Consider the following 72,089-nt stretch of genomic DNA (forward strand, 5'->3'; position numbering starts at 1 on the left):
AAATACTTAAACAGTATCACGCTATGAACCCTTTCTCTTGCTCCATATGACACACCTGCCCCTATTACCTGTCCCATTTGGATTGGCTGATACATCCCTTTGAGGATCACCGGAGTATATACCCCGTCCATAGAAGGACCCCGGGACCCTGGATATCCTGTAAAGACCCCTTTAGTCTTCTGGATCCCAAGGAGGACCCTTGGTACACCTATACCACCAGAGGGAACCAGGACCTGTTAGAGTGACCGCCACCTTCATCTATATACCCACTTTATACCCCCTTGCGGGGTGGGTATTTCTGGTGAGTGTGCTACTTACTATAGAGGTCACCGAGCACCTCACCCGGCTACCCACTTGCAGGGTAACCTCCGGTAGTGGTATACATCACCTTTATCCATATATGGACTTCTATTTAGCACTCAGTCACTTTCATTCTGATTTTGGACACTGATATATGGACTTTTATATTAGATGACTTTTACGTTGTTTTAAATATATTGTTTATGTGCACTAACCACCTTAGAATATACAGCTTCTGCTGATATATTCATTCATATCCACTTGATTATATATCGCACTAGCCACTTCAAATTATTTATTCAGGTATACATTTTTAGATATACCTTTTCCGTTGATATTCTTGCACTCAGTCACTGGAGTGCTTTACTTCACAGACCACTTTATCAAAACGTATTATTTACATTCCTTGTATTTATTGCCACTTCATTTATTGTCACTGTTCACCTTTTGCCATTCTTGGCTATTAGTTTTTTATATATGCACTGTGTCACCTCACTGGCACCCTTTTAATATATTTATATATTATTCTGCACCTTACCACTTTGTGCACATATTTTTATGTATTACATTGACCACATATTTATACTATTTATTTATTATTTTTTATATCCTTTATCAGTTGATTTATTGTTATACATTTCCTCTTCATACTTTACATATTTTTCAATTCCATTCACCTACTCATAGTTGGCAGCGACTTACCCTTTTCAACCCCTTTACATTTGATATAGTCTTTGACTATAATATAGGGAGGCTGCAGCCTATACATATTCCAAATTATTCCTAAGCGCGGAGTCTACCACCTTCTGAATATGTCCCCTGTGGGTAGCCATATTTCTGTGCCTTTTAGAGATGCTCCCTCTGGGTAGATGCTTTTCTGCTTCTACAGGACAGCGTGTACATGGACCTTGGACCCTTGGATCTTGGTACATGCCTCCAACTGGGGAAAGGGTGAAAAAAGGCCTTCTCAGTGTTACATATTTGCCAAAACAAAGTCCAGAAGTTTGCTCTAAGTATTTATCCTCTTCCCTCAGCTCATGTCATGTGTATAGAGATCTTTAAGCAAGGATGTAGAGTTTCTGAAGTTTAATTTGGTTAACTTTGGAAACATTTGAGACAGAAAAATGGTTGGATGGTATGGTCAACCTTCCACAACCTTCCTTTGTTTAAGATCTTATAATTCAGCCCTAGTCACCTTTCATTTTTCTTTATTAACAAGTCTTGTCAATCATCTCCAACCTGTAAGAATATATTGTGCCTAGAATCTGAATTCATAAACGCAATTAATGATTAAGCCATGGGTTAGACAATTACTACAAACTCCTTAGACCTTGTGTTTTTAAATTAGTTAACCTTTATTAATTCAACTGACAATTCTTAAGAATAAATTGAATTTATATTTAAAGCTGAGGCACCAAGGCTTTAGACAGCAAGATTAAATTAATGTTTTAATGAGATTGCCCTGGTGATTACGAGCTATTAGTTATAATCACTGGTAGAGATTTACATGGCAGTACCACATTGCGTTTCTATAGAAATAAATGCATCACACTAAAATGAGCATTATAGAAAATAAGATGTGGCTCTGGTACAGGTTTAACCTTTCATTTATGAGCTGCCCAAGGTCTGTATCACAGAGCGCCAGGCTTGCCTGTAGTCAGCCATCAGCACAGAATAACATTGTTTACTGACTTCAAAGATCATTAGCATAAGTTATAATTGGATTTCGTGTTACATTTATTCAACATTGAAATGATCATTATATCTTGAACTGTTATGATAAGTTAAAATAGTAACATTGTTTCCATATAATAATACACTTTTGTATTTATAACATTTTTTTTTTTTTTTTTTTACGAAATATAACATTTTATTAAGTACTGTATAAAGGTAGACTATGCAAGAAGTTTCAGTTAGCCAAACATGATTTTATAATGAAAATTCACTCTATGGATACAGCTTCAAAACATTCAGCCACAGTGTAGTATGTGTTGCTGTTTTTTAGATTATAAAAGTAATAAAGTGTACCTAAACCCAAGAACAAAAATTTTATATTTTGCAATTTTCAGTCCTTAGATATGTTGGCTGTATTCTCTAATATTTATGCAAAGGTCAAGTTATCTTGATGGGTGGATGTCAGTCAGAAGGACTTGGTGTTCCTAGGCAGAATACATTTAATACATGCAAACTGCCCTAAGTATTGGAACACGTGATGCTAAACCTCCATTATTGAGAGAACCATAAATCCAATGAATGAAAAGGGTGGGCCTGGAATTGTACGACTGGGGAAGAAAAGGCTAGATGATGCCACATGTCCATCAGCCAGGAAGAGAGACAAGCTCTATCTGAATTGCTGTACCTTCTTAATGCACACTGTGAGAAGCTCACAGTCTGCAGTGAAGTCAGAGTAAGCAAATTCAATACACGAGAGGAGCCTGTACAACTATTCAAGACTGAAGGTAGTGGGGGAGTTCATATTTCTATAGGGGAGGGCTAGAACAGTTGCCTACATAAACACAAAACTATTTGTGTGTCTATAACTAGTGTAGTACCCTCCTAGTCAGGTTGCTAGCAGTTTGAGTCAAATTTCATTTTTGGCACCTCTGTAGCCAGTGGAGTGAAGTTTGATTGCTTTTGGATGTTCTGGGTTCTGCTAGTTGCAGGCTCGACTGCTTCCCCCTGATTTCTGGTAAGTTTTAGAACTTAGTGGGCTTGAAGAGGCAGACCCTCACTTGCATATTCATACAGCCTCAGACAATTCCTGGTAGGAAGATTTACCAATAGGGGGCTGAGGGGTGTATGAATAAGCTGGGGCCTAGAAAATCGAGGTCCTTGTCCTGTGGGAGAAGACCTAGCCTAATGGCTGTGGCCTTTTGGGTTACTTAGCTGAAGTTTAGAGGAGGCCATGTGGGTTCCAGCTCAGGGAGAGCTGGGGGACGTGCATTCAAAGTTCCTGGGAGCAATGCCTGTCTGACAGAAGACTCGCCTGCTTTGTTTACATAAGCAGACAGGTCTTCTGTCAGTTTATCTGATGATCGCGGGAGGCATTTGCCGCCGCTCCTCCCACACACAGCGGGAGCACGGCTCCGGTGGCGTGCCCACACCTCTGAGACCTTGTGCACAAAATCACATGGTACTATGTGATTTTGCGCAGCCGAGCCGCCCTGCCGCAGTAATACTACGGTGGGCGGTCGGCAAGAGGTTAACATCATGATTTGGCCAGGATTTTACCTTATTCCTCCCCCTTTTTAGAACTGTGAGGACCTGTTGATATGGTAATAGTTCATGCTCGACATTCAGGAATACAACACACTCTTTTAGACTTACTCCTCACTTCTCATATTTTCCCCCCTTCCAGTTCTCATTAAATCCGAGGTAATATTTTGATATCACAACTAATTTGGCTCATGTCGTTTGGCAAGAGTACAAGGGCCTCTTCATACAACATTAGCCACTTCTTCACCCTCAGTATTACCCCCCATTTTGTTTTTTATTATTGGGTTTTGTCTCTCTCTCTCTCTACTCTTTCTTTCTTCTCTTTCATTCCCACAATGTTCTTCCTCCTTCATAGGCCTCTACTTGTCTGGTACAAGTAGCCGATACCTACAGAAGGAGCTACAAAATATGCACTATACTAATCAGAGAACTCGATATACAGTTGACACCCCCCCCCCCCCATTTTGGGAAGTGATACTCTGGTAACGGGCTCACTCCAGACCTCACACATATTAGTTTACAGTTACAATCGCACCCTTTGGACTGTCTACAAACCCATGCCAACCTCCCTCCAGGGGCCAGGTGGAGCACGGTGCCTGCCTGTTTCCCAAATCCCTTCTCCAGTAGGGTGAACTGGAACAGGGATGTAATAAAGTTATGTTATGTAGTATGGCTTCTTAAGTATTGAATGACATTTACTAATTGTATGTAACAAATTCACTTACTTGTTTGTTTTGGTGTGGCGTGTCGCCACATTAAGACATGCATACATTTTCTATTGTAATGCATTTCTGTATTGCAAACTTCTTTTCAATAATAAAAAAAAAAAAATCTTTGATATAAAAAAAAAAAAAAATAGTTCATGCTTCCCAGAACCAAGCTAATATCCTATCCTACCTGTTAACAACCTTCCACAACTCGCGCAACAATTTATTTGTTTAAGACAATAAAATACTATAATCCCCGCACGTTAGTTGTATCTGTAAAACTCTCCATAAATATTCTTTACTGTAGATCATCCCAGCCTTTTCTGTGATGGTAAATAAATGTTACCTTAGTAAATAATTAACCGAGCCATCTATTTCACAGGCTTATCACTTCTATTAAAAGCATAAATTAGTAATCTGCCAACCGCTGTAGTTAAAACAACTCTTGTGCCTAATTGCTGGCTCTTCGTATGCAGAGTCATGAGCCGCTTGTACTGTTTGCTGCAGGCTTCTCTTTATACTGGGGGAAAAAAATCTCATAAATAACCATAGTCTTAAACATCAGAGAGGTGCTGAAAATTTTAACATCAATTATTGCCACTTCAGGACCCTTTGATAAATCCCTCCCAATAATAATGATAAATCTGTAGTGTCTCATGGAACTAACTATATGAAAAAGGCCTTGTTTGTCTAAGGGTTCTATTTGCATGAATAATCTAGGAGAGTAATACAGTTTACGTGATGGAAGTGGGATTTGATTGGCTGCTCGTAGAATAAAGGACTTGGTTTAGATTTGAGTAATTAAAGCACCAATAACCCTAACATAAAAAGACATAAAAGGCAAGTTGTAATACTGGCAAATACATATGTAAATTCATTCCTATGACAGAACAATGTTGAAATTATTCATTGTTGTGTAAATGAATGTAGGTGTAAGTTGTCTTAAAGTGGTTGTAAAGGCTGAAGGTTTTTTTACCTTCATGCATTCTATGCATAAAAGTAAAAAACCTGTGTGCAGCTCCCCCCACAGTCCCTTTAATACCCACCTGAGCCCCCTCTCGATCCAGCACTGTGTACGGGAGCCAAGGCTGTCCCAGGTCTCTCTCTCTCCACATTGGCAGAGACACAGCAGCAGGAGCCAATGGCAGCCAGTAAGCTAATGAGGAGAGAAGAGAAGGTAAGTATGATATGTTTGTCATAAAAAAAAAACACAAAACAACCTAAGATTTAATATCACTTTAAGTTGTAAGCTTAACCATAATATTGCAGTAGCACATTATAACAACCAACATTAACCAATTAAGCCCCAGAGGATTTGGCTGCTCAAAGACCAGGCCCTATTTTGCGATTCGGCACTGCGTGATTTTAACGGACAATTGCACGGTCGTGCAACGCTGTACCCAAATGAAACTGACGTCCTTTTTTTCTCCTACAAACAGAGCTTTCTTTTGGTGGTATTTGATCACCTGTGCGATTTTTACTTTTTGCGCTATAAACAAAGAAAGAGCGAAAAATTTTTAAAAATAACAATATTTTTCACATTTTTTTTATACAAATGATCCAAAAAAACTGTAAAATTTTTTTAACATTTTAGGCCAATTTGTTTTCCGCTACATGGTGAAAAAAATCGCAATAAGCATATTTTGATTGGTTTGCGCAAAAGTTATTGCGTTTACTAACTACAGGAAAGATTTTTGTCATTTTTATTGTTTTTTGTAACTAGTAATGGCGGCGATCTGCGTTTTTTTTTTGCGGGACTGCGACATTGCGGCGGATAGATTGGACCCTTGACTGACATTTTTGACACTTTTGGGGGGACCAGTGACATTACTACAGTAATCAGTGCTATACATATGCACTGTTACTGTAAAAATTATACTGGCAGGGAAGGGGTTAACTTTATTAGAGCGCAAGGGGTTAAGTGTGTCTCTAGGGGCGTGCTTCTAACTGTAAAGGGGTGTGGCTTTTAATGTAACCACAGAGACATACGATCCTACATAGCAGGATCGTATGATCTCTGCAGTTACACCAGGGAGAATGACAGGCGGCTTTGTTTACATCAGCCGCCTGCATTTCTCCCTCTCCAACGGGAGATCGCGAGTGACCGACGGACATCGGGAGCATGCCTCCGGCGGCACACGCTCGCCCCCTATTGGCTCGCGGGCGAGTGACGTACCCATACTTCACTTTGCCTGCACGGGGCTGACCGTCACAGTGTATGTACTTGCGGCGGTCGGCAAGTGGTTAATTGTAGGGTTCATATACTTTAAAGATTTTAATTTTAGTTGTTTGTGTTTATATCCCGTAGACTGAGGAAAACAATAAGTAAAGAACAAGAGTAAGTAAAGAGCATCAGCATACTGATGTGTCCAAAATAATTGAATTGTTTTTTTTTTTTTTTGCATTATTACAATTATTACCTATTAGATAAATAAAGTCAATATCTTACTCTGAGTCATTGAGGGTTAAGGGAATTTTTTTTTTTCTCTTAGGCCCCTTTCACACAGGCGGACCGTTCAGATCCCCCTGTCAGTTTTTTTGGCGGATCTGAACGGTCCCCCCATGCATCTCTATGGGTCATCGGATGTCAGTGGAGACATGTCTGCTGACATCCGATCCGATCCATCAAATCTGGGCGGATGGAAACCCTATTTTCCATCCGTCCAGTGGATCAGATTGGATGGGATCGGATGAGAACGGACCGACGGTCCGTTCCCATCCGATTCCCCCATAGAGATGGATGGAGACCTGACAGCTGTGTCTCCGCACACAGCACGGAGAACAGCTTTCATCCTCCTGCTCAGCGGGGGATTGGCAAATCGATCCCCTGCTGAGAAAAACCGAGTCTGTCTGACGGACTCCATGTGTGAAAGAGACCTTAGGCTCCATCCACACTCAAGCATATTGTTTTCAGGCGTTTTTTGGGCTTTTTTTCCAGACATTTTTCAGGCATTTTTGTGGGCTTTTTTCAGGTGTTTTTCAGGCATTTTTTTTGCAGGTGTTTGGGAGCATGCATTGACATCTAACAAAAAAAAAAGAAGCTCGTGTACTTTTTTGAGCTTCAGACGACATGATGAAATGAATGGGATTTTGCTTGCTGGGTGTTTTAAAACTTTAGAGATGGGGTGTGAAAAGGGCATTAGAGTAAATTGGACCCCACTTTATAAGGGTTTGTTTTTATTATTTTTACCTTCCTGTTGTTTAATTGTTTGTTTAGGGTTTTGAGGATGAAAGGTGTTTTTAGTTGATTACATTATTTTTGGATTTTGGTTGAACTTGATAGACGTGTCCTTTTCCATCCTTATAAATTGTGTAGCTATGCAGCTAAATTGCATCTTTGGGAAGACTGACTGTAGAAAACAAATTTGACACATAAGTTGGAGGAACCTGCAATATTTCTAAAAGATTCTCACTGCACAGCCATTGAAGACATTGAATAGCCCTAGGATTGTAAAAGGCTGTGCATCTTTGCCCAAAGCAGAGCTTCCAAAAGATAAACCCTAGTTTAAACCCAAGTCAGGGTTGCAGTGATCCAACTATGCTAAGGCCTGGTACACATGGGCTGAATATCGGTCAGTATCGGCTGGTTCAAAAGAAACTGGCCGACATTCGGCCTGTGTGTACAGCAGGCTGTCTGGCAGATGCCAGCCAAATGTCCATCTTCTGTAGAACGGGAATGTCAGAAAAACATCTGCCAATCAACATCTGATCACCGCAAATTCTGCTTATCATCTAAGGAAGAAATTCAAATGCTACAGCATGAGCTAAACTACCCTTTGTGTTTCAATAATTTTTATTGATATGAACATAGAAACAGAACATAGAGATGCATTGCATAGTAAATAAACATTACATAAAAATACCATCCAGCTATACAGGCTATTAGCTTTCCCTTATTGGGAAATATTTCTACCTTGTGATCTCATTTACATGTCTTTGGTTTTATACTCTTTTCTTAGTGTTTTTTGTTCAACATGTGCTTTTTTTGCCCATGTGTTTTAACCACTTAAGCCCCGGAGGATTTGGCTGCTAAAGGACCAGGGGTTTTTTTGCGATTTTTTACTGCGTGACTTTAACGGACAATTGCGCGGTCGTGCGACGCTGTACCTAAACGAATTTGACGTCCTTTTTTTCCCACAAACAGAGCTTTCTTTTGGTGGTATTTGATCACCTGTGCGATTTTTTGATCACGCGCTATAAACAAAAAAAGAGCGTAAATTTTGCAAAAATAACAATATTTTTCACATTTTTTTATATGAAATTCCCCAAAAAAAAAAGTAAAAATCAAAATTTTTTAACATTTTTCGGCCAATTTGTTTTATGCTACCTATGTTTGGTAAAAAAAAATCGCAAAAAGCGTATTTCGATTGGTTTGCGCAAAAGTTATCGCGTTTACTAACAAAGGGAAAGATTTTTGTCATTTTTGGTGTTTTTTTTTTTAACGCGTAATGGCGGCGATCTGCGATTTTTTTTTTTGGTACTGCGACATTGCGGCGGACAGATCGGACCCTTGACTGACATTTTTGACACTTTTGGGGTTACCAGTGACATTACTGCAGTAATCAGTGCTATACATATGCACTGTTACTGCAAAAATGACACTGGCAGGGAAGGGGTTAACTTTATTGGACAGGGAGGGGTTAAGTGTGTCCTAGGGGCGTGATTCTAACTGTGTAGGGACATTCCTATTGGTGTAAAAGCAAAGATCCACCGTTCTACATAGTAGAACGGACAGATCTTCACTTTTACACAGGGAGAACTGACAGGCAGCTTGTTTACACAAGCTGCTCTGTCTTTCTCCCTTCACAGGAGCGATCGCAGTGTGACTGGCGGACATCGAGTCCGCCGGTCACACGCACTGACTTGCCTGTGAACGAGCCGCGGCGGGCGCGCGCCTCGGCGGGCGCGCGCCCGCCCGCAATAGGCTCGCAAGTCAGTGACAGGCGAGTGACGTACCGATACGTCACTCTGCCTGGCCGGGGCTGACCGCCGCAGTATATAGTCGTGCGGCGGTCGGCAACCGGTTAAAGTTGTAAAATAAAATGTATTTTTTTATACATCTTGGTTTTGTCGTGATCCTTCTCCTCCCATCGGCTTGCAAAGCCCAACTTTTTTCTTTCCTCAATCATTTTGTATTACATAAAAAAGTGTAGAGATACAGTTGACCACACAAAGAGGCATCAGCCCACAACCGCACCCCTTACCTCAGCTAGGGGCTACTTGCACCTGCAATAGCAGATGACAGCAACTATGAGAAATTGTCATAGTTGCAATGCACAAAGGAAGGGGTATATAAACGCGAAACAAAACATAAAAGTAACCAAACAACCGAGTCCATGAATTCCACCTGTGCTGGAAGAGAGTTAGAACATTTCAGAAGCATCATACATTAATACACCATCACTTATGTGCGGTTTGTGTACCATTCTGCCCATATGACCCATCTATTCCTACAAGCATCAAGATTATTGGATGCTAGAGCATACATCCTTTTATATGTGAAGTATTGATGTGTCAGATCCACCACCTCGCCTATGGCCGGGATTCGGGAGGACCTCCAGTCAGTGCTGTATTTTGGCCTTGGCCAACAAGGCCCAGGCCTAGGGCGGCACTTTGCAGGGGGGCAGCAAAAAAGCCACCACCCCCACCTGAGACTCTATTGGCCACTGGTTGCTAGAGCAACCTTTCTCACCCCCCACTCTCTCACCCCCTCTCTCTCTCCCCCCTCTCTCTCTCCCCCCTCTCTTTCTCTCTCTCTCTCGCTCATCCCTCCTCTCTCCCTCACTCTCACCTCTCTCTTTCTCTCTCACCCCCCCTTCTCTCTCTGTCATTCCTCTCTCTCTCTCATCCCCCTCTTCTGTCCCCCCTCTCTCTCGCTCTCTCATCCCCCCACTCTCTCCCCCCACTCTCTCCCCCCTCTCTCTCATCCCCCACTCTCTCTCACATCCCCCTCACTCTCTCTCACACCTCCCCCACTCTCTCTCTCTCACCCCCCCTCTTTTTCTCCTTGATCCCCCCTCTCTCTCACCCCCCACTCTCTCACTCCTCTCTCTTTCACCCCCCCTCCCTCACCCCCTCTCTTACTCTCCCTCACCTACCCCCCTCTCTCTCTCACCCACCCCCTCTCACCCCCCCCCCTCTCGTGAGATCTCAGGGGTTAATGCTGGGACTTGTAGTCTTTCAAATTTGGAGGGAGTCACATTTGTTAAAAAAGGAGTGGAACAAATATTCATAGGAGGGACACGCAATTTTAGTCTTGCCTAGGGCAGCACAAAACCAAAATACACCACTGCCTCCAGTTCTTCTTTAGAGTTAGCCTAGCTGCCAATAGGATATTTACTACCACATTTCATAGAGGGAACGGGATGTTGTCCAGATCTAAGTTTAAAAGGGCTAGTCCTGGGAAAGGATGTATCGGGATGGAGGTAACTTTGGATAACAGCTGGAAGACACGGGGCAAAAATTGTGCGAGGGGCCTACAGGACCACAGAACGTGGAAGAGAGTGCCTATCTGCCCACATTCCCTCCAGCATAAGTTGGATGAATGGGGGTAGAACTTTGAGATCTTAAAATGGGTCAAGTCTAAATTACCCTTTGGTGCAACACTCTAGAAAGTTGGACCACATATCACATACACAAAGCAGTGGCCTGGCTCTCCTGTGGTCTGACATGCCTCCTCCTGAACTGTGCACCAATAATCAGCACTCTAACCACACCACCCAAATAGTGAACTATTCGATATCAGCATGGAGCGGTATCAGACCACAAAATAGCTCAGTGTGCTGCTTTGTGAAAGTGAACTGCTGTCCAATGTTCCATATTTCCGCTGCACAGAGTATTTAAACCTTTGCTGCAGCACTTGCCAGTTAAATAAAGAATAAAAGAAGGTTTATTTTGTGCAGCTTGGATGCATTACAATAATAAATCAGGAGGGTTCAACTGGGCTTTAAATAATCTTAAATACTGTATATTAGAGCTTGGCACACTATTTATTGTAAGTTGTATCGGATACTTTACTGCCTTAAGATGCAAAGAAGTAATCTGTAGGCTTTTTTGCACAAAGGAAGAAAAAGAAGGGAGAGAGGGAGCAAGGAAGGAAAGAAGGAAGGGAGGGAGATAAGAAGGAAAGAAAAAAGGGAGGAAGAAAAGACACCAGTAAATAAAAGATAAGTTCACCTTTTCAAAATAAATAAATGAATAAATGCACATTTTTTTGCAGATAAAAAAATGTGCTTTAATATTTTTATTTTTTAATCTAAGGAGCCTTCAATCAGCAAATAGGAGGTGCAATGTCTGGCTCCCGCAGACTTTCAGCATAGCTTTCTGATCATAATTTGTATGGGCAGGCAGTTACCTGAGAGCAGGAAGATCAATGGACTACATCCTCGCAGCTCATTGAGAAATACAAGCTGTCAGCCTCAATGACTGATGGTACTTGTAGTCATTTATTTACAGGAAACTGTGAATGAATGATGTGGCCACGTGGCCAGAGACCCACAGGGCTGTGTTATTTTCAACAGTGGGTGTGGGGAGAGGATACCCCACTCACTGTCACAGTGAGGAGGTTCGGGGGGGAGGGTGGGAGAGGCTGCAGATGCTGGAACATGTTACATGGTCCTCCCTAAAAACAAGTGGGACATGTAACATGTTCCAAAGCTGAACCTATCCTTTAAGGCCAGCGTTACAGATAATATTATAACTTTTAGGCTGGGTTCATACTTGTGCGATGACAGACATCGCATGTGATTCATACCGCATTGCTGTGCAGATCACATCCAATGTCTGTGCAATGCAAATTCAGCCATACAAACTGTATGACTAAAATCGCAAAATGGTGCAGGACCCTTTTTTTGGTCCACACTGGAATTGGATTGCATGGGTGTTCACACCTATGCGATCTGATTTCTGCACCATTTCACAGTTCGCACTGCGATCTGCGAACTAATCTGGGGTGTCATTACCTTAACATTAACACCACAATCGGTTCGCAGATCTCAGTGTGAACCAGTGTGTGATTCAGGTGCGATGCGGGAACTGCCACTGAATCGCAGGGTTTCCCCGCATCATACTAGTGTGAACCGTGACTTTATGTCAGTTAACGTAGAAAGAGAAGAGGTTGGGACTTTAAATGAGGTTACAAATAATATTGTACCTCCATCCCTAAATTGAGGTGAAACAAAAGGGGGGAGGGGGGATTGGGACTTTGTGTGAGGCGTGTGACCAAAGAAGAATGCATAGCGTATCAGTATGAAGCATATTTACAAAAAAGGGGATATAAAATAAAATCTAAATATATATTTTATTTTGTATGTAGCAATTAGTAGCAATGATGTAACATGATAAAATCAATTCATGGAATGATGACATACAAGGATAGTACAATAAATTCAGAACATGCTGAAGGTAAGAAATACATTCAAAATGGTACTGGTATAAATTCATAACGGAAAAATATTTGTGAAGACAGATATGGAGGTGATGGTAGAAAAATCATGGAAATCGCATCCTAATATGCTCTATGCGTTTAGTGAGAACCACTTCTTCAGGAGAAGGTACAATCCATTATCTACAAAGAAGTATATATAAATAACAATGTGTCTAAAAATTCAATGTCCATTTGGAGCAATGCCTATCACAATTGATTCCTTACTTACGAATAAGTTAAAACTGTTGTCACATAGAGCCTGTGATGGAGGGTCACCTGGGATCATCTAACCTGGGAACTGAGGGAGCAAAGCCAGGTGCACGTGAAGCTGGAAAAATGGAATATGAGATGCGTGTCAATAACCATAAAGGGATCACAATGGCCTTTATTGGCCTAACCATCCAATAATGTGTCAGTTAACAAACTACAACACACATACCACCATGCATTTTGAATGGAACCCCAGTACACTAAATGAAGGCACCTTCAACATAAATGTTTTGCAGCACACTACAATGGCAAATATTGCAATATCATATGTTGTGGTGTGCTGTGTCACCCCTTAAAAGTATAGATGGGTTTTTAGGTCTGGTGTGATGCATTGGCAGCCTATTCAAATTAGTGGGCTGCCCTAATGCATTGCATGAAATAATGCATGAAATTATGCACTTCCTTGGACCACATGTGCAAATGAAAAAGAAAAATGAAACAATTTCACTGCTATCTTGGCATTCTTTATTTACTATATGTATGCAAAATTAACCTTAGGCAGAGTGTATACCTCAAGAATTGGGGATTTATGGCTCTAAAGATATCTGTTATCATTTTTTGTGTAGTGCTATCTCTTTAAAATACATGACAATTTAATCTTTTCATAGTGATAGTCCCACTCCAGTTACAAGCAAAGATCTGTCTGTTTTACTGTCCAGTCAGGGGCGTAACTACAGGGGTTGCAGGGGTTGCGATTGCTACCGGGCCCCATGCTCCAGGGGGCCCAGTAGCAAACCAGTGGGTGAACTTCCAGGATTGCAAAAGTCACACTTGCGACCGGGCCCTGGCATTGCACCACTGTGGGGAGGCCCAAAGATTGCAGGAAGGGAGCCCACTGCAGAACTTGTGAAAGGATCCTGCTGCGGGACCGTAATAAAAGGCCATGCAACGAGAGTAAAGAGCCCCAGGATTAGTGGGAAGAGCCCTGGGCTTGAAGGGAAGGGCCCCGGCCAGGGATCTGGGGGGGCCCTTCATGGTTTCTTGCATCGGGGCCCTGAAGGCTCTAGTTACGCCTCTGTGTCCAGTACAAACATAATATTACTCAGCGTTATCCTTTTATTTTTTTATTTTTTTATGAAATGAGATGGATTAGTCAAGTCATCCATCTTCCGTCTTGTTCCTATAAATCAATTGCATTTCCTGAAAACGTGCTCTATTGTAATAAATGCCCTTCAAAACAGCAGAATGTCAGCAGCTGCCAGGCAGATAAAGATTGTCCTCTGCCAAATCCATGCAGTGACAAAAAACCTTTATGGCTGGGTGTAAACATGCTATAATTTAATATGTAATGTTTTATTTGATCAGTAGCTTTTCTATTGAAGCTGGGAGTCAGTGATAGGGAGCTATGAAACAATGGCAAGCATCAGTTTCAGCAGGCATAGTAAAGCATTGTTTTGTACTCTATCTATCTATCTATCTATCTATCTATCTATCTATCTATCTATCTATCTATCTATCTATCTATCTATCTATCTATCTATCTATCTATCTATCTATCTATCTATCTATCTATCTATCTATCTATCTATCTATCTATCTATCTATCTATCTATCTATCTATCTATCTACAGTGCCTTGCGAAAGTATTCGGCCTCCTTGAACTTTGCAACCTTTTGCCACATTTCAGGCTTCAAACATAAAGATATAAAACTGTAATTTTTTGTGAAGAATCAACAACAAGTGGGACACAATCATGAAGTGGAACGAAATTGATTGGATATTTCAAACTTTGTTAACAAATAAAAAACTGAAAAATTGGGAGTGCAAAATTATTCAGCCCCTTTACTTTCAGTGCAGCAAACTCACTCCAGAAGTTCAGTGAGGATCTCTGAATGATCCAATGTTGACCTAAATGGCTAATGATGACAAATAGAATCCACCTGTGTGTAATCAAGTCTCCGTATAAATGCACCTGCACTGTGATAGTCTCAGATGTCCATTTAAAGCACAGAGAGCATCACGAAGAACAAGGAACACACCAGGCAGGTCCGAGATACTGTTGCCGGATTTCCCAAGCTTTAAACATCCCAAGGAGCACTGTGCAAGCGATAATATTGAAATGGAAGGAGTATCAGACCACTGAAAATCTACGAAGACCTGGCCGTCCCTCTAAACTTTCAGCTCATACAAGGAGAAGACTGATCAGAGATGCAGCCAAGAGGCCCATGATCACTCTGGATGAACTGCAGAGATCTACAGCTGAGGTGGGAGACTCTGTCCATAGGACAACAATCAGTCGTATACTACACAAATCTGGCCTTTATGGAAGAGTGGCAAGAAGAAAGCCATTTCTTAAAGATATCCATAAAAAGTGTTGTTTAAAGTTTGCCACAAGCCACCTGGGAGACACACCAAACATGTGGAAGAAGGTGCTCTGGTCAGATGAAACCAAAATCAAACTTTTTGGCAACAATGCAAAACGTTATGTTTGGCGTAAAAGCAACACAGCTCATCACCCTGAACACACCATCCCCACTGTCAAACATGGTGGTGGCAGCATCATGGTTTGGGCCTGCTTTTATTCAGCAGGGACAGGGAAAATTGTTAAAATTGATGGGAAGATGGATGGAGCCAAATACGGGACCATTCTGGAAGAAAACCTGATGGAGTCTGCAAAAGACCTGAGACTGGGACGGAGATTTGTCTTCCAACAAGACAATGATCCAAAACATAAAGCAAAATCTACAATGGAATGGTTCACAAATAAACATATTCAGGTGTTAGAATGGCCAAGTCAAAGTCCAGACCTGAATCCAATCGAGAATCTGTGGAAAGAACTGAAAACTGCTGTTCACAAACGCTCTCCATCCAACCTCACTGAGCTTGAGCTGTTTTGCAAGGAGGAATGGGCAGAAATGTCAGTCTCTCGATGTGCAAAACTGATAGAGACATACCCCAATCGACTTACAGCCGTAATCGCAGCAAAAGGTGGCACTCCAAAGTATTAACTTAAGGGGGCTAAATAATTTTGCACGCCCAATTTTTCAGTTTTTTATTTGTTAAAAAAGTTTAAAATATCCAATAAATTTCGTTCCACTTCATGATTGTGTCCCACTTGTTGTTGATTCTTCACAAAAAATTACAGTGTTATATCTTTATGTTTGAAGCCTGAAATGTGGCAAAAGTCGAAAAGTTCAAGGAGGCCGAATACTTTAGAAAAGCACTGTATCTATCTATCTATCTATCTATCTATCTATCTATCTATCTATCTATCTATCTATCTATCTATCTATCTATCTATCTATCTATCTATCTATCTATCTATCTATCTATCTATCTATCTATCTATCTATCTATCTATCTATCTATCTATCTATCTATCTATCTATCTATCTATCTATCTATCTATCTATCTATCCATCTCAAGGGCTGCTTTGGATGTTATATTATGTTGCAAAATCATGGGATTTCCCTCTATACCTGTCAAATGTCTGCTCGTTCATAGTTACATAGACACAAGTCCATCTGGCTCAACCAATAAAAAACAAAAAACAGTGAAGAAAACCCAACCATACAATCCCATATACACAAACCTAAACCCAGAGTTGATCCAGAGGAAGGCGAAAAACCCCTGCAAAGCATGATCAAATTTGCTACAGCAGGGGAAAAATTATTTCCTGATCCCCTCCTGATCTGATCAGATATTACCTGGATTAACTATACCTATAAATATTAGTACCCAGGTATAATATGTACACCTAGGAAAGAATCCAGGCCTTTTTTAAAGCAATCTAGTAAGCTGGACAGAACCACCTCTGTAGGGAGTCTATTCCACGTTTTCACAGCTCTTACGGTGAAGAAACCTTTCCGCATTTGGAGACGAAATCTCTTTTCCTCTAGACGTAAAGAGTGCCCCCTTGTCCTCTGTGTTGGCCTTAAAGTGAATAAGAGAAAACACAACTACGTCCAACAACTCCAGTCCTGCACCATCACCCCAATAAAATTGTATATACAGGTGGGATTACCCTGACCTCCTGTATATACTTGGGTATACAAGTACTGTGCGTCTAAGTATGAGGCTGGGTTTGGGGTTGTTTTGAGGAAGAGGTAATTTGTCATTTATGTATTCTTCACTGTACTGCTATTATATGCGGTGTTTTATCTTTTGGTACTAATAAAACAAATGTTTTTACATAAATTGTGTTGATGGTGTCACTGTTAGTGGGATTGTCCAGCATCGCTATAGCCCCCTTTCTCCACCAATTTTTGATGCAACTTAAACTGAATAACTCAACGCCAAGTTCACTATATGGACCCCTTATGTATTTATACATGTTGATCATATCCCCTATCAATCTCCTCTTCTCAAGAGAGAATAAATTCAGTTCCTCTAATCTTTCCTCATGGCTGGTTTGGTTTCCTTTCTTTGCACTTTCTCCAGTTCCCCGATATCCTTTTTGAGAACTGGTGCCCAAAACTGAACTGCATATTCCAGATGAGGTCTTACTAATGATTTGTACATCGGCAAAATGATCTCTCTCTCTCTCTGGAGTCCATGCCTCTGTTAATACAAGAAAGGACTATGCGTGCTTTGGAAACCGCAGCTTGGCATTGCATGCTATTATTAAGCTTTTGATCTACTAGAACACACAGATTCTTCTCCGCTATGGATTCCCCCAGTTGTACTCCCCCTAATATGTATGATGCATGCATATTCTTAGCCCCCGAATGCATAACTTTACATTTATCAACATTAAACCTAATTTTCCACATGGTTGCCCAATGATGAAACAGTGCATGGAGGTTGGCTTGTAACTTGGAGACATCCTGTAAAGAAGCTATTTCACTGTAAAGCTTGGTGTCATCTGCAAAGACTGAAATGGTACTTTTAATCCCAAGTCCCATTCATAACAAGGAAACACCTGCACTGATGTAGATGCAAAATCTTATCTCTACATGGGGATGTCTCGTGGAAACAAAACTTGCGCCCAATGGGCAGCATGGGGTCTATTGATGTAAGACCTGAAGCACATGTGCAGAGGACTGTCAAAGTTACCAGTTTAGCCAACATGGGTCACCCCGCTGGAGTCCCCACATGCAATGGGGAGTAAGATAGTTCCCCTGAAGAGCCCCATGTCTGTATACTATTAGAACAAGATTAATATTCCTGGGTCTGGGTGGTAATGGATTAAAGAGTGTGCATGCTCCTCTGTTACAAAACATTAAAGTAGTTGTAAAGTCTCAAGGTTTTACACCTTAATGCATTCTATGCATTAGGGTGAAAAACCTTCTATGCTGCAGCTCCCCCCCAGACTCCCCCACCCCCTTTTTTTCTTAGCTGACCCTGATCTGATCCAACGATGTGCACGAGCACAGCAGCTCTAGCCATTAGTTCCCGCTGCTGTCAATCAAAAGCTGTGACACGGGAGCAGGGGGAAGGGCTGAGTCCCACTGTCTGTGTCAATGGACGCAGCAGCGGGATTCTGAAGTGAGCCTGCACAGGTGCCCCTATGGAAAGTGGCTTGCTGTGAGGGCACCAGGTGAAGAGGAGGAGCTTAGAGCGCCGGCCAGGACCCCAGAAGAAGAGGATCGGGGCCGCTCTGTGCAAAACCATTGCACAGAGCAGGTAAGGCTAACATATTTGTTATTTTTATTTAACAATAATGGAAGGTTTACAATCACTTTAATTTAATGAAAGTCTCAAATGTAAAAATTCTAAATCTCTTTTGTAGGTTTCCCCCTTTGGAGACAAAGAAAGATTTCCTCTGGTTTTGAACGACAATATGTTCTCCTTAATGACAGCCCCACCAGCGGCCCACACTATCTTTCCCTTCATCCCTTTACTGCTCTGTTTGGCTGCAAAGCAGCATCGCAATTTAGGAGCAAAACAGGACTTTGTGATGCAGTTTATTCCATTACCACAATGCATGTTAACACATGCTACATGCAGTGTAATATTTTTAACGGCACACAGAATTATCACCCGGTCAGTCAATCCCTGTGCATCGACAGCCTATTTAAAATGTGTGATCTGCTCATCACAATATGTATTAACATGTGTGAGTTAATGCAATGCACAGGATCAGAGAAGTGTAAAGCTCAGTACACACTATCAGTTTTTTTCTTCGTTCAATCAGGCGGGCTGAACAAAAAAAAGCTGAAGTGCTCAGGAGGAGATCCTGTACTAACAATCCAATATTAGTACAGCAATCTCCCCCACTGAGCTATTGTGTTCTGACAGGGGGACTCCCTCCCTGCCAGAACACACCGATGCCGATCAGCAGACCTTTTTTCGGTCATGCCCCTTTGACAGAAGTCAGATGTTCAGCCAGCTTCTGCCATTCACACAGGCTGAATGCCTGATATTCGGTCCGTGTGTCTGACCCTTTAATGTGCCCCCTAAGAGTTTTCATTGGAGTGAGGACTGCCACGTTTCCTGAGCGACAGTTTCAAAGCACCAGCATCATCACATAGCAAAATAACGAGTGAGTCCTGTTCTCCTCCATACCCACTAGTACCAGATACTTCTGTTTGGATGAACAGTGCAACATGAAAGGGGGGTGTGTGCTACTGGTAGGACTGTCATTAAATGATTCTAAACCTTCCTTTTTTTTTAAATAATAAACATGTCATACTTACCTGCTCTTTGAAATGGTTTTGCACACATCCCCCGCTGGTGCTCCTGGCTCCTCCTCTTCGGTGAATACCCTCTCCCTTTGGAGGCACTCATGTGGGCTCAATCCTCAGCCATGCGGCCTGAATCTATTGACAAACAAACTGTGGCTCAGCCCCGCCCCTTGCTTCCTTATCACAGGATTTGATTGATAGCAGCAGGAGCCAACGGATCCCACTGCTGCTTCTCTCTTCTGTGAGAGTGGGGAGAGAGGAGAGAGATGCTGCTCTCAGGCACAGTGCTGAATTGAGATTGGGCTCAGGTTAGTATTTAGGAGGGCTGGGGGGATCCTGAATGCAGTAAGTTTTTTAACCATAATGCAATAAATGCATTAAGGTAAAAAACCTTAAAAGAGCTATGGGAAAAAACAAAAAACAAAAAAAAAAACATTATACTCATCTAGGTGGATGCAGCATCGATCCAATGCTGCATTTGTCCCCAGTAGGCTCTGCACAGAGAACTGAATGATCAAAAACCGTGATCACTAATTTCTCCTCCTCTCCAGTGATGCCTACCACCCGTTAATTTATGGGCAGCCCATAAATGCCCGTTACGGGCAGCGGTGCTCTTAAAAAAACATGGTTGCGGTCCGACATTGTAACTTCGCACTTACGTAATTGCACCATTTAAAATGAAAGGCACTCATTCTTGGTGGTGCCTCACTGCCACAGCAAAGGAGAAGTTGAGGAGGACTAAGAGTGAGGACAGACACTCATGTGAGTGAGGGGACAATACTGCAGGGTGAAGCCGTTAAGGGGGCAGAGGAGGACACACTGATGTGCCTATGGAGGGGTGAAAGGGGAACAGGAGAACAGTACACTGATGTGGAGAGGTAACATGAAGAGGGGCAGAGGAGGAAACTACCATGTCTGCGCAGCCTCTGACCACCTACTGTACCGTGTCAGCAGTCTCTGACCATCTCCTGTACCATGTCCACAGTCTCTAAGCACCTCCTATACCATGACAGCAGTCTCTAACCATCACTTGTATCATGTCCGCAGTCTCTGACCACCTCCTCTACCATAACCGCAGTCTCTAACCATCTTCTGTACCATGTCTGCAGTCTCTAACCATCTCTTGTATCATGTCCGCAGTCTCTGACCACCTCCTGTACCATGCCCGCAGTCTCTGACCACCTCCTGTACCATGACCGCAGTCTCTAACCATCTCTTGTGGCGTGTCCGCAGTCTCTAACCATCTCCTGTACCATGTCTGCAGTCTCTGACCACCTCCTGTACAATGTCCTCAGTCTCTGACCACCTCCTGTACCATGTCTGCAGTCTTTTACCACCTCCTGTACCATGTCCGCAGTCTCTAAACCACCTCATGTATCATGTCCGCAGTCTCTGATCATCTCCTGTACCATGTTTGCAATCTCTGACCACCTCCTGTACCATGTCCGCAGTCTCTGACCATCTCTTGTATAATAACTGTTGGCGCTATATAAATCCTGTATAATAATAATAATAATAATAATAATGTCTGCATTCTCTGACCCTCTCCTGTACCATGTCCACAGTCACTGACCATCTCCTGTGCCATGGAGTCAAGAGTGAGAGAGCGCTGCCAGGATTGGGATCACAGAAGAAATCAGACATGTGTGAACTGTGGAGAGGAGACTACAGGATAAAGCCAGAGCCACTAGCCTGGAGGCATCTAAATGAGCCATGCACGGTGCACCTGAGAGGAGGTCAGTGACAGCACCACCAGGCCAGTCTGATGGGGGGGGGTCACTGATGTAAGGGGGCAGTGAAAAAAATTATATAAGGGGGCACTGATATAAAGGCCCTCCTACATTAGTAATCCCCCCCCCTTACCTTAGTGCATTCATTCTGCGAAAGTTGGTCTCTGGTCACCAGAGTGCCCTCCACATCAGAGTTCCTGGCATTCACTTTTACATCAAAGTCTTCAGGATTCCCCCTTACAGTGCAAAGGGTAACTCTGCAGGCCCTGATGTAAGTGGGAACTCTGATGTAAAAGTTAACATTGTGGACTCTGATTTAAGGTGGTCTCTGGTCACTAGAGCCTCCCCTTACATCAGAGTTTCCCCCTTAGATCATGATCTGCAGTGTTCCCATTTACATAAGTGTTCCCTTCCACTGTAAGGGGGATTCCTGCAGACTCAGATATAAGGGGGAACTCTGTGCTGACTGAGTTATAGTAACCTGACCTTCATGTAAATGGAGAAATATGCTTTTTGACTTTTGTTTAACGTAAATACATTGCTTATAGCACTAGCTATATTTTTAAAATTAAAATATTTATATTTGCACTGTTTAGCACTGAAAATGGTCAGTTTAGGTACTTGTTCGCAGTGTCAGTAAAAAATGTAGCTCTGTCAGTAAATTTCACGATTTTTGCCAGTAAAATACTGGTATACCGTTTGTAAATGTTGGTGTCCTGCCAGTAAATTTTACTTCAGGGGGGTCGGCAGCACTGCTTCACTCTGAGCAGAGAGGTGTAACTGTCAGTCACCAGCTCTCTGGTCTGCCCCTCCAGCACTCACTGGGCTGTGGAGGGGATGGAGCAGGTCAAGGCTTCAAGCTCTGTGACATCAGCTGACAGCGGATAATTATTCAAAGAAACATAAGTCAGCTTATTTTTTTCTTTCACTTTTGCTTTCTCTCTCTTTCTTTCTTTCACTTTTTCTTTCTTTCTTTCTTTCTTTCTTTCTTTCTTTCTTTCTTTCTTTCTTTCTTTCTTTCTTTCTTTCTTTCTTTCTTTCTTTCTTTCTTTCTTTCTTTCTTTCTTTCTTTCTTTCTTTCTTTCTTTCTTTCTTTCTTTCTCTTTTGCATTCTCTCTCTATTTCTTTCTTTCTTTCTTTCTTTCTTTCTTTCTTTCTTTCTTTCTTTCTTTCTTTCTTTCTTTCTTTCTTTCTTTCTTTCTTTCTTTCTTTCTTTCTTTCTTTCTTTCCTGAAAAATTACACCCCTTAATACTTTAATACTTTCAATACAAAAGACAAAAGCCTTAGATATTGCACTCAACATGATGATCCAGGTTATGAAACATGCCAACGTTTTATTTTAGAAGTGTTATTTCGTTTTTACCTTATAGGCTTCTAACTCGAATAACTCTGTCAGCCAACAGTGAAATACATGAGTAATACGTTTGCAGTATCTAGCTATTAAACGTGTTATATTGTGGCTTAGTAGGAGGCAATGGCCACTGTGATCAGCTCATGGGTTCTAAACCTTGGATAGGATCATTAGAGAAAATTGATGAAAACATTAGATTCATAGTGACTTTGGATAGAAAAGATTTCTATGCAGGCTCTACATCTTTTAACATTATATTTCTTTACAACGGAATCAGCCATGCTGGGACCTTTTTCTCTTTGTCTCTCTTTCTCTGTTTTATATTGATTCCAAAACAATTCAGTAGTTGTAGTAATAATTTATACAGACATGGAATTAAAAAAAAAAAAGGAATGAAAATACAAAGCCTTTTGAGATGATCCTAAGCTATTCCGGAAGGTGCCCCAACAGGTGTCACCAGAGTAAAAGTTGTTATCTTCAGGGGCACCCTCTAAGGATGACATGGCCAAAAAAATCTTACCTCTGTTTTTATCCCCTCAGCTACTATAGCTGATGTGTTCAGGACCTGTGCATCTATGATTGAAAGGCATGGGCTAATATATGGTAGGCACGGATTGTCACCTTGAGTGGAAAGTGATGTATTGTTGCAAGTGGGAGTAAGCTTTTGACTGCTTCTAATTTACGTAGCTGATAAGTATTGGGCCCTATTGGTTCAACATATAACTAATGTATGCCAAAATACATATGGTACAGTTTTATCTAGATTATGGGTGTTCAAGTAGAATTTTGACATTGGTCAGCCCACCCAATGTCATGAAATGAGAAATTATCCTCTAATTTTTGAGATATGTAATGGAATGAGACATGTAGATGTTTTCTGTTTTAAAGCCTAAGTTTACCTAAAACAAAATATAAAATAGCAGCACAAGGGATGTTATGTACCTTTAAGGAGATGTATCCTTTGTACTGCTGTGTCCTCTCCATGCGCTGCCCTTTGTGCTGTCCTTCCTCCTCCGATACTTCCCCTGCCCGCCCACCACAATCTACAAGTGCTGCAGGGCAGGGGTTAAAAGAACTAAGGGGCTGTGACAGGCACCCAACTATACCCACCCTTTCTGCCCAGCTGCTCCATTCATAGAAGCCATTACTACAGCCTCTATGAATTAAACACAATCTATGAATGAAGGGTGGGCAGATGATCAATAAGTTTGCCCCTCCATTCACAGACCATGCTTCATACATAGAAGCTGTAGGGCTGGATTCTATGAATTGAGAAGGATGGCTGAAAGGGCAGACATAGTTGAGATCTGTTGAAGGGTTCCCTCAGCTCTATTAACCCCACAACATCGGATCATATTAGTGGCTGGGGGGCATCGGAGGAAGAAGAGTTCAGCTAAAGTAGGACACAGCAGGACAAAGCAAGCACAACCCATTTCACTAAAGGTAAGTTATTTCCTTTGTGCTGATTTTTTGTTTTAGGTAAATGTAGGCTTTAAGAAAGCTTTATTGTGCTCCATAGTGTTTCATTTGGAAGGCTTTTTGATTGCTGTAGTCCCTTTCCACTGCAACCTGTATGGTTATACTGCTTCATTAGCTCCCAATTCCTTCTTCATAGATGATATGGCTTCCATATACTGCCCTGATGATGGCCAAAAAAAAACTAAAACAGCTGTATGCAGGTTAGAATAAATTACTCTGTAATATTATTCTATATTTGCACCAAACACCAAGGGCACTGGAAATTCCCGTAGCTGATTGGATGTAAAGCAGTGATATACAGTACACAACTCCCACCACTCATGAGACAGACATAAATGTATATAGCACTGACAATTTACACAACGTTTTACATATACACTCACTTTATTAGGTACACCGCGCTAGTACCGGGTTGGACTTCCTTTTGCCTTCAAAACTGCTTAATTCTTTGTGGCATTGATTCAACAAGGTGTTAGAAAACATTGGATTGAGATGTGGTGAGTGTGGAGGCCATTGGAATACAGTGAACTCATTGTGATGTTCAAGAAACCAGTGGTGAGATGATTGGAGCTTTGTGACATGGCGCATTATCCTGGTGGAAGGAGCCATCAGAAGATGGGGACACTGTAGTCATAAAGGGATGGACATGGTCAGCAACAATACTCAGGTAGGCCGTGGTGTTTAAATGATGCTCAGTTGGTACTAAGGGGCCCAATGTGTGTTAAAAAAATATCCCCCACACCATTACACCACCAGCCTAAGCCGTTGAAACAAGGTGTGAATGTTGTAGCTGAAATTGAGACTCATCAGACAAGGCAACGTTTTTCCAATCTTCTATTGTGCAATTTTGGTGAGCCTGAGGCAAATTGTATCCTCAGTTTCGTGTTCTTAGCTGACAGGAGTGGCACCCGGTGTGGTCTTCTGCTGCTGTAGCTCATCTGTTTTAAGGTTCGATGTGCGGTGTGTTCAGAGATAGTATTCCCCATATCTTGGTTGTAACGAGTGGTTATTTGAGTTACTGTTGTTTTTCTATTATCTTGAACCAGTCTGCCCATTCTCATCCTGACCTTTGACATCAACAAGGCATTTTTATCCACGAAACTGCCACTCACTGGATATTTTCTCTTTTTCAGACCTTTCTCTTTAAACCCTGGAGATGGTTGTGCAGTTTTTCAAATACTCAGACCAATCTCTTTTTACGTCCATCAATTTCTTCAATGTGCACAGTCTTTCCACACAGAACAGCCTGCCTGGTGACCTTACTTTTCTCTGTTGATGGTAAGAAACACTTATGACCCCAACCGGAGATTAGACAGTGAAAGATCAGCAAAAGGCTGATGAGGTTACCTGTCTATACTCTCCTCGTGTTATCATGTTCTTTGCCAAAACACGACAATGCAGAACACCTAATTGGCCCCTGGTGTTAACCCCGCCATCTGAGGTCTGGGTGCTGCTGTGGAAAAAATAGAAATAAGAAGAAAAAAAGCAAAATCCAGGTATTTTACTAATTGTATATAAAATAAGGTAATTGTTTTCTTAAATAATTACATAACTGTATTAACTGTCATGCTTTAATATCTACCTGAATTTCAGCTTTAATATTTAATTGCAAAGATTAGTGTTGAGCGAACACGGACTGTATTATTCGTGTTCGTACCGAATAATTGGATTTTTTGTACCCGAACACGGACACGGACACTTTACTGTATGTTCGGGTAAAAATCCGTGTTCGGTCGTTTTATTTCCGGGTTTTGCATGCTTTGGCGCTCTTTTCATGGCGGGCTTTCAACAGCCAATCAACAATCGTTTAACTGGTGTGCCTTAAGCCATCCCAGCCATGCCTGCAAATGTCTCAGTAGCTGTGATTGGCCGTCTGAAGCATGTGACCAAGTCTTTATAAGTTCGAGGCAGCCGCAGCGGCGTCATTATGCTGCTTAGATTCAGGGACAGAGCACACATCAACGTGCTGGCTGCTGATTAGGGAAAGATAGGCAGGAAAAAACCATTTGTGTCCGGATAGAATTGAGGGACAGGTCGGAGTGTTTAGGCAGGGCGAGTTGTAGGCATTTTAGGGATAGAGTCTGCTGAATTATATAGGGTCAGTGTCTTCTACAAACTACAATCGATATTGCTGTGTGGGGGGTGGGGTCTGCACTCAATCCTGATCTACGATCTCTTCTCAATCCTGTTAGGGACAGAGTCTGCTGAATTTTAGGGAAACTGTGTTCTACAAACTACAATCGATATTGCTGTGTGGTGTGGGATTGGAGATAGGCAGGTGTCAGTGATCCACATCCATTTTTCTGTGTGTGAGCTGCAGTGAACACAATCTTTTTGGGCTGCAGTGAACACAATCTTTTTGGGCTGCAGTGAACACAATCTTTTTGGGCTGCAGTGAACACAATCTTTTTGGGCTGCAGTGAACACAATCTTTTTGGGGTGCAGTGAACAAAATCTTTTTGGGGTGCAGTGAACACAATCCTTTTTGGTGTGCAGTGAACACAATCTTTGTGGGGTGCAGTGAACAAAATCCTTTGTGGGGTGCAGTGAACACAATCTTTTTGGGGTGCAGTGAACAAAATCCTTTTTGGGGTGCAGTGAACAACATCCTTTTTGGGGTGCAGTGAACACAATCTTTTTGGGGTGCAGTGAACAAAATCCTTTGTGGGGTGCAGTGAACACAATCTTTTTGGGGTGCAGTGAACACAATCTTTTTGGGGTGGAGTGAACAACATCCTTTTTGGGGTGCAGTGAACAAAATCCTTTTTGGGGTGCAGTGAACAAAATCATTTTTGGGGTGCAGTGAACACAATCTTTTTGGGGTGCAGTGAACACAATCTTTTTGGGGTGCAGTGAACACAATCTTTGTGGGGTGCAGTGAACACAATCTTTTTGGGGTGGAGTGAACAACATCCTTTTTGGGGTGCAGTGAACAACATCCTTTTTGGGGTGCAGTGAACACAATCTTTTTGGGGTGCAGTAAACACAATCTTTGTGGGGTACAGTGAACAGAATCTTTGTGGGGTGCAGTGAACACAATCTTTGGGGGGTACAGTGAACACAATCTTTGTGAGGTGCAGTGAACACAATCTTTGTGGGGTGCAGTGAACACAATCTTTGTGGGGTACAGTGAACACAATCTCATACTGAAGGTTTGAGGGTGCTGCCTGTTCCATACTCCCCCTACTCCTCATCTAGCCTTTTAGGGGTACAAACAATAGTAATTGGGGCCTAGTGTGGTTGTGTACGTGTGATATACATACACTTTTTTGGGATCATATTTTCTATTCCGCTATTTAATCAAAAACCTTTGGGGATCAGTTAAATTGGGGGATAGTCTGTGTTGGTACGTGTGAGAGAGATCCACCTTTCCAAGTTGTTGGGGTTCATCTCATACTTCTGAAGGTTTGAGGGTGCTGCCTGTTCCATACTCCCCCTACTCCTAGCCTTTTAGGGGTACAAACAATAGTAATTGGGGCCTAGTGTGGTTGTGTACGTGTGATATACATACACTTTTTTGGGATCATATTTTCTATTCCGCTATTTAATCAAAAACCTTTGGGGATCAGTTAAATTGGGGGATAGTCTGTGTTGGTACGTGTGAGAGAGATCCACCTTTCCAAGTTGTTGGGGTTCATCTCATACTTCTGAAGGTTTGAGGGTGCTGCCTGTTCCATACTCCCCCTACTCCTAGCCTTTTAGGGGTACAAACAATAGTAATTGGGGCCTAGTGTGGTTGTGTACGTGTGATATACATACACTTTTTTGGGATCATATTTTCTATTCCGCTATTTAATCAAAAACCTTTGGGGATCAGTTAAATTGGGGGATAGTCTGTGTTGGTACGTGTGAGAGAGATCCACCTTTCCAAGTTGTTGGGGTTCATCTCATACTTCTGAAGGTTTGAGGGTGCTGCCTGTTCCATACTCCCCCTACTCCTAGCCTTTTAGGGGTACAAACAATAGTAATTGGGGCCTAGTGTGGTTGTGTACGTGTGATATACATACACTTTTTTGGGATCATATTTTCTATTCCGCTATTTAATCAAAAACCTTTGGGGATCAGTTAAATTGGGGGATAGTCTGTGTTGGTACGTGTGAGAGAGATCCACCTTTCCAAGTTGTTGGGGTTCATCTCATACTTCTGAAGGTTTGAGGGTGCTGCCTGTTCCATACTCCCCCTACTCCTAGCCTTTTAGGGGTACAAACAATAGTAATTGGGGCCTAGTGTGGTTGTGTACGTGTGATATACATACACTTTTTTGGGATCATATTTTCTATTCCGCTATTTAATCAAAAACCTTTGGGGATCAGTTAAATTGGGGGATAGTCTGTGTTGGTACGTGTGAGAGAGATCCACCTTTCCAAGTTGTTGGGGTTCATCTCATACTTCTGAAGGTTTGAGGGTGCTGCCTGTTCCATACCCCCCCTACTCCTCATCTAGCCTTTTAGGGGTACAAACAATAGTAATTGGGGCCTAGTGTGGTTGTGTACGTGCGAGATACATACACTTTTTTTGATCATATTTCCTATTCCGCTATTCAATAAAAACCTTTGAGGATCAATTGAATTGCGGGATAGTCTGTGTCGGTACGTGTGAGAGAGATCCACCTTTCCAAGTTGTTGGGGTTCATCTCATACTTCTGAAGGTTTGAGGGTGCTGCCTGTTCCATACCCCCCCTACTCCTCATCTAGCCTTTTAGGGGTACAAACAATAGTAATTGGGGCCTAGTGTGGTTGTGTACGTGCGAGATACATACACTTTTTTTGATCATATTTCCTATTCCGCTATTCAATAAAAACCTTTGAGGATCAATTGAATTGCGGGATAGTCTGTGTCGGTACGTGTGAGAGAGATCCACCTTTCCAAGTTGTTGGGGTTCATCTCATACTTCTGAAGGTTTGAGGGTGCTGCCTGTTCCATACTCCCCCTACTCCTAGCCTTTTAGGGGTACAAACAATAGTAATTGGGGCCTAGTGTGGTTGTGTACGTGTGATATACATACACTTTTTTGGGATCATATTTTCTATTCCGCTATTTAATCAAAAACCTTTGGGGATCAGTTAAATTGGGGGATAGTCTGTGTTGGTACGTGTGAGAGAGATCCACCTTTCCAAGTTGTTGGGGTTCATCTCATACTTCTGAAGGTTTGAGGGTGCTGCCTGTTCCATACTCCCCCTACTCCTAGCCTTTTAGGGGTACAAACAATAGTAATTGGGGCCTAGTGTGGTTGTGTACGTGTGATATACATACACTTTTTTGGGATCATATTTTCTATTCCGCTATTTAATCAAAAACCTTTGGGGATCAGTTAAATTGGGGGATAGTCTGTGTTGGTACGTGTGAGAGAGATCCACCTTTCCAAGTTGTTGGGGTTCATCTCATACTTCTGAAGGTTTGAGGGTGCTGCCTGTTCCATACTCCCCCTACTCCTAGCCTTTTAGGGGTACAAACAATAGTAATTGGGGCCTAGTGTGGTTGTGTACGTGTGATATACATACACTTTTTTGGGATCATATTTTCTATTCCGCTATTTAATCAAAAACCTTTGGGGATCAGTTAAATTGGGGGATAGTCTGTGTTGGTACGTGTGAGAGAGATCCACCTTTCCAAGTTGTTGGGGTTCATCTCATACTTCTGAAGGTTTGAGGGTGCTGCCTGTTCCATACTCCCCCTACTCCTAGCCTTTTAGGGGTACAAACAATAGTAATTGGGGCCTAGTGTGGTTGTGTACGTGTGATATACATACACTTTTTTGGGATCATATTTTCTATTCCGCTATTTAATCAAAAACCTTTGGGGATCAGTTAAATTGGGGGATAGTCTGTGTTGGTACGTGTGAGAGAGATCCACCTTTCCAAGTTGTTGGGGTTCATCTCATACTTCTGAAGGTTTGAGGGTGCTGCCTGTTCCATACTCCCCCTACTCCTAGCCTTTTAGGGGTACAAACAATAGTAATTGGGGCCTAGTGTGGTTGTGTACGTGTGATATACATACACTTTTTTGGGATCATATTTTCTATTCCGCTATTTAATCAAAAACCTTTGGGGATCAGTTAAATTGGGGGATAGTCTGTGTTGGTACGTGTGAGAGAGATCCACCTTTCCAAGTTGTTGGGGTTCATCTCATACTTCTGAAGGTTTGAGGGTGCTGCCTGTTCCATACTCCCCCTACTCCTAGCCTTTTAGGGGTACAAACAATAGTAATTGGGGCCTAGTGTGGTTGTGTACGTGTGATATACATACACTTTTTTGGGATCATATTTTCTATTCCGCTATTTAATCAAAAACCTTTGGGGATCAGTTAAATTGGGGGATAGTCTGTGTTGGTACGTGTGAGAGAGATCCACCTTTCCAAGTTGTTGGGGTTCATCTCATACTTCTGAAGGTTTGAGGGTGCTGCCTGTTCCATACTCCCCCTACTCCTAGCCTTTTAGGGGTACAAACAATAGTAATTGGGGCCTAGTGTGGTTGTGTACGTGTGATATACATACACTTTTTTGGGATCATATTTTCTATTCCGCTATTTAATCAAAAACCTTTGGGGATCAGTTAAATTGGGGGATAGTCTGTGTTGGTACGTGTGAGAGAGATCCACCTTTCCAAGTTGTTGGGGTTCATCTCATACTTCTGAAGGTTTGAGGGTGCTGCCTGTTCCATACTCCCCCTACTCCTAGCCTTTTAGGGGTACAAACAATAGTAATTGGGGCCTAGTGTGGTTGTGTACGTGTGATATACATACACTTTTTTGGGATCATATTTTCTATTCCGCTATTTAATCAAAAACCTTTGGGGATCAGTTAAATTGGGGGATAGTCTGTGTTGGTACGTGTGAGAGAGATCCACCTTTCCAAGTTGTTGGGGTTCATCTCATACTTCTGAAGGTTTGAGGGTGCTGCCTGTTCCATACTCCCCCTACTCCTAGCCTTTTAGGGGTACAAACAATAGTAATTGGGGCCTAGTGTGGTTGTGTACGTGTGATATACATACACTTTTTTGGGATCATATTTTCTATTCCGCTATTTAATCAAAAACCTTTGGGGATCAGTTAAATTGGGGGATAGTCTGTGTTGGTACGTGTGAGAGAGATCCACCTTTCCAAGTTGTTGGGGTTCATCTCATACTTCTGAAGGTTTGAGGGTGCTGCCTGTTCCATACCCCCCCTACTCCTCATCTAGCCTTTTAGGGGTACAAACAATAGTAATTGGGGCCTAGTGTGGTTGTGTACGTGCGAGATACATACACTTTTTTTGATCATATTTCCTATTCCGCTATTCAATAAAAACCTTTGAGGATCAATTGAATTGCGGGATAGTCTGTGTCGGTACGTGTGAGAGAGATCCACCTTTCCAAGTTGTTGGGGTTCATCTCATACTTCTGAAGGTTTGAGGGTGCTGCCTGTTCCATACCCCCCCTACTCCTCATCTAGCCTTTTAGGGGTACAAACAATAGTAATTGGGGCCTAGTGTGGTTGTGTACGTGCGAGATACATACACTTTTTTTGATCATATTTCCTATTCCGCTATTCAATAAAAACCTTTGAGGATCAATTGAATTGCGGGATAGTCTGTGTCGGTACGTGTGAGAGAGATCCACCTTTCCAAGTTGTTGGGGTTCATCTCATACTTCTGAAGGTTTGAGGGTGCTGCCTGTTCCATACTCCCCCTACTCCTAGCCTTTTAGGGGTACAAACAATAGTAATTGGGGCCTAGTGTGGTTGTGTACGTGTGATATACATACACTTTTTTGGGATCATATTTTCTATTCCGCTATTTAATCAAAAACCTTTGGGGATCAGTTAAATTGGGGGATAGTCTGTGTTGGTACGTGTGAGAGAGATCCACCTTTCCAAGTTGTTGGGGTTCATCTCATACTTCTGAAGGTTTGAGGGTGCTGCCTGTTCCATACCCCCCCTACTCCTCATCTAGCCTTTTAGGGGTACAAACAATAGTAATTGGGGCCTAGTGTGGTTGTGTACGTGCGAGATACATACACTTTTTTTGATCATATTTCCTATTCCGCTATTCAATAAAAACCTTTGAGGATCAATTGAATTGCGGGATAGTCTGTGTCGGTACGTGTGAGAGAGATCCACCTTTCCAAGTTGTTGGGGTTCATCTCATACTTCTGAAGGTTTGAGGGTGCTGCCTGTTCCATACCCCCCCTACTCCTCATCTAGCCTTTTAGGGGTACAAACAATAGTAATTGGGGCCTAGTGTGGTTGTGTACGTGCGAGATACATACACTTTTTTTGATCATATTTCCTATTCCGCTATTCAATAAAAACCTTTGAGGATCAATTGAATTGCGGGATAGTCTGTGTCGGTACGTGTGAGAGAGATCCACCTTTCCAAGTTGTTGGGGTTCATCTCATACTTCTGAAGGTTTGAGGGTGCTGCCTGTTCCATACCCCCCCTACTCCTCATCTAGCCTTTTAGGGGTACAAACAATAGTAATTGGGGCCTAGTGTGGTTGTGTACGTGCGAGATACATACACTTTTTTTGATCATATTTCCTATTCCGCTATTCAATAAAAACCTTTGAGGATCAATTGAATTGCGGGATAGTCTGTGTCGGTACGTGTGAGAGAGATCCACCTTTCCAAGTTGTTGGGGTTCATCTCATACTTCTGAAGGTTTGAGGGTGCTGCCTGTTCCATACTCCCCCTACTCCTCATCTAGCCTTTTAGGGGTACAAACAATAGTAATTGGGGCCTAGTGTGGTTGTGTACGTGTGATATACATACACTTTTTTTGGATCATATTTTCTATTCCGCTATTCAATAAAAACCTTTCTAGGGCAAGATCTTAAATTACAGAAATATGAGGAGACCGTCAAATAAGGGCCGTGGCCTGGGTCGTGGTGCTGCTGGTAGAGCTCCTGTTGCAAGGAGAGGACATGGTCGATCTGTGCCAGCTACACGCACAAGTGAAACACCTTCCTCAAGTGTGAGTAGGCGACAGAACCTGCATCAGTATTTGGTAGGGCATCAAACGCCCCTAGAAGTGATGAGGCCAGAACAAGTTGAGGCGATAGTAGATTGGTTTGCTGCTGACAGTGCCTCCAGTTCCTTCACATTGTCTCCCACCCAGTCTACTGCAGAAAGGTCAGAGTTGGCACCTGCAGCCAATGTCCAACCGTCTTTCACCTCACCCCCTTGCAAATCAGGCCAGCAGTCTGAGCCCCAAGCCATACAGCAGTCTCTTATTCTTTTTGAGGACTCTGTCAGCAGGGTTTCCCAGGGCCATCCACCTAGCCCTGCCCCAGAAGTGGAAGAGATTGAGTGCAGCGATGCCCAACCACTTATTTCTCAAGATGAGTACATGCAAGGATCATCGCAGCACGTCTCCGATGATGACGAAACGCAGGTGCCAACTGCTGCGGCGTTCAGCATTGTGGAGACCGACAAGGAGGGCAGGGGTGAAGACTGGGTGGAAGATGATGTGGAGGACGATGAGGTCCTCGACCCCACATGGAATGAACGTCATGCAGGTGAACTGAGTAGTTTGGAGGAAGAGGCGGTGGTCGCACAGAGCCACCAGCACAGCAGAAGAGGGAGCAGGGTGCAGAAGCGGAGCGGCCGTGCCCTAGACACTACGCCCGCTACTGCCCAACGCAGCAAGGGAACGAGCGCACCAAAGTCAGCTCAAAGGAGTTCTCTAGCGTGGAAGTTCTTTAGAAAATGTGCTGATGACAGGACACGAGTGGTTTGCACCCTGTGCAATCAGAGCTTGAAGCGAGGCATGAACCTTCTCAACCTGAGCACAACCTGCATGATCAGGCATCTAAGTGCAAAGCACGAGCTGCAGTGGAGTACACACCTTCAAAACCAAGAAACGTCTCTGGCTCATCCTGCTTCCTCTTCTGCTGCAGTCTCGGCCGCTCCAGCCACATCTGTAGTGATACCGGCACCTGCCACCCCGCAAACAGACGATCTGTCAGCAACACCACCACCTGGGTCACCAACAACCATCTCCACAATGTCCCGTGGAAGCGTTCAGCTTTCCATCTCCCAAACACTTGAGAGGAAGAGGAAGTACCCCCCTACCCACCCGCGATCCCTGGCCCTGAATGCCAGCATTTCAAAATTATTGGCCTTTGAAATGCTGTCATTCCGTCTGGTGGAGACGCACAGTTTTAAAAACCTTATGTCGGTGGCTGTCCCACAGTACGTCGTGCCCAGCCGCCACTACTTTTCCAGGCAAGCCATCCCTTCCCTGCACAACCAAGTGGGGGAAAAAATCAGGTGTGCACTGCGCAACGCCATCTGTGCCAAGGTCCACCTAACTACGGATACGTGGACCAGTAAGCACGGTCAGGGGCGTTATATCTCCCTAACGGCACACTGGGTAAATGCAGTGGCGGATGGGCCTGAGGCGGATAGCAATTTGGCGCATGTCCTTCCACCACCGAGGATTGCAGGGCGCTTCAGTTTGCCTCCTGTTCCTAACTCCTCCTACTCCGCTTCCTCATCCTCTACCGCCTCCTCATCCGGACAGCGTAACACCTTCACCACCAACTTCAGCACGGCCAGGGGTAAACGACAGCAGGCAGTTTTACAACTTGCCTGTTTGGGGGACAAACCACACACCGCGCAGGAGTTGTGGAGGAGCATGGAACAGCAGACAAATGAGTGGTTGCTGCCAGCGAGCCTCAAGCCCGGCCTGGTGGTGTGCGATAACGGGCGAAATCTCATAGCAGCTCTGGGCCTAGCCGGTTTGACGCACATCCCTTGCCTGGCGCATGTGCTGAATTTGGTGGTGCAGAGGTTCCTTAAAAACTACCCCGATATGTCAGAGCTGCTGCAGAAAGTGCGGGCCGTTTGTGCGCACTTTCGGCGTTCTCACCCTGCTGCTGCTCGCCTGGCAGCGCTGCAGCGTAACTTCGGCCTTCCCGCTCACCGCCTCATATGTGACGTGCCCACAAGGTGGAACTCCACCTTGCACATGCTGGAAAGACTGTGCGAGCAGCAGCAGGCCATAGTGGAGTTTCAGCTGCAGCACGCACGCGTGAGTCGCTCTGCGGAACAGCACCACTTCACCACCAATAACTGGGCCTCCATGCGAGACCTGTGTGCCTTGTTGCGCTGTTTTGAGTACTCCACCAACATGGCCAGTGGCAATGACGCCGTTCTCAGCTTAACTATCCCACTTCTATGCCTCCTTGAAAAAACAATTCGGGCGATGATGGAAGAGGATGTGGCACAGGATGAGGAGGAGGAGGAGGATGAAGAGGTAACATTTCCAAGGCTTTCAGGGCAGTCATTCGCAAGGGGCTCCGAGGGTGGGTTCCTGCACACGCAAACGCCAGGGACGCAATTGTCCAGCAGGGGCACAGTTCTGGAGGATGAGGAGGATGAGGAGGAGGAGGAGCTGGAGGAGGAGATGGAACCATGTTCACAGCAGGGTGGCACCCAGGCCAGCTCATGGCCATCACTGGTGCGTGGCTGGGGGGATACAGAGGACACGGACCATACACCTCCCACAGAGGACAGCCTTTCGTTGCCTCTGGGCAGCCTGGCACACATGAGCGATTACATGCTGCAGTGTCTCCACAACGACCGCCGAGTTGCCCACATTCTAACTTGTGCTGATTACTGGGTGGCCACGCTGCTGGATCCCCGTTACAAGGACAACGTACCGTCCTTAATTCACTCACTGGAGCGCGATCGCAAGATGCGCGAGTACAAGCGCACGCTGGTAGACGCCATGCTGCTGGCATTCCCATCTGACAGCGGGGCCACAGTGGAAGCACAAGGCAGAGGAGGAGGAGGAGGAGGTCGCCAACGCAACCAGGGCACCGCCAGCACCTCAGAAGGCAGGGTTAGCATGGCCGAAATGTGGAAAAGCTTTGTCAGCACGCCACAACAAACAGCAGCACCAGCAGCTCAGATGGAACGTCTTAGCAGGAGGCAGCATTTTACCAACATGGTGGAGCAGTATGTGTGCACACGCCTACATGTAGTGAATGACGGGTCTGCCCCCTTCAACTTCTGGGTCTCCAAATTGGGCACATGGCCTGAGCTTGCCCTTTACGCCTTGGAGGTGCTGGCGTGCCCTGCAGCCAGTGTATTATCTGAACGGGTATTTAGCACGGCTGGGGGCGTTATAACAGACAAGCGCAGCCGCCTGTCCAGAGACAATGTGGACAAGCTCACGTTCATTAAAATGAACCAGGCATGGATCCCACGGGACTTTTCCGTACCTTATGCAGAATAGCAATGGATACCGACCTTACCCACCCATTGTTCCATTTTTGCTCTTTCTCACTCTTTTGGGGTGTACCCTCATTTAAAATTTGTGAAAAGAAGCAGTGTTGGCTACCTCGTCCTCCTCCTCAGGGCCAGATTAATGTAGGGGCTATTGGAGCTGCAGCTCCAGGCCCCTACCTTTTATATAGGCCCCGGGTTGGCCATATTCACTGTTACCGCTCTTCTGTCACTTGTAAACACAGAAGTCTGGCTTCTATGCTCGCTTCCCCAGGCAGCACCCTCAGAACCTCCCCACACAGCGTGAAGGCCGGACAAGGAGGGACAGTTGGCGATGCATGGATGTGTTTATGGGCTTCAGAGACAGCATCCCATGTTGAATTAGGCATGCATGGCTGCACCCTTCCTCCTCTGGGTGCATGGCAAGGCACGGCCCTAAGGCCCTTCAAAATCCTCAGCACCAAGCCCATGATGCTGTTAATCCGGCCCTGGTCCTCCTCCACCGCCGCTTCCACCTACACCGCCCATAGGTGTGCGCAGCCTATTGCATTAAGGTGTGCACCCCAAAGTTGAAATACACATGCATGTGTTTGCCAGCAGGGAGAGTAATGTATCGGGGCCATGTACCTGTAGGCAAGGAGAAATAGAGCAGAGCAGGTCCCAGGGAGATCTTTCCCATCTCCTCACTGGCAATGCTATGTGCCCTAGGTGATTAGGGTGTGCCCAGGCACACCCAGCACACCCTGTGCGCACGCCTATGTCACCGCCACATCCACCACCACCTCAACCTCCCTCCTACTCCATATGGGCCTCGTCCTTCAGAGATGAAGAAGAACATTGTTTTATTTTTCTGTTTTTTTTTGTTGTTTTAAGTTATTTCCCTATCCACATTTGTTTGCAGAGCACTTGCCATGCTCTTAATTACGTTTTGCTGCCATTTGCAGCACTCTAGCCCTTTCCTTTGGTGTTTTAGAGCCATTTTAGTGCCTTAAAGTTCGGGTCCCCATTGACTTCAATGGGGTTCGGTGTCCGGGAAAAGTTCGGTAAAAGTCCGGGACACGGACCCAGACTTTTTTTTAAAGTTCGGCCGAACCCGTCGAACACGGACATCTAGGTGTCCGCTCAACCCTAGCAAAGATCTGTTTAGTGGTGACATACAGTAGATAGTATTTAAAGCTGAACTCTGGGAAAGAGCAAATACTGCTCAAATGCAAGAAGCATTATTACTTGAACCTTGGGGTGCTTTGTATATTTCTTCCATATCTGTGTAGTAATCCAGTGAGATATATTCCCTCTGTACAGGAGCTTCTTGTAATAAAAACCGGCCAGTGCTACTCTCTCTCCTTGTGCAGGGTGATGGATCTTGTCTCTGCCCCCTCCTATAGTTTTCTATAGTGGGTGGGGCCTGCTGGGACCCTCCTACAGCTCTGCTCTCTACTCAGGCTATGTACAGCATATTGATGATGTCACTGCCATTTTTACAGGTTAATATTTGGGTTTGCAAGGGCAATTGCTTTACTGTATATATCTATGTGACTACTGAAGAATGTTTTTAAGGGAAAGCTTTTGTGCCTGGAGTTCAGGTTTAAACTTCAATCCTCTCGACCTTGGCCATTGCCCTAAAGTTATTGGTTCTCCCTGCTGTCAATAATTTTCTTCTGAATAAGTGTGGTTGGTGTGCTCATTTTTCCTGCATCTTTTGTAGGTGTTCCTTTTTTTCCTCCTACTTGGTGGTTGTTATGCAAAAACAATCAGTTTGGAAATGCCCCCCATCTAGCAGCATGCATGCACACCTATCTTACATAATAGTAACACTGCTAGAAAATGTGAGGCTTTATTTCCACATGGGTACATTTCTTTAACCACTTTACCACTAGAGCATTTTGCTGTCTTACGTCTGAGCCACTTTTTGCGATTCGGCGCTGTGCGACTTTAACTGACAATTGCGCGGTCGTGCAACGCCATACCCAAACGAAATTTACGTCCTTTTTTTCCCACAAACAGAGCTTTCTTTTGGTGGTATTTGATCACCTGTGCGATTTTTACTTTTTGCGCTATAAACAAAAAAAGAGCGTAAATTTTGAAAAAACAACAATATTTTTCACATTTTTTTATATGAAATTCCCCCCAAAAAAATGTAAAAATCAAATTTTTTTTAAATTTTTGGCCAATTTGTTTTCTGCTACATATGTTTGGTAAAAAAATTCACAATCAGCATATTTTGATTGGTTTGCGCAAAAGTTATTGCGTTAACTAACAAAGGGAAATAGTTCTGTCATTTTTGGTGTTTTTTTTTAAACGCGTAATGGCGGCGATCTGCGATTTTTTTTGCGGGACTGCGACATTGCGGCGGACAGATTGGACCCTTGACTGACATTTTTGACACTTTTGGGGGTACCAGTGACATTACTGCAGTAATCAGTGCTATATATATGCACTGTTACTGTAAAAATGACACTGGCAGGGAAGGGGTTAATTTTATTGGAGAGGGAGGGGTTAATGTATGCCTGGTGCTTACTGACGTGTGGGGGGGAGGTGACTGTGTGAGCCAGGGACAGATCCCTGTCACTTGGGAGATCCGCCTGCTTGTGTTTACACAGGCGGCCGGATCTCCACACTAGATCCCCGATGATCGGGGCAGAGCAGCGGCGATCACCGCTGCTCCTCCCCTGGCCCGACTCCCGCTGTGACTGAATACAGCGGGAGCGAGCCTCCGGCGGCGCAAGAGCGCCGCCCACAAGGGGGAGTGTCTGACGACGTAGGTCTACGTCGTCAGACGATAACGAGCCACTTTGCCGCAGTAGTACTACGGTACTCAGTGGCAAAGTGGTTAAGAAGCTTTTTGTATATTTTCTAATACTTCCTTGTGCAGGGTGATTGGTCTTGTCTCTGCCCCCTCCTTGTAACGCTCCTGCGTTTTATGTATGATGTGGATTTTCAGCTGCAGAAATATTCCACTTCAGTAGTCATGTAGAGAAACGCTGAGACACCATTCCCAACTCTCAATGACTCATCATGTGTGGAGGATCTCAATTCAGCAAGTAAATACACTCACTCAATAAGATGTTTCCTAGAGTGGCTTATGTATATAGTAACACAGTGATGATAGGCTGAAGAGACAGGTTGGGTAGAGATGGTAGATGACAGACACTTGAAAGGAAATGTTCTTGAAAGTAAGATAGTAGCAGATGAGATGCAGATAGGTTTAGCAATCATGTATGGTAGCAGATGACAGAGTAGCAGGTGGACATACAAGAGAGATCAACCCAGTGCAAGAACAGGTGGTAGTAGGCTCAAGAGCTAGCAATCTTAGATAATGCAGATGTAGTAATAGTCCTTAGTATGCAGAGCTAGATAGTGTAAGCTTTAGTATGAAAGTTATAGAGGTTTCCCCTACGGGGTACTTATCACTAATAGCAATGTAGCAGAGGAGAGGTTCGGCAAGAGCGGATGATCCGGTAGCGGGATACAGGGATCAGCGCAGCGTGGTTCCGACAGCGAGGTAAGCTTGCAAGCATGAGAGCTTCAAGACAGGTTAGCATCAAGGCACAAAGCAGTTTGAACGAACACATGTGAGTGAGAGCCGGCGATCTAAATAGCCATCAGTCCGGCACTCAGTGATGACAGCATCAGTCTTAAAGGTGTATGCGCACCTTACCAAAAGAGAATGGTGGGGCGCATACACTTATGAAAGAGTAATTAGGGTACCCAAAGGTACCAGAACATTACACTCCTGTAGTTTTCTACAGACAGCTTGTAGTGGGTGTGTCATGCCTTGGCTGGAAGTCGGTCTGATGATCAGGTGTGTTCTGGGTCATCTCCCTGCTGCCTGGGCCATTGGGCGATTCCAAGTCTGGGCACGCTTCTCATTATCATCTACCTTTTGATACGAGACTCTTGCTCCACCCAGTGGTCAGCTGTAGTCAGTTACCAGATCTTATGACCTATAAATACCCTCCTCCACTTCCTTCTGGTGCCTTAGTATAGATTTGCTTCCTGTTTGACTGCTGCTAATATTCTATTTTGTTGCTGACCTTGGCTTTTCTTGACCACTCTTTGGATCTAACCTTTGGATTGTATCAACAGTGGTTATCAACTTGGCTCACTCTTGAGTCTTGACCACTCTTCGGATCACCACTTTGGATTGCACAGTCTACTGTTTTCGCCTTGGCTCGCTCTCGACCACTCTTCTGGACTTTGCTCCCTTGGGATCTGGCTTCCGACCTACTGCTTCTAACTGTGAGTCTTTCTAACTCTGTTGTTCCCAGAGTTTGCTTATTGCACTTTCTTTGTGGTCCAGACATTTCGGCTGCAGGACTATATCCGCTCCTCCACCTGATACCAGAATAACAAGACTACTGGTCAGGAAACTGGAGGGGCAGTTGGTGCCTCTGGCAGGCCTAACAGGATGGAGCTGGTGGGTACAGCACACTGCTACTTTTACAAGATAATATCTGCATTTGTAAAGGCATTTGGTGCACACAAATTCAAGTTTTACTTATTGGCTATTGAGCAATATATTTATATGAAATTATTATGCTTGGATTTCAGATTCAAAATAGGTATATACCTTCCCTGTTCTATTCAAAACGAAAGAAAAAGATTTTGCTGGAGTTGGAAAAATAGTCCAAACGTGTCAATTTTATTAAAGTGACTCTATCACTATACAAATATTTTGAAGCAAGCCATACTTGTAAAAAAGGCATACTAATTTCTGCTGCTTCTCTTGCTATTGAATATTTCTCCGATCCACCACTCCAAGAAATGTACTGAGATCCAAAGCCAAGCTGACACTTTAAGGAAAGTCACTCTCCTGGTTCCCCAGGAGAAAATTGAGTATGTTCTGTCTTATTTTACAGGCTTGCTTCCAAGCTTTTTGTATAGCTTTAGAGCCAACTCAGACACCACAAGTGTTTAGGGCCTCATAATTTTAAACCTTATATAATTATATAATAATCTGAATTATATATGTGTTCGAATTTGAATTGCAGGATTTGCTTATTCATTGGAAATTACCATAAGAAAAAAAGAAATGGTAAATGCGGTAAGGTAATGAAAGTGGATGAGGAACCGTCCCCTGAAATTTTGGCTCGTGTTGCCTTTGCACACATCTGGCTCTGTGGACACCAGGTTATTTCAGAACCAGCGAGACTATAGAGAATTCATCATTAAGCTACAATATGAATGCATAAGTAGCAACACATAAAAAAAGACATACCTTTTTACGACTGCCTTCCAAGCAAAATTCAAACAATAGCTTCGGAATTTACTGCCAGCCTCAGAACATTGTCTGTTTTCAATGTATTTATTTTGAGAAAGGACTTTTAAATTTGAGTCTTGTGGTTTTGGTCTCTCTCAAAGGCTTTAGTAAACATAATTAAAATGTTTTGGCTGTTTCTCAGCTCAAGGCAATTGTAAAACGTTCAATCCCTTTATACGTTACCAATGAATTTATTTTGGGAAGCCAAGAATAAAATGCATTCTTGTCATGAGCAAATGCTCTATTCAAGACCAATCAATCAAAGACAGGTAAATTAAAAAAAAAAAAGTGACAAATTATATAAAAAAATAGTCTTGCTCATAAATGTTATTTGGTATTATTATCAGAGTTGAATCCGCTATTAAAATGGATTTTAATTATGATAGAAAAAAAGAGAACATTGTGACATTTATGGGTTGTTCACTAATGAAAATTGACTTCCATAGTCTATATTTATATTAAAGGGTCAGTCCTATCAAAAATGTTTTAGTTGGAGTCTGATGGGCTTAGTAACATTACATAACATTTTGGACGATATGGAGACACTGGTGAGAACTTGTTGCCATGATTTCTGTATTGGTTCCTTCCCACCTTAGGGTTCTCCCACTTTGATGTTGCATTCCTCATATTATAAATTTAAAATCTGTTGAAAAGACAGAGACCCACTTCATCCAGTGGGAAGAACAAGACCCCCCTAATCCAGTGGGAAGAGTGAGACTCTTTTATTCCAGTGGGAAGCATGAGGCCCTCTTAATTCACTGGAAAGAGTTAGACCCTCTTAATGCAATGAGAAAACTTCTTGCATTGGCTGTGGTAGGTTTGCATACCTGAGTACTCAAGTGACTTGAAGACTCAAAGATCTCATGTGAGACCCATAGAGAAACCTTTTGGGAGGTTAGTTCAACCCAACATCTTTTAAAAACTGATGTTACCAAACTTTATCAGGGATACCGCAGCGTTCTACGTTTAACTCCCAATGAGACATGGCGAGAAACGCAATTGAAGATCCTACACAGGGCTTACATCCCGTTCCTTCCCTGCAAGGACGATCCCAATGCCAGCAAGCCCATTTTGTGCGGAACACCGACCCACGTTGCAACATAGATTTTGGGCTTGCACCTTCATATCCACTTTCTGGGACCAAGTGCTCTCCTTAATCGCACGAGTGACTCTTATTCACTTACCAAAAGACCCTCTTCTCCTCATTTTTGGCTATTGGGACAAACAACTCCAAATTTGGACTAGTCGCCCTGCTCCGTATCCCCGAGTATGGATACTCACATGCTTGCTGTTAGCACGCAGGGTCATCATGGGACATTGGATTTCTCAGCCGGGTCCATCCATCTCGCAGGTACATCGTGAACTCCAACATCTTGTGACCATGGACCATTTTAACACGGACTTTAATTCCAAGTCCTCCTCCGATCGAGTCTATGACAAATGGCAGGACTACCTGAAATCGCTCCCCCGGGACGAGAGACCGACCCTGATTGCCTGCTCTTTCACTTATTCCTCCCCGGGTCAAGCCTCTACCCCCCCTTAATGCAGTGGACATGAATGTGCTTGATCAACCACCCCCTCCCCACCACCCCCCTCCTCCCCATCTGTTGTTCCCTGTTATCCCCCCATCTTTAGCCTTGACACATAGGATACTGTTGTAGATACCTAGCTATGATCCATCCAACTAGGGTTCTAGTTTCTTTTGAATTGATTTACTGTTGGTATCTTTAACTTACTGTGCCAATTAGTAGCGATACATGTTAGTCTCATGACCATTTACCATTTACTAAATGTAAAAATGTGTTGCTCATCTTTCTTCTGCATTCTTTATGTATCGCCCATTGGCTTTGAATAAAGTTTCATTAAAAAAAAAAAAACTGATGTTATGAGTGGGCTGACTCTTTTTATGCAAAACAAGTATTTACTTTATAAATGTGCATTATTATATTTTTGATATTTCAAAATACACAAACAGTATAATTTATTTAAAAAAAAAATGCTCTACCTTTGTCATAAAAAATTACAGTCCATGAGCTCCAGACAATTGATTGCCTAGGCTGAGAGGTCCAATCTTGGAAAATTAGATTATTGGTCTGCTGCAGACAAGAAGTAGCACTTTCCCAATCTCCACTTCCACAGTGATCACTGTAAATGTAATTTTGTAGCAAGTCATACGTTTCCTTTGGTTGGGATTGGGTTGCCCCTGCCAGAGACCCCAAGGTGGTGGCTTGGAGTGTTGGATGATGCTGGACTTGATTAAATATTTTTGTTATTGTGGTAAGGTTATTGTGGTAAGGTTCATTCCCGCAAACCGACGTACCTGTAGAAGTGGTTGTACCGGGATGCTGCCTGCTGCTGCAGGCATCAACCCGGTACCGTTTTTTTACAGCTGGCGGTCGGCTTTCAGGAGTTAACAGCAGATGTGGCTCAGCAGCTGCTCGGCTGTTATCTCAGCGAGCGGGAGGGGATGGCCCCCCTCCCGCCACCTTCTGTGGCTCTGCTCGGGTCTCCTGTCACCCCGGGAGACTCGAACAGCCAGCCGGCACGTCCGCCGACTGGTTGGAGTCCCGAATGAAGCTGGATTCGGCTTTGATCGGGTCTTCGACCGTGTAACCCGGAAGCAACGTCACAACATGACTTCACTTTTAGACCCCCCGATCACTCCATAAAGAGTACCAGTCACTGCCTGTTACTGTCACAAGGGATGTTTACATTGCTTGTGACAGCAATAAAGGGGTCAGATTTTTTATTTATTTTTTTTTAAAACAGTGTTAAAAAAAAAAATGTAATAAAATAAATAGGAAAAAAATGTTTAAAGTGCCCCCCTCCCCGTCAGCTCGCGCACAAGAGAAAACGCATACGTAAGTCACGCCCGCAAATGAAAACCGTGTTCAAATCACACATTTAAGATATTGCTGCGATCGCCAAAGCGAGAGCAACAATTCTAGAAAAAGATCTTCTTTGTAACTCTAAACTGGTAACCTATAAACAGTTTTAAAGTGTCGCCTATAGATATTTTTAAGTACCGTAGTTTTTCGCCATTCCACGAGTGTGCCCAATCTTAAACCCTAACATGTTGGGTATCTATTTACTCGGCATGACATCATCTTTCACAATATATAAACACATGTGGGCTATCTTTGCTGTTTAGTATTTTTTTTAAATGCAGTGAAATGTATTTTTTCCAGCAAAATTGCATTTAAAAGACCGCTGCGCAAATACAGCGTAACAAAAACTACCGCCAGAGCATTTGCAAAAAAAATAAAAAATATATATATGTATATATATATATATATATATATATATATATATATATATATATATATATATATACATATATATATATACATACATAAATAAATAAATATAATGTTTGGGGGTTCTAGGTAATTTTCTAGCAAAAAATACTGATTTTACCTTGTAAACAACATGTGTCAGAAATAGGCTTGGTCCTTAAGTCGTTAAAACTGAATAAAATTGTGTAGGGAAATAAGCATGTTATAAATTTTATTATTTATTGCCATATATTCTGGATACCCCAAATAATTTTTCCCTGAAGAAGCAATGTCTTGTATTCATGAAATTATGCATCTCTATAAGGAGATATAGTAAATTTTTACCATGTGTGGACTCTTTTTTTTTTTTTTTTGTTTCTTTTTTTTTTTTGTGTGTGTGGTAAAGTGGTGCAATGACTGTTTAAAATAGTTAATTATGGGGAGAACACAAAACATAATTTTGTATGATTTTTGCGACTAATACATTCTGTTTATTTTAACTTTCTTAATTGTGTTTTTGCTGCCTGCAATTTTACAGTGCTTTGTAAGTCGTCTTTATTTAATGGAATCTTTGGTTCAAAAATGTTGGTATATATTGAAATTGGGATGTGGCACCATTTACAAATCATATGTTGAAAAACATTAGGAGCTGAGCTATGCAACACAACATACAGTATGTACACACTTGCAGCACAGAACATAAGGGCTAATGAAACGACACCAAGACACAATTATGGTGTTATATAACTTAAGGGCCAGTTTCCTAACCCAGAAGGCAGATGCCAAAGTCCTGCATTGGCAAAGCAGATATTTACTTTAAAATGTATCTAAACCCAAAAAAAAAAAAATTAAAATGAATACATTACAGCATACCAGTCCTTAATTGATGTGATCAAAGAGTTAATGCAGCAAAGATGGCGCATGGATGAAAAAGACAGTCTCTCTCCTTATACTACGCAGCAATCCTGTTTAGTTTTTATCTTAAATGATGACTTTACTTTAAATTTTTACATTATTTTTTCATTATTTTAACATCGCGCAAAAAAAATTGCGGGACGCAATACGCTCCAAAGAAGCTCTTGTACTTTTTTGGGCGTAATGCGTCCCGCGATTTTTTTTGCGCGATGTTACCGCGATTCGGCAGGCGGAAATCGCGGCAACATCGCTCAGCGTTTGGGGGGCTATTGCAAATCACGGGCAACGCACAGGCATCCCACGATTTGCAATAATCTCCGGATCGGGGGCGGAATCGCGCCGCGATCCATACGCTGACATGTGAACGGAGCCTTAGCGTTGCTATTACAGGCGTTTTTATGGGCGTTTTTTCAGGCGTTTTTATGGGCGTTTATGCAGGCATTTTACAGGCGTTTTTACAGGCATTTTTTGTGCAGGCATTTTTAGATTGATTAGAGACCAATGGAAAACGCCTGTAATCTGCCCAAAAAGAAGCTCATGTACTTTTTTGAGCATTGGGCGTTTTGCTCACTGCGTCAAAACGCTCAGATGTGAACAGGGGCCATTGAAATGAATAGGATTTGTTGGGCGTTTTGAGAGCTGATCCTAGAGCAGAAAAACACCCCCAAAATGCCTACATGTGAACGGAGCCTTAATGTCTTCAATTTGGTTAAGTCCTAAATTAAAACTGAGGCTCATTATGGGGTGCTGCCTTTTTCTATAGATTTCATGTGTTCCTCTTCCTTTTTTCTTTACATGGGAGGTGCTAGGATTAGCACTTTACAGAAGAAGATAACATCAGCCCAGCTCACAGGAAGTGACAAGGACATTGCAGTTCTGGCAAGATCAACAAGTATTTTCTGTATTTATTGAGAATATTCTTATGTTGAATAAAACAAATTCTGCCACTGCATCCAAGGACTGGAATGCTGCAATTTATTAATTTCTTGTTCTTGGCTTTAGGTATCTTTCAAGTTTCTTCTTTTTTTGACTATCGTTTCAAATGGGTCAAGTATAGAAGTGAACAGAGTATACTAAAAAAAGGAATGAAATAGTGGAGTATTGATTTATTGGATTCCTTCTAAATAGGTAATTTTTATAGCTTTCAAAAACAGACTTGACCTCTAAAAGATACTTCTCACAACTGACACTGTCATATTTGTGAGCGATGCTACATGTCTATGTGATTTGTAAATACCCCTGGCTCTGGTTTGATCTTGGAGAATCAATAGGTTGTCAATGAGAACGTTCAAGCTATGTTGCCTTGAGTTCTGCCTGTGGTGTCTCCAGAAGCAGATAGTCTGCCATATACATCCTTTTCTAAATCCCCTATTGTCTTTCATCATATTAGATCAGTTTTCTTTGTATTAAATAGTATGAAAAAAAAGGAAAAACATAAATCTCAGTAACCAAGGGAATGGCTGACCCTCAATAAGCGATCTGCAAAGCTTGTAAATAAGCAAGGCTAAAAAGGATGTCTTGGATAAGCTCCAAATTCTATGTATTTGTCTTCAAATACTTTTTTATTAAAACTTTTTATTAAACTTATGCCAATGCTATTTTCTATTTATTTTTTTTTTTTTTAATTTTAGACAGTAATAAGGCATTTTCCTGTAGCAGAGTAGGGGAGGATGCAAACCTTTTTTCCTCCAAGGGAGATCTCCTCACTCCCTGTGTGGTTACAGGTTGTGATGTGACATCTCCTCAACTGGGTGACAGAGAGAAAAAACTGACATAGGTTATAACCAGGGGCATTGCTTGACTAAATGCCCATTCTTTCCCTTGTATAAGTTGTTGGCGTCATTCCAAGTAAGATCCTGTAGACAAACATACTTCAACCTGTGCTAAATAATTTTTTATGTGATGTGACATCTCCTCAACAGGGTGACAGACAGAAAAAAAACTGACAGAGGTTATAACCAGGGATGTTTCTTGACTGAATGCCCAGGGTTTCCCTTGTATTAGTTGTTGGCGTCATTCCAAGTAAGATCCTATAGACAAACATACTTCAACCTGTGCTAAATCATTGTTTTAATTTTTTTAATGTCATTTGTTTTGAAAAAGTAGAAAGCCTTTGTACAATATTTCCACACAGTAAAGCCGGGTACACATGGGCCAAATGTCGGGAGACAACTGCCGGTAAAAAAAAAAAACAGCCGTCATTCGGCCTGTTTGTATGTCGGTCTGTTGGAAATGCATGCTGGAAAATCAGCATCCGACTTACTCCCAATCTGCGCTCTCAGGCAATGGCAGAGAGCGCTGATCTAAGCGTCCTGGGGGGGGTCAGAACACAACACTGAACTAACCTCGCACGGTTAGTAAAATGGCTCTGACCGGAGCTGACAGTTTTTTTTTATTCAACCCGTGGGGTTGAATGAAAAAAACGAATAGTGTGTACCCCACTTGAGGCAAGTGATATAACAAACAGCATCATCAGAGTTGGACAAGCAAAGTAGTCGACATAGGTGGCTCAGAGAAAAAAATAAAGGTATCAATTTATCAATGAGGTAGCACAACAGGAAAACAGGATATTTGTATATAGGTACGGTAGAAAGAAAATCATAGTCTGATATTAGGGACCATGTAAGGCCCTCTTCACAGGGTACGATCAGGTCCGCATGTCCGTTTTTTAGCTGGACCTGATCGGACCCTCCATTCTCCTCAATGAGCAGTTGGATGTAAATGGATTTGTGTCTGTTTACACTCAGCTACATCTGGGTCCAGCAAAAAAATAATTGGAGGCAAATTTGTTCCCCTTTGTCTGGCAGAATCAAATTGTAGGGTAGTGGGGTGTAAATGGACAGCCGGTCCATTTACTTAAGGCTGTGTCTGTGCCCAATCTTCAGAAGTGGAGCTGACATGGACCTGACAGCTGGCCGCTCCACTGAGCTCAACAGGGGATCCATCCACTGATCCCCTGCTGAGCTGAGCAGAGTGACCGGCTGATTGGTCCGCATCCACTCTGCTTATGCAGACAGAGCAAAACAGATCCAGACAGTGGGAAAGGGGCCTAAGTCTCAAAGTAATGAGATAGTAAGTAGTAGCCTGTGAATTACAGCTAGGGACCATAGGCCAGAGACTGTTGTTACACAGTATGCCAATCACAACAAGCAAAAAAAAAAAAGAGAAGAGAAAAAGAATAGAAAAATAAATGTAATAAAGGGGTATAAGGGAAAAAAAGGGGCAGGCAGCAATGGAACACTTGGGCAGATGTAGTAGCAATCACCAGGTAGTTCAGGAAGAGCCTTCAAGGGTCCCAAACCTGTTCATAAATAGGGAGTGTGTTCCTCCATGAGTTCATATATTGAATATGGGAATGGAACTCTAGCATAGATGAGCTTTGAACCTACCAATAAAAGGTAATCAGACATCTTGTGGGCATTAACACACATAGAGTTAGTCTTTTAGCATCCTTAGGCATACTGGGCAAAAGACCAAGCAAAAACATGGCCAAGTCGACTGGAACAAATATTTGGGGAAGAGCATGTAAAAAGGGCTTGGCAAATGCACTTAATCAAGGGAAAATTCCAATATATACAGAAATATGTTCCTGGACATGATCAGCATCTCCATAACAGTCAGGATTAGTGAAATTGAAAGAGTACATGAAGGAAGGAGTATGGTACCAGCAGAGGTGGGGGACTCGAGTTACATGACTTGACTCGAGTCAGACTCGAGTCACCTTTTTGAGGACTTGCGACTTGCTTGACAGAATTCATTAAATGACTCGACTTGACTTTGACTTGCGACCTATGACTTGCGACTTGACTTTGACTTGCGACCTATGACTTGCACTGACTTGACCCCCCCTGCTTTGGTGTGCCTCGACTGTCTCTTCGCTCTCCGCTGCACTGGTTGCTAGGGAAGGCCAGCCCGATTGGCATCTAGCAACCAGTGACGTTCAGGACCCATCATGCACAGCGGAGGAGGATCCTCCTCTTCGGCTCGTCCTCCTCTCCTCCGCGCCAAGAAGACTGGCTCCACCCACCTCCTCCCTCATGTGCTGTGTGGCCGGCCGTGGAAGAAGGTAACTAGAGCCGAACGTACTGTTCTGTAACCTGGTGTGCAGTTTTAAGGCTTGATTTGTGTATTTTCAATGTGTTGTCCTTTAAGCCCTATAAAAATACCCTCTTCCCACTGAATGGTGTTTTTTTTTAATTATTTGTGTTGATACATTTCCGAGGATTTCCCCCGTGGCAGTGCCCAGATGATCCTCATGCCCTTTTTTTTTTCCAATGTATCGTCAAGCAGCCTGGAAAAAGACAACAAAAATAGCTAGCTTCACTTTCCATGGACTCCATTAGGGTTCATCACTCACTTTGGGGTTTGGGGACTTCATGCTGGGTTGGCTGAACCTCCTAAAAACTGAACCCCTCCCATATGGCTCATCCCTATTAGAAAGCAAATAAGGGATTAAATGTTTACGCTTGCAAACAATTACCTATTTGTATATTGGCAACAGCAGTATTAAATATGATTACGGTAATCAGCAAATTTTTGGGACAAGAAACAGATTATGGATTAAATTATGAAGGTACCATTACGTTTACATGTTCGGGGAATAGAAAGGTTTACTTTAGGCTGAGGGAATTTAACATTACCTGTGCTATTATGTGCTAGCTATGTACATAGAGAACCCTGCATAAAAAACTTGTTAGACATAGAAGGCTATTATTAAAATAAACACAATATAAAAATACAGCTGATAAAAAAAAAATATTCAGATTTTAACAGTTTTCTTTTCCACAATGAAATGCATGCAGAATGCCCTCACTCACTGGGGCTATGCCAATTGATCACTGGTTACAGCTCAGGTTTAACTAGTCTAATCATTCAGACTGCTGCTATTCATGTGCAAACTTCTTCTTCTTTCTTTTTTTTTTTTTTGTTTCTGGACACTACAGCATGTCTCTAATATCTGATCAGTGATCACTCAGCAACGCACTTGTACAAAATTGAACTTTGCCTGCAGTTTGTCGTTAGAAGTATTCTTCTCTTAGAAAAACACAGTCCATGGGTAACATCAAGTAGTGAACACATGAGCCGTGTGTGTGCAATAGTACCTGATGCTTGTGAAAGAATTTATGAAAATTGATTGGTTGTGATATGTTTGTACAGAGATTTGTGCAACTGCATTGCATTAAAATGCCAAAGTCTTGGTTAATGGATTGGGGGGGGGGGGGGTTTACCAGCATACTGCCCAAACCTCACAGTGTATACAGCATTAGCCCAATGCTGTATACACTGTGAGGTTTGGGCAGTATGCTAGTAACCCCCCCCCCCCAATTCATTAACCAAGACTTTGGTATTTTAATGCAATGCAGTTGCACAAATCTGTACAAACATATCACATATAGTGTCCTGACAAGGATACAAACCAAGGACCCCAGTATCACAGAGCAGAAGTACCACTAAGGCACATAAGATATGCAAAACTAAGAGAAAATATTGGCCATGGTATTGCAGTGCCACCACTATAGCACCATTAGAATTTTTACCCTCATCCATGCCAAATGTAATGCCTAATGTGCCATCCCCTGTGTGTGCCATCCTCTGTGTGCCATCCTTTGTGTGTCATGTACATCCTCTGTGTGTGCCATCCTCTGCATGCCATCCTGTGTGTGTGTGTGCCATCCTCTGTGTGCCATGTACATCCTCTGTGTGCCATCCTATACTTGCCATGTACATCCTCTGTGTGCCATCCTATACTTGCCATGTACATCCTCTGTCTATGCCATCCCACACCTGCCATGTACATTATCTGTGTCATCCCATACCTGCCATGTACATCCTCTGTGTCATCCCATACCTGCCATGTACATCCTCTGTGTGCTATCCTATATCTGTCCTGTACATCCTCTGTGTGCCATCCTCTGTGTGCCATCCTATACCTGTCATGTACATCCTCTTGTGTGCCATCCTATACCTCCCATGTACATTCTGTGCCATGTGCCCTCCTGTACATGTCCTGTAAGTCATCTCACTGTGCCATCCTATATCTAATATGTACATCCTCTATACCTGTCATGTGCATCCTCTCGGTGCCATCCTATACCTGTCATGTACATCCAGTATCTCTGCCATCCAATACCTGCCATGTACATCCTCTGTGTGCTTCTCAATCTCGTTGTACCAATAAATATCGCCTTATCGATAATTTGCATTTTTTTTCTCGTGGGTAATTGTGATCCCTCCAGCACCTTCTCCAGCCAGGCGGCCATTACCCAGCCGCACGCACCCCACGAGAATCATTCTCTGTGACTGTGAAAGAGTCTTTCTTATTTGAATGAAGGAAAGTGAGTACAATTAATTTAATTTTATACATGCCCTAAATAATCACACATTACTATCTTCTGTGTGCCATGTACATCCTCTTTGTGCCATCCTCTGTGTGCCATGTACATCATCTGTGTGCCATCCTCTGTGTGCCATCCTATACTTGCCATTTAACATCCTCTTGTGTGCCATCCTATACTTGCCATTTAACATCCTCTTGTGTGCCATCCTATACCTCCCATGTACATTCTGTGCCATGTGCCCTCCTATACATGTCCTGTAAGTCATCTCACTCAAATTGGGGTAGATCAGTCTTTTGACTTGATTTGTGACTTGACCAAAATAAATTACTTGACTTGACTTGGTTGACTTCTAGCAGTGACTCGACTTGACTTGCTTGCTTTTCGCCACAGTAACTTGGGACTTGCTTGTGACGTGAAGGTTACGACTTGAGACTTGCTTGTGACTTGCACATGTGTGACTTACTCCCATGTCTGGGTACCAGTGGTAAAGAATTATGTACGGATCCTCCTTATTCGTAATACAGGTAGAAGATCTATGTGCATTTTCCCAAATGTTGCCCCATTCCTTTAGTGTAAACTCTCTATTTAAAATCTGTTCCCATTTCACCATGTAAGTGTGGTTAGTGAAGGTATAGCTTCTAAGTGCAGTAAATCAATATTTTTATTATGCCAAAAAATGAATAAAAACACTTATAAGAAATGTTGAGCAAACAGGCTCATTAATGTAAGGAAGACTTCCAGCAAGAAGATCTCTCATAGCAATCCTGGCAGCATGTCTTGCGCATTTGTGAATTAAAGTGCCATATCACAAAAAATGGACTGGTCATGAAGTGGGGTAAATCTTTCGCAGGTCAAGTGGTTAAAGTAGAACTAAACATTAAATTCTATTTGTTCCATTCCAACTCATTTTATTCTTTACAGTCAAGGAAGCTGCCATCTTGCTGTAGGAAGCTGCCATCTTAGCCTATGTTTGATCTACAGTTATCAGGGTTTTGCACAAAGGATCAAATTTGACCCCTGCTATTTAATGGCTTGAATGTTTGGTTGAGAGCACAAGCAAAAGTTGGTTTGAATTTGGGAGCTCTAAGAAATGTATTAGCAAAGGCACCTTAAAAAAAAACAAGTTTTCTGCAAAGGACAGGTGGCAAGAGGTCTACAGTAGGTGTGTCTGGGAATACCTCATCTTCATTACAAATGGGTAAGTCTAGGGGATTCCAAAGATATCCAACAAAAAAAGAGTGGGGTAAGTTGATGCAATACAGAAATGTCTAGATGTAAAAAGCTGTGTTCCTTGCATGCATTTCAAAGACAAATCTTTAATTAGTCTCTGGAGTCTACCTTTAACCAACTTACATATCCTTTTAAATCACTTTAGATGACCTACAATACAGTATGCTGCTAACATGAAACAATATCACACAGAAGTCAGAGGTAGCACAAATAAAACGAGATTGAGTGTAGGCCACTTACAGTGAAGTTTAATTAAATTATACAATGACTTTAAGTAAATTACAGCCCGGTACATAATAGAATCCATTCGGACGTACCCTTTGAGTATTACATAAAGCTAATTTAATCTAATTCACATGCATCCCTTTTAAATCTTTATTGGTTTCACTAAGTATCAAAAACAACTTGCCTAGCATTGATAGTGTGGCAATGTAGCCCCATTAAAGGAATTAAAGACCTATTTAAGGTTAAACACATTACATTAGAGTAGAGACTGTTCTTGGGTTAAAGAAGCATTCTGAGGAAGCTAGTTATTAACTAATTTCCATTTGGTCCGGTTAAATGTAAAATTAACACATTGTAAATGTCTCCTCGACAGTCATATGCGCTAATCAATTAGACACAATCTATTTCGGAATCTGTCATTTTAGCCTTTCGGCATTTCAATAAAAGGCAAAATTTTAATATACACTGGATTCATGTGAAACGTCAACCACCCCAGAATTAATTATTAGTAAATTAGTCAAATAAATTAAGATTTTCTTTCAAAAAAATGTTTAAGGTGATTGTGTTTTTGGCATGACATTCAAAACAAACACGATATTGTCAAAAGTTTTTGGACACCTGTCTTTACAAGCACATGAACTTTAATGGCATCCCAATCTTAGTTTGTAGGGTTCAGTATTGAGTTGGCCCTCCCTTTGCAGCTATGACAGCTTCAACTCTTCTGGAAAGGCTGTCCACAAGGTTTAGGAGTGTGTCTATGGGAATGTTTGACCATTCTTCCAGAAGGGCATTTGTGAAGTCAGGCACTGATGTGCAAAAGAAAGCCTGGCTCGCAGTCTCAGCTCTAATTCATCCCAAAGGTGTTCTGTCGGGTTGAAGTCAGGACTCTGTGCAGGCCAGTTAAGTTCCTCCACTCCAAATGTATTCATCTATGTCTTTATGGGCTTGCTTTATGCACTCGTCCAAATCATTTGGTGAAGGGGAGATTATGTTGTGGGGTTGTTGTTTTTCAGGGGTCAGGCTTGGCCCCATAGTTCCAGTAAAGGGAACTCTTAAAGCATCAGCATACCAAGACATTTTGGACAATTTCATGCTCCCAACTTTGTGGGAACAGTTTGTTGATGGCCCCTTCCTGTTCCAAAATGACTGCGCACCAGTGCACAAAGCAAGGTCCATAAAGACATGAATGAGGTTTGGGGAGGAGGAACTTTACTGGTCTGCCCAAGAGTCCTGATCCCAACCTGGCAGAACAGCCTTGGGATGAATTGGAGAAAAGACTGCAAGCCTGGCCTTTTCTCCAACATCAGTGCCTGACCCCACAAATGCGCTTCTGGAAGAATAGTCAAACATTCCCATAGATACACTCCTAAACCTTGTGGACAGCCTTCCCAGGAGAGTTCAAGCTGTTATAACTGCAATACGGGAGCCAACTCAATAATAAACCCTACGGACTAAGACTGGGATGCCATTAAAGGTTCATGTGCGTGTAAAGGCAGGCGTCCCAATACTTTTGAAAATATAGTGTATATCGGCTACTTGCTCCAAAAATTGTCAATGTCTGAAAACTGACATTTTTTCCTTTTATAAATGTGAACCCCAAGCAGATATAAAAGACACAAATGCGGAATTCATTATAACATCCTTAGATGTGTTTCATTTTATACAAGCAGTGTAAGTAGCTCATTTTGACCTGATATCAGGTGAACTGAAAGGGGAGAAGAGCAAATCAGTTGTGGTACAATCAAAAAAAAGAAAAAAAAAAGCATGCTGATAGATATAAAGAGAAGAGTGACAAAGAGATGAGAGCATTAGTGTGCTGCTCCTCCTTCCAATGTCCAGTCACAGGCTGGGAGAGGCATAAGACCTGACACTGTTATGTCACTGCAAATGGTAAAATCAGGTCCTCTGCCCTGCCAGGTAGGACTGTGCTGTGTGGCAGAACAATGTAGACCTCAGGGCCAGATGGACAGAAATGCAAATCTTCTTGAAGGTAAAACAGTTCCTATACACTGTATGTATTTTACCTTTTTATTTAGTTATTTATCTGGGGTTCGGCTTTCAATATGTGTATCTTTCAAATTTAGACCTGGATAGCATAGTACTTCCTTTTAAAGGCTGTGATGTTATACAGGGGATGCCCCTACTGTTTATTGGTCTGGAATCTGGATCTCCTGTTACCATTTTTGGTACAGCTGCAGGTTTTATTACAATGACAACTATGCAGTTTCTAACCCATTGTAATTTCAGAATGCTTCCAAAACACTACACAGAGTGGAGCTGATTTACTAATGGCAAGTAGGCTGTTCACTTTTCAAGGGAGGTCGCCCTTTGCAAGGGAAAGTTTCTCTGAGTTTAGCAAAGTGGTGAAATTTCATTTTGCAGAGAATGCCCAATCGTACAAGGAAAATAATATAAAGAAAAAAATTGTATGATGGAAGTCAGCTGAGCTTACTTCACTTACTAACCTCTGGGGGGGGGGGGGGGGATTCCCTTGCAAAGTTCAACTTCACTTGCAAAGAAAACAGTCATTGTCTTTACTAAATCAACGCCTGTGAATTCACACATCACGGGTTCTATATAAGATAAAATTCACCAAACAAAGAACTAGCTCTTTAACTGGAATTTTAGTAAATTTTGCTTAATTTTAGTAAAGAGCTAGTTCTTTGTTTGGTGAATTTTATCTTATATATGTACCCGTTTAAGTAGCAGCAACTGATTCATTTATTTATTGACCACTTCTATCTTAAGTGATTGTGGTTTCTATATACCCTGAAGCGCAGTGGGTCACATAAATAACTATTTATATAGTTTTATTTATTGAGTGATATTTTTACATATCACGGGTTCTCTGTCACCCTGTACATGTCAAGAGCACCTTGAGATTTTTTGAAAAATCTTATTTATGATTATACAGAAAATACAATAAGAAATCTTGAAGAACAACATACTCCAATACCCACCTAATATTGAGTATGGCCCCCTTTTTCTTTTTTTCTATCAATTAACTTTTTATTGGGTTTTCAAACAGAAAATACATTACAAACAAAGAGATACGGAGATCTCACAATATTAATAAGAAGGTGATAACAATATTAATGATGCAACGGTACAGCATTCAGAAAATAATGAATAAGCAGAACATCAGCAAAACATCTCTGTACTGTAAGCATATGAATGTTGTACATGACAGACTATGATGAGAAAATGGATTGGTATTGGGTCAGAGGAAGAAAGAAAAAGGTAAAAGAAAGATATAGCAAAGAGAGAGCATAGAGCAGTTCCTGTAGTGCAGTTCAAAACTGGGAAAGTTTGTAAGGAAAGTGTCTTCAGGAGGGGGTCAATGAAACAAGAAGTTAATGTGGATTCATAAGTGATTCCCAAATGGACCAATTGGTATGGAATTTAGCTTGTTTACCATCTTTGTATGCCATTATTTGTTCATAACTGTAGATTTATTTGAGTAGTTTTACGACATTCTGTATGTTGGGATGGCCCCCTTTTTCTAAAACAGACCTGACCCATTGAGGCATGGACACCAAAGTAACATCTACATAAATGGCAGGATCTAAGGTTTGCCAGCAGAACATTGCCCAAAGCATTACACTGCTTCTGCCGACTTGCCTTCTTATACCGCATCCTGGTGCCATCTCTTCCCCAGGTAAGTGATGCACACGCAGCCGCCCATCCACATGATGTAAAAGAAAACGTGATTCATCAGACCAGGCCACCTTCTTCCATTGCTCTGTAGTCCAGTTCTGATGTTCATGTGAACATTGTAGAAGCTTTTGGCTGTGGACACGGGTCACCATGGGCTTCACAGCCCCATACACAACAAACTGTGATGCTAATGTTTTCTGCTTTCACCACATCACCTTCGTGGACAGCATGTTCACTTGCTGCCTAATACGGTATATTCCACCAATTTCAGATGCCATTGTAACGAGATATTCCCTTTACCTGTCAGTGGTCAAAATTTTATGGCTGATCGGTGTAATTCAGTTGAAAAAGGCTAAAAGCCAACTCCGATGAGAGAACCCTCAGGCAAGAGCAAACAGTTTACAAAATTCAAAAAATGGTGCATAATATAACATCACTAGAAGGTAGTACTAGTGGTACTAGTAGGTAGTACTAGTAGTAGTACTATGTAGGGCTTATAAGGAAGAAAAAAAAAGAGTATATGATAATGAAAACCCAAATAAGGATTCAATGCCTGAGCCTCCCAGTTTTATTACAAACCGAAGTGTATGGAGCCGGAGCAGGGAAGAGAACAAAGAAAAAGGAGAAGAGAGACAAGAAATGATAAAAGGAATGAACAAGAAACAAAACAAATTCTACACTTCCTTGGGTGGTAAGAAAAATAACAATCAACATAAAGAGCATTGAAAACAGTGCAATTAGTCCCCTGTGCAGTATTATGAAGTTTGTGATAAGGAACATACAGTGTGCAAAGCATAATTCACATCCAAGAAAAAACTTACATCATCAGCTGTTTATATTTGTCAGAGGTAGTGAACTTAATCCACAATGCCCAAGGCTCATAATACTTATCAACACATTGGTATACATTGGTATCCACAATGCCCAAGGCTCATAATACTTATTAACACATTGGGATGCTTGTCAACACATGGATACCGCCACTCCTCTGTTGATTGGATTTCCTGTACTCTAAGGAGCCACTCTCTCACTGTGGGGACTCCCGAGGATCAAGAGCACCTCCAGATTTAAAAAAAAATTTCCACCTGCACACATTAGCCAGTATTTGGTTGTCCACCTTGAAATGTATCAAGGCCTCTAAATACAGCCTGTTGATTTTAGTACAGTTGCGTTTGCATAATTCATACAGCCTCCGTCCTCTATCTTGGAATGCACATCCATCTTGGATGCCCCTCCCCCCCTGCCAAAACACTCCAGTCAGCGTTCTCAGGCATTCGTTTTCCAGCATGTACATTTGACAGAAGCCACCTGAACAGCATAGCTTCTGTCGGACCGACTGCCATAAAAACGGGCCGAATGTCAATGGGTTTTTATTGAACCGGCCAATGTCGCTTGACATTCAGCTCGTATGTACTAGGCTTAAGCCTCCTCAGGAGGGAACACTTGACTAATGCTTACTTAATCTGGCCATAGATAGGTACATTTTTTTCAATTCAGCCAGTGGGCTGAACAATAAAAAACAGATTCCTCCAGCCACATAATTAAAGTAGGTAGAGGAGCCCAAATATTGTGAAATTCTGGCTGGAAATATTTGAAGTAATTCAATTTAGGCTGAAGTTGATGCTTTTGGCTTCCCTGGAGCTGGCACTTTTGGGCATCCAAGAGGATGGCCCTATCAAAATAAATTGCTAATCTCATACCTCCTATATCACGCTAAAAACGAAATCCTCTTTAAGTGCATATCCTTCTCCGCCCCCAACCCCCCCCCCCTCCCCCGGTGGTGTCCTCCTGGGAAGCAATGGCAGATGCTGCTTTACCTATGTATAGAATTACATATATTAATTGGGGTTGTCCCTGGACGTATGAGAAGGTTTGGTCTTCTTGGACCTCTGATTAAACATTGTTTATTTTTTTTTGTCTTTGTTAAGCAATTAGACTATTGGTTTAATTGCCATTGCTCATTCCTCTATATATTTATGTTGGATTTCTTATTTTTAATGTAGTGTTACTATTTCTGTGACATGAGGGATAAATGCTCTTGGCACTGTACGGTTGGGTCTAGTAGCTTTGTATTTGCTGAATACTCAGTTATGGCATTTTACCTTGTTTATGTGTCTATTTATGCTGTATTGTTCTACATGTTCAATAAAGCACTCCTGTTTTATTAAAAAGAAAAAGTGGGTAGAGGAATCCTTCGGGGACTCTCAACTGTCAGAACACACACACTGATCAGTGGCTGAAGCCCACTGGCTGCAGATGCTGAGTGGGAAAATTTCTCCAAAAAGCCCGTTCGAACAGAGGTAAATCTCTAGAGCAGGGATCCCCAAACTATGACCTTCCAGCTGTTGCAGAACTACACATCCCATGAGGCATTGTACAACTCTGAGATTCACAGACATGACTACTGACTAGGCATGATGGGAATTGTAGTTCCTGAACAACTGGAGGACCATAGTTTAATGACCCCTGCTCTAGACTTCTGTCAAGTGGGAGAGGCCAAACATGGATTGAAATTTGACTGGTCCCTGCTGAAGTGGTCTAATTTTGATCCATCTATGACCGGCATTATTGGAATAAATAAAAACATTTCGGAAAGTTGGACTGGCAAACTAAAGGTCTGCTCTAGTGATATACGTCTAGATTTTTTGAAGTACATAGTGTTAATCCATGGCGACTAATCTAGAATACCTGAAGATTTCAAATACCTGAAAGCATATCAATCAACAGAGCAAACTTCATTTATTTGACCCATTATTATAGCACCAACCCAACTCCCTCTTAAATCTCACTATCTATCAAATAGAGAAAATACTACCATCAACACTAAATCCTCTTTTTAAGTTTTCATTGATCCTCGCCTCAGAACAAGATTATCAAAATGGTCCTACATTGAGATAATGCCAGGGGGATTTGGATTAATCCCAACTATTCATTTTAGATTACATCTAAAGGTTTTTTGGGGGTCTTATATCAAGAGATATTGATAACATCATAAAAACTAATGTCATTCTTTAATTAAAAAAGTAATCACTTTTGTTATTGCTTAGAGGTAAAACAGAAAAACAATCACGGGTTTAATTCCAGTAGCTGAAATGTGTCAAGTAAAGCATAACCTTAATTCCCTATTCACTGTTATCCTGTTAAAGTTATTACATTTCATTTAATCGTAGTCATATTTATTGTCAGATTTGTACAAAGCACCCGCCCCAGCTGTAATGGATGGATGAGTCACTATCAATATGTGTAAATAGTTGTGGATGAACAACGAGGCTGTGCTGAAGCAGTTGGCAAATAATTCTGCAAAAAGTCTAACTGTGGCATCTTGAAAGATGATGAATTGGCACTGCCTGTGTTAAATGTGTTTTAAACCTAATAGGGTAAAGGGTATACACAAGCACTTTGTCATTTTTGTTCACCTCTTAGCTCTTATGATACTAGGGTTTATTCTAAAATACGACGAGAAAAGTGCAGTAACCATAGAATCCAATCAGCATTTATCTTTTAGTGATCTGATTTTGGCAAAACAACTCTAAACTGGTTGTTATGGATTACTGCACTTTTCACGTTATGCTGCCTTATTTAAAGCTGAACCCCAGATTTAGCACACAGATGAAATACATATATGGGAGCTGTTTACCTGCCAAATAACTTTTATATCTTTCCATCCAGCCCTGAGAACTACAAACAAGTGACCGAGGCGCTGGACCATACATTCTAAAAGTTTATTTATTAAGCATTAGCTAAAACTTACATGGATGTCTTGGACCACAGTGGAGGAGGTGAGGGGCAATATACAGACTGTCACAGCACAGATTAGGGGGAGATAGCAGGCTGGGTGGTGTTGAGGCAAAGAAGGTTGTATGCAGGCAAGCCGCCTGATGGCCAGTGTGGGATGTGATTAACCCCTCACCGAGAAGCCTGGTTCAAGGCAAAGATGGAATGTGGAAGCCCGCAGATGATGGCCAAAAAAGTGCTGGACAGCAGGGGTCGTCAAGATCTCGATAACCAACACACCTGGATGGGAGTCTGAAAGCCAGGGGTACGAACCGCTAGGGAAGCCGATCCTCAAGCCGCAGCTGCAGTGTATCCTCAGACACACTGTGCAGTCCTTGTACAGGGGATAACAGTGGGTAGGGGTACGCGTTTCAGGGTCCAACCCCTTTTTTAACCTACCTGGCGGTCTGATTATGTCAGGATTTTAGGTGCTAAAAGTGGTGCATTGTTTTGCATAGAAATCTGTTTTACATTTTAAAAATCACCTTCCCCTGAGATCCCCCGCCGTCCTTCCACTGTCCTCCCGCTGGCACCTGCCTTCCGGTTCAATTACCTGCGAGCATTGCGACGCAGGGGGGTGTAACCGGCGGCAAATTCAAAAGTGTAAATACACAAATGACATGATACAAAGCTGTGATCCTAACGGATTACACTCTATCATGCCATTTCATCACAGGATTGCACCTGATGACTTTTCCAGTGCCCTGCCTGTGCTTTTCCAGTTCTTTGTGCCTGGAAAATAAAGAACGACCATGGTCTCCAAAAAGCGTTCTTTTTGCGCAAAAGCATTTTTAGGCGAACTGGAAAACAGCGACAGCGAAATGGAGTCACTTGAAGAACTGTGCGATAGCGATTTGTGGGAAAATTTTTCATCAGGTATGGAAAGTGACGACAATGACGATTCTGATGTCTCTTTCTGGCACATCGCTCCGTTGGAAATTCTGAAGAATCATTTGATATATTTCCCAAATTCCACAAGCCATGTGCCAGAAAGAGACATCAGAATCATCGCTGTCGTCACTTTCCGTACTGGGTGGCAAATTTTCCCACAAATCGCTATTCTTCAAGTTACTCAGTTTTGCTGTCGCCGTTTTTCAGTTTGTCTAAAAACGCTTTTGTGCAAAAAAACGATTTTTGGACGCCATGGTCATTCAAAATTTTACAGGCACAAAGCACTGAAAAAGCACAGACAGGGCACTGGAAAAGTCACCAGGTGCAATCCTGTGCTGAAATGGTATGTTACAGTGTAATCCATTAGGATCACAGCTTTGTATCATGTCATTTGTGTATTTACACTTTTGAATTTGCCGCCGGTTCCACCCCCTGCATCGCAACGCTCACAGGGAAGGGAACCGGAAGGCAAGTGCCGGCAATCGGCCATGCACAGAGCGGGGAGAGACTGTGAGGAGGACGGCGGGGAGGGCGGCGGGGGATGGCAGGGAAGGTGAGTAACGTTCTGGGGTAATCCCAAGTTTGGCTCAGGGTTACCACTTTTGGTACTGAAAGTTAACCCCGAACCACACTCCGGAATACCGCCAGGGAGGTATTAACCCCTGCAGGTACAGATCAGGCTTAAAGGCTGTCAGGGGGAAAAAAAAACTGACTCTTTTTTTTAAAAGAGAAGTATGGCTTTGTTTTTTTTTTGAGAATTATACTTACCTAGGTGGATGCAGCATTGGGCCGATGCTGCATCTGTCCCCTGGCGCCTTTACACTGAGAACACCGCCGATCATTTGGTTCTGACAGCTCTGCCTCCTGCTCCCTCATTGAAGCACTGGGCTGTGGAGGGGGGCGGAGAGCGGCCAGCTCAGGTTCTGAGTGGCTCGCTGAGAAGCTGAGCCAGGTGTCAGTCCAGGCACCTGGTGAATCCTGACTTCCATTGTCGTGATGGCGCGGAGGACACCTGGACCAACATCTGTGACATCAGCAGAGAGCGGACTTCAAACTGCTCTCTGCTGAAAACGGGTCACAGGAGTGCAAAACAAATTGCACTCCTGTGATCCATAGGAGATGTACAGCCAAACAGGCTTTGGCTGTACATCTCCTTTAATAGGTTAAGATGTAACAGCTGCATGGACCAATTTATTAGGATTGATCCACTGTAACTAGAGGGGCACAAAATGCAATAAATAAGTAAAAAAAAAAAAATTAAATAATTAAAAATTAAAAAAATAAAATGATAGTCCAAAAGAGAGAAAAAAATTAAAAATTAAAAACATCCATGTGAGATAAGCAAACAAGCGGCCACCATCAACCAACTCGAAGTGCAAGGATGTAAGCAGGATAACTGAAACATTTACTGGATGTTCATACAGAGAGGAAATTGTATTATTTAAAGCCCTGCGAATTACACAGTTCTATCACACAGTACAACTAGGTGGATGACATTTCTTATAGCTAAAGGACAGCTTTACTTTTAGAACAATTTGTCCTTTCACAGAAAAGCCTCAGCGCTCAGTCGGTATCACATCCAATGGTACAAAGCAGTTTTCCAAGCAATGCTGCTCTCCTTGTGCGGGGGAAACTCCAAAGCACTAGAAAGAAACAAAGGAGGGTCCAAACACCTAGTGAATTACCTTCAACACAGTATCAATTAATTAAAAAGACAAAAACATACTCACAAGTATGAGGTAGTTACAGGCATATAGAAACACAAATCCAGCATGGTGGATGACCAAATCACTGTAGTTGGATGCTGATGCGTTTTGGGAGACAAGCCCCCTTCCTCAGAGCTAATGCTTGTGAGTATGTTTTTGGCTTTTTTAATTAATTGCTATTTTGTGGGTGGTAATGCACTAGGCGTTTGCACCCTCCTTTGTTTCTTTGTAGTGCTTTAGAGTCTCCCCTGCTCAAGGAGAGCAGCATTACCTGGGACACTGCTTTGTACCATTAGATGTAAGATGGAGTCAACGCAAGCATCGGCTCTGAGGAAGGGGGCTTGTCTCCCAAAAGGCGCCAACGTGCAACTACAGTGATTTGGTCATCCACCATGTGTTTCTATATACTTGTAACTACCACATGCTTGTAAGTATGTTTTTGACTTTTTATTAAATTGCTATTCTGTTGGAAGGTAAAGCACTAGGTGTTTGCACCCTCCTTTGTTTTCATGTAGTGCTTACAAGTTGTCCTTTAATTAACCTCCAAGCCCCTGTGTGCAATCTGACTGGTAAAATACATTACATACCTTCCTCCTCATTCCAGTAATCTTCAGTGTGCTGCCCTACCTGATGCCGCACAGCCTTTACAAGGAAAATATCCTTGCTTGATCTTCTGCATGTTGCTCAAGCAAACTGCAGCTTCATTTATTATTACTAATGAGCTGTACTCTACTGGTCACTGAAGTCCACTGTGAGTAAGGCTCAAGCTTTTTACTTCACAGAGAGTTCCAGCTCACAGGACAACAATCTAAGCACCAGTCAACTGATATTGGTCATCACTAGTGTCAGTGTTATGCTGCCACCATGTTTTTATTGGAAAACACAAATTTCACAGTATCTGCTGTAGCAATTATGGCCCTAAACAAATGTCTGTGACACCCACGATCATGCTAAACAATAATGAAACAGAGCTTTAATATATAGTAGCTTTCTACAAAGGGAATATTTCTTTAATTTCTGATTTAGAGCATTTGAAGATAAAGCTTCACACTTTAAAATCATTGTATGAAAAAGGAAGAGAAAACAATGCCAGACAAATATTTACAAAAAATAAATGACAAGAAAAGACAGTAATCAACAAAAAAAGGGGGAGGGGTGTTAAAAATGGAATGGAATCACTTCAATTTTAACTTCACTTCTGTAGGGAAAAAAATAGAAAAATAAATTAATAATATAGCGTATACAATTGCGACTCAAGTCATATTGTAATTGAATGTTATTAAAAATTATGCTTATGGCGCCCTATCCGTTTGGTGGTTGCTGCTTTTGCACACGTCTGTGTGGCGTTGGGGGTATCGTACTGACTTGTTTGGGACACAGACAAGGCTTAGTGCTTTGGGGCAATGGATCTTTACTCATCTCCTTTCTCATTTGGATTATCCATACACTGTAAGTTATTCTGCTTTTCACCATCCATATCTGCCTTTCCGTGTCCCTTATGGGACTTTCTAGGTTTATTATCCCTTGCATTCAGCTTTCCCGTTTCCATCTGGGCTTTATTATTACTATTTGTACTTACCATGTCCCAATATATTTTTTCCATACTTTTCAATCATGTTTATTATCTTTGACTGAGCTCTTTTTAGTTCATACGCCATTTATATTTATCTCACCTTGCATTTAATATGCGCATATATTTCTTACCTATTTACCCAAGACTTGGCGTTTGCTCAGCCATCTATACATCTACGCCTCTCTACATCATCCATTTCATTTTATTCATTCTTTTTATTTTATTATTTTTTTATACATTCCTTTTCATTTGATCCTTTTAGTTTTTGACAATCTCTGTGCCCTGCCTGTCTGCATTCCACGTACCCCCTCAGCTCCGGGGATAGATGTGCACTTCCGGCTATACCCCGCAATCTATACAAGCATACCAGTAGATCTGAGCTGCATTGTAAGTTGACTAGGTTTGATGTATCTCTTCCTTCTCAATATTACACATATTTTTGGTATGTGTGTATTATATTACATATATACTTTTTTCAGATATACTACATTACTTTCCCCTGATGAAGTGGATCAGTACCCACAGAAACGCATCGGGCCTATTTTGATACTATTCAGCAACATGCATCGACTACTATACCATACCACAGTGTGTCCATTTGTGCAAATTTTTATCTATGCATTCCAGCTCATATCTACATATCTACAATGCATTTTATTTAACAACTTTTCTTGATTTCTGTAACATGCGATGTTTTTACTATTGCATTAAATATGTCTCATTATGATATTGGCAAGCTTATGCGTCTCATTTAAAGTCTCAACCTTCCCCCCTATTTTACATTAAAAATTACCTTTCCTTTGCAATCTGCAGCCACTGTAATTGTCTGTAAAATGCAATGCAATATGGCTACCTGGAGGTGTTCTGTACACAGAATGTATACTGGCCACACCCCAGAAACATCATTTCCTGCTTGTGTGATTGGCTCATTGATTTTCCCAGAAGTCTGCACTAAGATACAGGTTAGATTTCTGGCATCCCCTGTAACAAAAATGTCATTTTGTTGAGATTAGGGATGATCGAACGGTTCGGGTCGACCATCGACCTATCGGTTCGACCAGAACATTGGGTGTTTGAAATTCGGCCGAATTCCAAACTTTTTGCGGTAAAAGTTCGGAATTCGGCCACCAGAACCGCCCAAAATGCAACGGGACAGGAACTGGGCTTTAAAAGCCCATGATTGGCCCAGAAACATCAGTAAAATGTTATTGGAGTGACTACGGGGTCCAGAGGCCAATCAGGAGTGAATACGCCCCCCATACGCCCCCCAGTATATAACATAGCCCCGCCAAAACTCTAGCACTGTAATACAGAGGCTGTGGAAGAGAGTGGAAGCATTTGTGTTTCTCCTGCTGCTTGTAAAGCTCCAGTGTCATTTTGCAATTATTAGTGTGAGGAAAGGGATATGCAGTGTAGTTAGGGTACTATATACCACTATAGTTAGATTCAAAAATCTAGTTTTTGTAGGGATAGCTTTAAGTGCCAGGGTGACCGTAGTGTAGTTTAGGGTGACCTCACTCTGCCATGTCAGGGTGACCGTAGTGTAGTTTAGGGTGAACTGACTCTGCCATGTCAGGGTGACCGTAGTGTAGTTCAGGGTGAACTGACTCAACCATGTCAGGGTAACCGTAGTGTAGTTTAGGGTGAACTGACTCTGCCATGTCAGGGTGACTATAGTGTAGTTTAGGGTGAACTGACTCTGCCATGTCAAGGTGACCCCACTATGCAGATTCTGGGTTAGGGGTATACATATATATATATATATATATATATATATATATATATATATACATATATATATATATATATATATATATATATATATATATCAAAAACAACAATTTTTAAGAACTTTTTTTTGCCTGATTCATAGTCCCTGGGGCATGACCCAGAACTCTAGGCACTTTTTAGGGGCATTTATTGGGTTTTAGGGCTTCAAAATGGTGTTTTTTGATTCCAGAAGTTCGGGTCCCATTGATTTCAATGGGGTTCTGGAATCCGAACCAAACTTTCTGGAAATTCGGGTGTTCTGGTCGAACCAAACTTTCCAAAAGTTCGATCATCCCTAGTTGAGATTACTCCTAATAGGAAATCACTTTAAAGGGATGAAGACCATGCAATTTTCTCTATAAAGCCCTGCAGGTTGATAATGATAAAACCACTCCCATTTCCACATGGACACAGACAAATACAGTGATTTCTTCAGAATAACAAAAAGTAGGAATCTGAAACAAAGTTTGTTAAAATCCTTGTAATGTACATAGATCACCTAGAGGGGAATGTTTTTTCTTCTCAACAAAAGTGGAGTTACTCTTTAAAGTAGAATGAAACCTACACTCTAAAAAAGCACGTAGCTTTTTACTAAAGAAAAGACATGCTATGCGTCTTCTGTCATAAAACAAACTTACTTACTTGTTTGCAATCTTCTGCTGAAGGTATACTTGGGCTGTGTATGCACAGCTCAGCATACTTTCTTGGCACAGTACCAATGTCATGCCCACAGGCCAATAAGGAAGCCAATAACCTGGCACTCAGGAGAAGCCCAGGGAGAAGATGTCAGCAGTTAGTGAGGGATCTAATGGTCAAATGTAGTATTCAGTACTGTAGTATTCTGTAGTTTTGCTTTTACAAAGTTCCTCTTGTCAAAAAAAGCATTTTGTTACTGACAAACTTGTTATAGGCTGCCTTATATTTGTTGTATTTCTGAAATTCTTAGAAGTGTGATGCAGGATAATGCCCGGTAAATTTTATGTTCTGAGCTTATTGATCACACTCTATCATTTCTGAAAAGCTGAAAATGTTACCTTTTCAGAATGGACTGATGTTGAATTCAAGCCAGTACTCCTCCTGTGTCCACTAAAAAGACTCCAATTACCCACTGTGCTAATTGCCTGGCACGGGAAATTGCAGATAATATAGCAAATAACAAGCCCCTGATCAGTAATCAGCATGGACTACAATGTATCATGCAGCATATTGTGCGGGATGTTCGGCACTCAACATTCTATGAATGTTTTATTGTAGAATATGAAAGCAAAGAACTTCTAAATTCTCTGATTATGTTTTTGCCCATTTGTATATGTACCATACAGTTGTAGCAATGTACCAAACCAGGGGCATATTTTTAGGATGGCTTGGCTACCTTAAATGTATCTTAACTCAAGAACAGACATTTATTCATTTCAGCTTACCATTCCATAGATTTGATGGCTGCATTTGTTTCCTTTTTTCATTTATTTTTGTGCTATAGTGACAATGCTTACACAAATGGAGTATCTATGCTCAGTGTTCAATCGTGTTGGAGCTTACACAGGGATGTTGACCCTCACGTGACAGTCTTTAAGCATGGTAATTATTTGTTAAGGCCCAAGCCGTAAATCATGGGAGGAGGTCACATGTTCCCATATACTCAGAAGTACTGGGTATTTTGTTCTTTGTTCTTCCAGGCTTTGCCCGAGGAGGAGGCAATACCGAGGGTCTTTTCCTCCCAGGTCTGCTGCCTGGGGAGGGTCTGTGCTGAAAGAGGGTCCTGAGCCTAGGGCCAAAATAATGTATACTGACTTGGAGGGTACATCCAGAAGATGTGGAGCAGCAAGATGGCTGCCTAAATATAGAATTTTGGCATGAGGCCTCACTGCTAAATAGTGTCTTGGAGAGTTTGGTATACCAGGCTTGAGGTAGAAAATACATGAGCTCATCCTATGAGTTACTTGTGCTACCGGGCTGTGTTTAAAGCTCGATACACACTATACAACTTTTGTGGTTAGATTTCCTTTAGATCTACCTTCAACTATGTAGTGCAAGGGCCTGCCTGATTGCATACAAATTAAAAGTGTTTAGATTTGACCTCATATTATATGGTTTTAGTAATTCTAAAGGAAAAAATCTAAAGACAATTGTATAGTGTGTATAGCCCATAACAGTCTATCAATACAGATTGACAGTCTCAGCTTAAAAGGCCAAAGTCTGTATTAACTAAATAGAAACATAGAAACATAGAAACATAGAATGTGTCGGCAGATAAGAACCATTTGGCCCATCTAGTCTGCCCAATATATCTGAATCCTATGAATAGTCCCTGGCCCTATCTTATATGAAGGATAGCCTTATGCCTATCCCATGCATGCTTATACTCCTTCACTGTATTTGCAGCTACCACTTCTGCAGGAAGGTTATTCCATGCATCCACTACTCTCTCATTTAAAGTAATACTTCCTCATATTACTTTTAAACCTTTGCCCCTCTAATTTAAAACTGTGTCCTCTTGTGGAAGTTTTTCTTCTTTTAAATATGCTCTCCTCCTTTACCGAGTTGATTCCCTTTATGTATTTAAAAGTTTCTATCATATCCCCTCTGTCTCTTCTTTCTTCCAAGCTATACATGTTAAGGTCCTTTAACCTTTCCTGGTAAGTTTTTTCCTGCAATCCATGTACTAGTTTAGTAGCTCTTCTCTGAACTCTCTCTAGAGTATCTATATCCTTCTGGAGATATGGCCTCCAGTACTGCGCACAATACTCCAAGTGAGGTCTCACCAGTGTTCTGTACAGCGGCATAAGCACTTCTCTCTTTCTACTGCTTATACCTCTCCCTATACATCCAAGAATTCTGCTGGCATTTCGTGCTGCTCTATTACATTGTCTTCCCACCTTTAAGTCTTCTGAAATAATTACTCCTAAATCCCTTTCCTCAGATACTGAGGTCAGGACTTGCCTATAGAGTCTGAGGTCATGTTTGCCTATTTTTGGGTATCCTGTGGCCTAACGCTTTCCCCTGAGTTTATTGTACCCTAATGAATTCTCTAAAATGTGCTGAAGTCACTGGCACCTAATTTCCTTTTACCCTACAATAAATCAAGGATTTCGCCCTGAGGTGTGAAATGCAAACCTGCCAAGTCACCTGGAGGTCCTAAGAAAAAGTGTGTAGAGCCAAAAGTGATTGAACAACAGTGAAATGTGAATACTGTGTTATAAATTGACAGTATATATATATATATATATATACTGAACAAAATTATAAACACAACACTTGTTTTTGCCCCCATTTTTCATGAGCTGAGCTCAAAGATCTAAGAAAAGCGGGATTCATTAATGAAGAGAACACCTCTCCAAAGTGCCAGACGCCATCAAATGAGTGAGCATTTGCACACTCAAGTCGATTACGACGATGAACTGCAGTCAGATCGAGACCCCAATGAGGACGACGAGCATGCAGATGAGCTTCCCTCAGGTTTCTGACAGTTTTTGCAGAAATTCTTTGGTTATGCAAACCGATTGTTGCAGCAGCTGTCGGGGTGGCTGGTCTCAGACGATCTTGGAGGTGAAGATGCTGGATGTGGAGGTCCTGGGCTGGGGTGGTTACACGTGGTCTGCGGTTGTGAGGCCGGTTGGATGCACTGCCAAATTCTCTGAAATGTCTTTGGACATCTAATGATAGAGAAATGAACATTCAATAAAAGTATAACTTAAACAATTTTTTTTTTGTTTTAGGTTTGCATGGAGTGGAGAGGGATTAGAACACTGTGCCTCCGATAAAACAGTTGTAAACCGCTGGGCATTTTGTTTTTTTGCGAACCTGCAAGGTATAGCCATAATGTACTAGTATGCATCCCATACTAGCACATTATGTTAAACTTACCTGAAAACTAAGCCCTTCCGCACCAAGAAGTCAGCGCTGCAGGGGCTCCCATCTTCACCTGTCTTGCTTCTGGGTTCGTGGACTCCAGCTTTGTGACTGGCAAGAGCCATGATGACGGCACTCCTGCACATGCACTCGAGACCCGCTGTTCATGGCACAGGGCTCTGAAGGACATTCCTGCAGTCAGCATGCCAATTGCACACTCCCTCAAAACTTGTGACATCTGTGGCATTGGGCTGTGTGATAAAACTGCACATTTTAGAGTGGCCTTTTATTGTGGCCAGCCTAAGGCACACCTGTGCAATAACCATGCTTTCTAATCAGCATCTTCATATGCCACACCTGTGAGATGGATGGATTATCTCGGCAAAGGAGAAGTGCTCACTAACACAGATTTAGTTTAGCTCATAAACAATGGGGGAAAAACAAGTGTTGCGTTTATAATTTTGTTCAGTGTGTGTGTGTGTATATATATATATATATATACAGTATCTCGCAAAAGTGAGTACACCCCTCACATTTTTGTAAATATTTTATTATATCTTTTAATGTGACAACACTAAGAAATTACACTTTGCTACAATGTAAAGTAGTGAGTGTACAGCTTGTATAACAGTGTAAATGTGCTGTCCCCTCAAAATAACACAACATACAGCCAAGAATGTCTAAACCACTGGAAACAAAAGTGAGTACACCCCTAGCAAAAAATTTCCAAATTGGGCCCAAAGTATTAATAATTTGTGTGGCCACCATTATTTCCCAGCACTGCCTTAACCTCTTGGGCATGGAGTTCACCAGAGCTTCACAGGTTGCCACTGGAGTCCTCTTCCACTCCATAACGACATCACAGAGCTGGTGGATGTTAGAGACCTTGCACTCCTCCACTTTCCTTTTGAGGATGCTTCACAGATAATCAATAGGATTTAGGTCTGGAGACATAATAAACAAGCAAAAAATTGGGGGAGCAAACCCTGAACATGTATATCTAAAGCCGGTGCAGCTATGGACCAAGCAACATGTATATTAAAAAAGAATAGCGCAACCATGCAAAAGAAATGACTATTAAATATGGAGACAATCCATAAATAAAAATGGGGGTTTAGTCCCACCATATGGCCATATCGTGCTCAAGCCCACCACTGCGTCAAAGTACCCCATTATCAGTGGGTCCTACACTATCCATAGAAAAGGGGTGAATCCAGCCTCTCCAACCCTTGGAGACTAGGGATGATCGAACTTTTGAAAAGTTCGGTTCGACCAGAACACCCGAACTTCACGAAAGTTCGGTTCGGATTTCAGAACCCCATTGAAATCAATGGGACCCGAACTTCTGTAATCAAAAAACACAATTTGTAAGC

The sequence above is a fragment of the Pelophylax lessonae genome (genome assembly GCF_965119305.1).
Source record: "Pelophylax lessonae genome assembly, chromosome: 10".
Taxonomy (NCBI): domain Eukaryota; kingdom Metazoa; phylum Chordata; class Amphibia; order Anura; family Ranidae; genus Pelophylax; species Pelophylax lessonae.